General features: G+C 33.7%; 2 protein-coding genes and 2 non-coding genes across 5 annotated transcripts; 1 reads left to right on the top strand and 3 right to left on the bottom strand.

The window, feature by feature from the left end:
- Positions 1-21,437: 21,437 nt before the first annotated feature.
- Positions 21,438-23,945, bottom strand: LOC105781392 (uncharacterized). The gene is made up of 4 exons (XM_012605934.1): positions 23,848-23,945; positions 23,678-23,804; positions 22,545-22,780; positions 21,438-21,873 (listed from the first exon to the last, which is right to left on the bottom strand). The coding sequence occupies exons 1-4, from the start codon at positions 23,943-23,945 to the stop codon at positions 21,438-21,440; spliced, it is 897 nt and encodes a 298-aa protein (XP_012461388.1).
- Positions 23,389-23,495, top strand: LOC128036411 (small nucleolar RNA R71). Its single transcript, XR_008193208.1, has one exon. It is a non-coding gene; the product is annotated as a small nucleolar RNA R71 (small nucleolar RNA).
- A 2,465-nt stretch (positions 23,946-26,410) lies between the features above and the next one.
- On the bottom strand, positions 26,411-26,517 carry LOC128036255 (small nucleolar RNA R71). The gene has a single exon (XR_008193053.1). It is a non-coding gene; the product is annotated as a small nucleolar RNA R71 (small nucleolar RNA).
- A 22,169-nt stretch (positions 26,518-48,686) lies between these two features.
- On the bottom strand, positions 48,687-53,889 carry LOC105783897 (uncharacterized). Of its 2 annotated transcripts, XM_052626359.1 has the most exons (3): positions 53,065-53,889; positions 52,846-52,983; positions 48,687-48,916 (listed from the first exon to the last, which is right to left on the bottom strand). In XM_052626359.1, the coding sequence occupies exons 1-2, from the start codon at positions 53,804-53,806 to the stop codon at positions 52,862-52,864; spliced, it is 864 nt and encodes a 287-aa protein (XP_052482319.1). In that variant the 5' UTR covers positions 53,807-53,889; the 3' UTR covers positions 48,687-48,916; positions 52,846-52,861. The 2 variants fall into 2 exon arrangements, with proteins under 2 accessions (XP_052482319.1, XP_012465060.1); XM_012609606.2 differs by having other exon boundaries at positions 52,846-53,884.
- Positions 53,890-72,089: the final 18,200 nt, after the last annotated feature.

Genomic DNA, 72,089 nt, shown 5'->3' with positions numbered 1-72,089 from the left:
TCATATTTTTCTTGTAAATGTTTGTGAGCATTTATTGTATTTTCTTAGCTCAAGTTTTTTTATTGGGTGCATGCTTCATTTGCAAACATTCTAATCTTGTGAGATTTGTTTCTTTGTTTTCTTATGCTGGAATATTGGGTTCAGAAAATGCAATGAAAAATAGGTTTAAGGGAAAAATAAATTTTTAATTTTTTTTCCAAAACAAGAACTTAGTTGTGTTATCTAAAGATTTAATCAAAATTCGTACCTTTTTTGATTCGTCTAGGATGAATGCTTTGATCAAGTGGTCTTCTTCGCTATCCTCAAGTTTACAACTTCTGAGCGTGGGCTCGCTTCGAATCAGAAATTTTTTTCACAAAATTATCAATGAGGCAATTTCGCAATATCTCTAAACTTCTAGGGTCAAGTTGTAAATAACAAGAAATATCTCTAGAAATTTTCTAGAATAATTCCTTCAGAGATTTTTCTGTGTACAATTTTTCTTGAATTCAAGTATTTGAGAATAATGACTCAGGCTTTCTTTATATAGGGAGAATTTAAAGAGAGTTCAATTAGGATTGAAACTACTCATATTAATATTAAATTAATAAAATATTATTAAGATAAATATTAAATCAAATTTAATATCTCACATTAGTATAGAGTTAATAAAATACTATCAAGATAAATATTATATTAAATTTAATTTTAAGTTTATGAAAATAATATTAGTTTTTGGAACAGTTAATTTGAAATCAAGTTACCCTGTAGATTCCCACTAGAAGTATAAATTTTCCACTACTTTACAGTCGAAGAATCGCCACGGCCGACCATTTGTTGGCTACCAGATTGTTAGAAAATGTGTCTATATTGTAATAAACATGTAAGTGTTTTTTATGTATTTGAACGATAAATAAATAAAGTTAATTTCACATTTCACTATTATGTCTTTTGTGTTTGTCTTTCATGTTTTGCATGCATAGCAAAATTGCGACAAAAAAATATTGACTTATTGATTGTCCAAGTTCAAATTAATGATAAGTGACACTGTAAGAACATTTACATTGTGAGAAAGATAACTTACTTCAGTAGATAATCTAGATGAATCTGTAATCCCATAAAAAAATCAAAGTGAGAATTTGATTCAAATGCTTAGAAGAATTATTATGTCGTCTACAATTTCAATTGGGGAGATATCTAGTCACACTTGTGACGTTCATGGTGTGATTTACCTAAATCTTGAAATAGTCATTGACTATTCGTACGTAACTCATGCGCTTTAATACAAGTGGAAGCTTATGTTCTAAAGATAATCGATCCTATAACTGATATATTGGGTACATGACTTGTGTATGACATGGCTTTATTAGAAACAATGGAATCCAAAGCTTGAGTAAAGAGTTAAAGGTATCCTCTCATTGGCATTATGTGGATTGATAAATATGGAATGTGACCATAGGTTGCTTGTTCTCGAATGAGCAATTTATCACAATCATTTGTTGACAGTGATCATATTAATAATTAAAAAGACACAACAGTTAGAATGAGATAAAATAGAATTGTATTGAGTGAACGGATTTAACTCAAAGGAATCAAGAATATCATATGAGAGCAACACACACATGACGAGGTCACTGGATAAAACAATTGGATGAATTGTTCCCGTAAAGGGTATACAATAAAGAGTATTCAATCATGATACTTCTTGTGGATTGACTTAATGATTAAGTAAATTGTGAATTATCGAAACAATGCTTCTGGACATAATTGCAATTACTTGAGCCTAATTGTATATGTTCGATTGGTCCCTCCGCTAGCTTAATAAAAGCTTGATCAGGCTGCATTTGAATCAAAAAAATTCTATGACTTTGGAAATAATTTAATCAATTTATTTGATGTAGAATTAAATTGGACAGTCATGAGAATTGTTTGACTAGAGAACTTGATTAAAGAATTTTCTTAAAAATTAATTTTGGAAAATCTTAGTAATTTTTGGGAAAATTAATTTTGATCAAGTAAATTTAAATTAATCAAATTAATTAAAATTAATATGATATTTTTGGAATTAATTTTCAAGATAATTGGCCCAATGGTAATTGAACTTGAAAATTGGGTTCGCAAACCCAAAACCGAGACCGAGACATAAAAACTGGTCGAATCAGGCCTGGTATGTGAGATTGGGCCAACAGTCCAACTGGTGGTTGGACTGGACCAGTAGGGTCGCCACCGGCCCAGACTAAATCGGCAACAATTGAACTAGCTCAGGGTGGCATGAGGATGTCGTACCTATGATGGCACCACCGGACATGTTGGTGTCGACGGCTACGACGGTGGCATCTTGGTGGCCGACGGGTGGTCCTTCGGTGGTTGAGAAGTGGAGAATCACACTCCTACTGGGACTCTAGGGGATAATTTGATTTCAGATTAACTTTTCCTAAAATAATATTATTTTAATTAGATTTAGTATGTAATTTAATTTGATACTTAGCTTGATAGTATTTTATTAATTTAATATTAAAGTGATTATCTTAATATTAAATTTAATTTAATATTTATCTTGTAAATATATATTCTATTTATTTAATAGATTTAATATTAAATTTAATCTAATATTTATCTTGATAAGTATTATATTAATTTAATATTAAAGTGATTAAGTTTAATTATAGTTGAACACTTAAACTCTCCTATATAAAGAGAGTCATGAGTCATTATTTTTCACTGACTTGAATTCAAGAGAAAGTTGTAAAGAGAAAATTATCTAAATAAATTATTTCAGAAGATTTCTAGAGATAGTTTTCTTATTTATGACTTGGCCCTGAAGTTTAATGAAATTGCAAAATTACATCACTGGTAATTTTATGGAAAAATTTCTTATTCGAAGAGAGCCCACACCCGGTAGACATGAGCTCGAGCATAATGGAGAAGACTATTCAGCCGAAGCTTTCATTCTAGATGAATCAAAAAGGTACAATTTTTATTAAGTGTTTATTACTTTAGATATCATAACCATGTTCTTGTTTTTGGAAAAAAATTAAAACTCTAGTTTTTTCTCTTAAACTTATTTTTCGTTACATTTTTCAAATCCGATTTTCCAACACGGATTACCATCGTCAAAGTTGTCGTGCCCATGGTGCCATCGCTAGGAAAACTTTCCCACGGTAACCCAAAACATTGTTGTTTTTCCCGAATGGGCTTGGTCGGATCTGCAACTCCTCGTGAGGCCATCGATGTGGTGGCCATGTAGGGATGGCCCTACAACCACCCTCCACTTTTTCCTGATTGACAAGTGTTCGCTTAGGTCAGTCATTCGTACGACCAGCCGCATGGGGTGCAACATCCCTTAACTAGGCATTCGAACAACTTATTGCCATGGCCAAGGCACCATCGGCTAGGTATTCACATGCTGATATGGTAATAGATGCTAATTTGGGTCATTCGGTCAAAGGGCATTGAAATTTTGGACTCATTGATTTCAAAGACCTTCTTTGTTTCCTCTCTACATAAGGTTAAGATGGTCACGCTACCCTAGGTTGTAATTATTGGAGTATGGGTTGTTGTAACACCGCTAACCAATATCTATCGCCAGAATAGGGTTACAAAGCATTATTGAAGTTTTCAAATCAAATGAGCATATATTTATAAACATTTTAGATCATATCAATAAACATAGTAAAACCAAGTCAAAACATACTTATTGTCCCTTATACGAGTCCTCGTGGCCCTAAAAATGCATTAGAAACAAGTCGGGACTAAATCAGAAACTCAAAGAATTTTTTAGGAAACAAGGAAAATTTTCAATACTGCAGGGGTCACATGGCCAAGAGACACGCTCGTGTCTCAGGCAGTGTGGGCATTCAAACTAGGGACACACAGTCATGTCCCAGCTCGTGCCCATGCCCGTGTAACACACTGACTTGGGTCACACAGCCAAGCCATACGCCCGTGTGCCAGGCCGTGTACCCTTCGAAGTAACCCCACACGCCTGTGTGCAAGGTCGTGTTCTAGGCCGTGTAAATCCTGACTTGCAACCCTTTGAAATCTACAAGGGACACATGGCCATGTCACCTAATCGTATGTCACACACGGCTGAGACACATGCTCGTGTCTCTGCCCGTGTGGACAAAATTAGGCCATTTTACAAGCCATTTTTCTCACCCAATTTGGGATGTACCTACACACAAAATTGCACATACTTACAAGCTAAAACAAGGAATATAAATCAAGCATAAACAAGTCATATACATATGATATAATATCATACAACCAATATGGCCTTAGGCACCTCAAATGACAATATGCAAACATGTATAATCATGTACTCATATTGATCAAAATGATCAACTAACTTTGAACTAGATTTGCATAAATTCATGCCATTTAGTTACTTATCAAAACTTCTCAATTGGTACCAAGTATGACATATTAAACTAGCCCCAAATCACTATATAAGTCATATCACAAAACACATTTAACTATCATTTTACCTTTCATTGTTCAACACAAAATAAACCACACATCAACCATGTTAATGCTACTTATATACATACCAAAAATATGTCAAACACAAGCCAAATCAAATGACCATATTTACAACAAAACATATAGGCCAACATTAGCCAAAATACCTATACATGCCATTATAACCAAAATTAAACAACCGAATGTGCCAAAAGAGTCGATGGATAGTGTGATATAGCTCTGACAAGCTTCCAACCCGAACAAGCTTCCGATTCACTATAAAACACACAAAAAAATAACATAGAGTAAGCATTTAAGCTTAGTAAGTTCGTATAACATAGAATTTAACTTACCATATAGTCATATAATATGTAAATAAACAAGGGTATCCCAATACAATTTGGCCAAATGCCTAAGCACGTATACACCGACCATGTTAGCCATGCAATTACATATATAAACCTATAAACATAAATGAACATAACCATTGATCAAATTCCATATACATGTATCATTCATTTCATTTTTTCATATATCATGTAATCACATTTTTCATGTAAAATCATATGTATTCCTGTAATAGTCCGTATCAAACTCTTACCATTTCGTCTTATAATATTACCCGTTAAACTATTTAGAATACCATTGGATACCCGACATAGCTCACACATAGTGTGCTAGCTCATTTACCTGTAATCCATCAATTCATGTACATGTATGCTCATACGAGCTATGAATCGGTATGCTCACTCGAGCTGTAGATTGGTATGCTATCACGAGCTATAAATCGGTATGCTCACACGAGCTGTGGGTCAGAACGTAGCTACATGATGCTGCTCACATGAGCTGTGGAGTATCCATAACACATGTAGGACCTCAGCCATCGGTAGGATGTTAAGGACCAGTACTCAAATCATGTAAACCCTAATGACATGTCACTTGTATTCTATGAATTTCTAAGGTTCAAACGAGACTTGGTATTGTTCGAACTTCGTTGGATATGCAACCATGTATATTTATAACAATTCACAATTCATAAATAATTCAATATAAAATATATTTACACAATTTAATCACACGAACTTACCTCGACGAGTATACGTAGATACGGAAGCAATTAATCCGAGACTTTCTCTTTTCCTGATCTAAAGTTGTACGAAGCCTTTCATGATCTATACGGATAAATTCAACTCAATTTAATATATAATTCATTCAATTTATCCCAAAAACATATTTTGGAAAAATTATCATTTTGCCCCTATACTTTTAATTCCTTTACAATTTAGTCCCTAGCTCATAAAAATGGAAATTCATGAAATTTCACCACAGCCCACTATAGTTAATATCAATTAGGTCCCTAGAAAGCCCTATATTTAATTTATTTAACAAATTAACCATTTAAAATTTCTATTTTTCAATTTAGTTCATAATTGACAATTTCATAAAAATCTTTTAACAAAAGTTGTTTATCTAACAACCAATATTCATTTTCTATAATCAAACATCAAAACTCATGTATATTCATTAATGGTAAAATCATAATAGTTTAACAATTTCACAAATTAGTCCCCGGGCTAGCTAGATTAAGCTACAATGGTCCCGAAAACATAGAAACAATTAAAAACGGGACAAAAATTCATACCAATGCAAGGTAAATTGTTTTGCCAAAACTTCAAGCTCCCATGGCTTCCATACTTTCTTAATTTTGATTGTAAGAGATGAGAATAAAGATGATGGCTTATTTTATTTTATTAGTTTTATCTTTATTTTACAAATTGCTTATGTTAAGTATGACTCCTATTTCAGTCAAAATTTGAGAAATAATCTTTTAGTTAAACTCTGTTTATTTGTTTCAATCAAACACTATTAGTTTAGATTATTTTTTTATTATTTGACATATGAATTTAGCCTATAAATAGGATCTTTTACAACCTTAGAAAATACACCCATTAGATATTAGAGCTCGTAACACATTTAGAGAATTTTGTGTTTACGTTTTGAGGGTTCTTTGTTTTCGGGTTTCTGGGGTTTAGTTTTTATCTCCATCTTTTTTTGTACTCTTCATTTTTTTTCCATTATAGTAAAATTATCCTTACCCGTGGTTTTTTATCCTCCTTGGAGGAGTTTTTTCACGTTAAATTTGTGTGTTCAAATTCTCAATTTCTTCTGCTATTTTTACTTTTCCTTGCTTAATCGGGTCAATCTTTAACAAGTGGTATCAGAGATAGTTCAATTTTCATAAATCAACCCATTCAGATATGGCAGCAACAATGTTTGAAATTGAGAAGTTCGATGGTGAGACAAATTTCAATCTGTGGCAAGTTCGGATGATGGAAATTCTAGTTCAATCCAGTTTGAAAAAGATTGTTATCGGGAAAAAGCCTGAGAATCTAAATAAAACAGAATGGGAAGAGCTTGATGAAAAGGCTTTGTCTGCACTCTAGTTGTGCCTCGCGGATGTGATATTACAGGAGGTATTGATGGAGATGGCCTCATCTACCTTGTAGAAAAGGTTAAAAACTCTTTATGCAACTATTTAAATAACATCTATTTACATTTCGCATGAATGAAGGTGAGCTTCTTAGAGATCACATCAGTCAATTCATTACTCTTTTAAATGATTTACAGAACGTTGAAGTTCATATTCATGATAAAGATCAAGCTATGCTATTATTGTGCTCTTTACCCCCTTCATACAAGTCTTTCAAGGAGACCCTGATTTATGGCAGGGACAAACTCTCGTTCGAAGATGTGAAGGGTCATTTTTTGAGTAGAGACAAACTCAACAATGAGCTTCATTTGGATAGTAAGGTAGATAGGAAAGCTTCCATTTTGGTAGCATCAAAAAAACAAGACAAAAGGTGTCGAGATTGTTATAAACTGCGAAATAAAAGAGCTGCTGAGAGTAACGAGGAAGATGTAGCTGGTGCTAATTTCGCCAATGAGAGCAGTGATGATTTCTTGTTAGTGTCAACGAGCGATAAATCCAAGTTCACGTCTGAGTGGATCCTAGATTCTGGATGTTCTTTCCACATGTGTCCCAATAGAGAATGGTTCTCCACATACAGTTTAGTTGAAGGTCGAGTTGTGCGCATGGGAAACAATTCATCTAGTAAGGTAATTGGTATTGGTACTGTTAAAATTAGGATACACGATGGGACGATTAGGATACTCTTAGATGTCCTGTATGTACCTGATTTACGAAAGAATCTCATCTCCTTGAGTATTTTAGACTTGAAAGGATGCAGAATCAACATCGAGTCGAGCGGCATTAAAGTATCTCGTGGAGCTCTCGTTTTGTTAAAAGGTAAAAGAACCGATGATCTTTATATTCGGAAGGTTCTCAAAGGATCGGTAAATCGACGTCCTCGTCTGCTTTCAGAGTCGAAGTCAACTCGTTTGGAGCGGAGGCAACTTGGTTATAGAAGGGAAAAATGTATGACCGTTTCGTTGAAGAGAGGTTCTCTTTTGGATACAGGTTTTGAAAATTTAGAGCACTGTGTTCGTGAAAATCAGACCCGGGTTAGTTTTGATTTGGATGTGTACAAGTCGAAGGCTAGAAGTCTTCCAGTTTCTAAGCACAGATTCGACTCAGTTAATTCCCTACATAGTTCAAGATAGGCTCGTGGCAAGCTTTGGCAAAGACAGCGTTGTAGAAATATGAGCCAAGGTGGAGATTTGTTAAGTATGACTCATATTTCAGTCAAATGTGAGAAATAATCTTCTAGTTAAACTCTGTTTATTTGTTTCAATCAAACACTGATTAGTTTAGATTATTTTATTATTATTTGACATATGAATTTAGCCTATAAATAGGCTCTTTTACAACCTTAGAAAATACACTCATTAGATATTAGAACTCATAACACATTTAGAGAATTTTGTGTTTACGTTTTGAGGGTTCTTTGTTTTTGGGTTTTCAGGTTTTCGGGGTTTAGTTTTTATCTCCATATTTTTTTGTACTCTTCGTTTCTTTTGCCATTATAGTAAAATTATCTTTGCCTGTGGGTTTTTATCCTCTTTGGAGGAGTGTTCAATTTCTCAATTTCTTCTACTATTTTTACTTGTTCCTTGCTTAATCGGGTCAATCTCTAACAACTTAATTAACCTTTAAAACATTTCTAATTACACTTATACCAAGCCATGAACATCCACTATCTCTATTTATGGTATAATTATCATATAAAGACTTAAAATTTAAGGTTCTAGATCTATTTACTACCTTTAGCTACTATAACTCAATTGTTGCATTTTACGCGATTTAGTCCTTTTTATCAAATTAAGCATGTAAACGGTAAAATTTCTTAACAAAATTTTTAAACGGTATTTCTATCATGCTGTAGGAAATAAAATAATAATAAAATAATTTTTTTGAGCTCAGATTTGTGGTCCCGAAACTACTATTCTGATTTTACTAAAAATGGGTTGTTATAGTAGTACCCTTTATTCCCCACATAGTTAACATTCATTTGGTTGCTCCCGTTAACATTTACTGACATAGAGCCCTCACCATAGTTTCCTGCATTACAATAAGTTAGAAGGGGGCTGATTCTAGACTTTCACCTTTGTCAAACTCATCTCCGATTGATTAAGCCTTTCGAGGACTTGTTGATACTTGTCTTCACTACCGACCACATTCACGGTTGATTGTTTGGCTCTATATGTGAACCCCTCATCCGCCCACATATAAGAGTTCATTGTCATGTCTTTGATGATTTGGCATGCTTCGGTGTATGCCTTTGACATGAACGATGCCACGGACGCTCCATTAAGACTAGAGCACAAATTCCCATCAAGACCATTATAAAACACCTGAAGTTGTAACCAAATTTTGCAGGCCATGTTATGGGCAGTTACGTAGCATGATTTTGAAGCACTCTCACGCCTCACAAAATGACTCTCTTTCTAATTTCTGAAATTTTTTAATATACATACGAAGCTTCATTGTTTTGCTCCAGGGAAAGTATTTTCCAAAAAAATTGCTCCTTAGCTCATCCCAAGTGTTGATGGAATGTAACCACATAAAATTATTTTTAGTAAGAGAGAAAGATAATAATCGAAGACGGATAGCGTCATTCAATACCCCATTATATTTTCCTCATTCATTGACCCCTGAAATTGAAGGTTTGCTTGTATCATTTGGAACATCTCCGGGAGATTATTTCTCTTTTGAACAACATCGAGGTTGGGCATCGCATAGTCACGAAAAGTGTATTTCTCCATGGGTGGGTGTGGTGGTGGTTGAATCTCTACTCGTGGATCTATGATGGGCTAGTCTTTTTGTGGAGGTTAGGTGTCTCTAAGATGTCATGCCTTACTTGCGTGTGTAATTATACGTTCCATTTCTATCTCAATTGGTAAGACACTATTACCGGTCTAAGTCATACAATGCCTCCTACAAGCACAAGAGAATGAAACAAGTTAACCAAAAATTATAAATGAAATAAAAATAAAGTCGTATCTATAACTTTGACTTTCGTCGATTATCCCTCTAAGTACACACAATGAAACTAAAAATAGTTCAATCTAGCACTGACTCCCTAACAACAGTGCTAATAACTTGACCGCACTTCGCCTCGTCCTCGCGAATGTAGAGGAGATGAGTTGAAAAACAAGAGACAAGGATCAGATAAAATTACTAAGTGCGGTGTTGATAAGTGCTAGAAGTAACATGTTTTAATCTTATTTTTAATGCATTTTTTGGGTGATTATTCTATGTTAATGGTGAATTTTATGCTCCTAATCATTTCAATTCATGTTTTTATACTTCGGAGAGCATTTGGGAGGAAAAGAAGTGAAAACTGGAAAATTGGAGCAAGTTACAAGTGCCACAAGGGCTGGACCATTCCATATGACTTGGACACACGACCATGTGTGCCACATGGGCTGCTACACGACCATGTGGTAGGTCTTGTCAATTTCATGATTTGCACTCAAAACCTACAGAAAAACATGATTTTTTAGGTTTTCAGTCATTTCAAGACGTATATTTGACAAAAATATGAACATAGGAGTGAGCCATCACTAAATACTCAAGAAAATAACTCGAAAAATACTATTAAAGCCAATTCTGAAGCAAATTTCCATCGAGATTGAAGATTCCCTTTTGATTTCTTTGGATATTATTATAAGTTTCTTTGTTTCTTATGGTTATACTGAATTTTGGATGTTTTTATTTGCTAGCATGAACTAATTTTCTAAATATCTAGAGAGATGAACCCTATGATGAATTCTGTCATTTGGTTTCTATTTTGTGCAATAAATTCTTAGATCTTGTTCTTAATTACGTGTGTTTAATTTTTGGTTTAATAGTTCTAGACTATTGATCCATGTTTCATGTGTTTAAATCAGAGGAGGAATAGACCCTGTTTAGGAGAAGATCTAGCGTAATTGAGTTGAGTTACATGCAATCCTAGGAATAGAACGTCATAAATCTATCGAATTAGAATAAAATCTATTAAAGGAATTCATAGATTGATTTAATGCAATAATAGGGGTTTTTATTAGAAATAAATTTCAATTAATCAACCTAGAGTTAGTTTCTCTTATTCTTGAAGAGAGAAATTAGCATAATTGAGGGATTTCTACGGATCAAGATACTAAGTGAAGAAATTGCGTAATTAAGATTGATAATGATAGATGAAATCTTGGTGAATTATTTCTTGGGTATTGTTTCACTTCTTGGTTGTTCACTAGATTATTTTCCCGAATTGTTCTTTGTTGTGTTCGTTAGCAATTAATTTAGTTATTTTTAGTTCTTAATCAATCATTCGAATTTATCGGTTAAATAATAGAAAGACGGTAATTACTAGCACTTTAAGTCTTCATGGAAATGATATATTTCATCACCGTAGCTATACTATTAATTGATAGGTGCACTTGCCTTAGTCAAATTTTTAGTTGGTTTACGATGCATCAAGTTTCTGGCGCCGTTGTCGGGGACTAAAATATTAGGAAAACTTTGTTTCTATTAATTTAGCCATTTTTTTATTTTTATTATAATATTTTTATTTTTAATTGAATTTTTAAAATCTAATTTTTCGTTTGTTTAATTTTGACAGGTTCTTTTGGTTTATGACTAGAGGAAACCCGTTGGAACCATTAGTGTTTGATAGTGAAATTCAATAGACTGCTTGCAAAAATTGTAGAGAGGTTAGAGAAGCAAGGCAAGATCAAAAAATTTTAATAGATGATCAAGAGGAAAATGATATTACTATGGAGATGGATGTAACGCTTGGGTTTGTTCAAGTTTACACAGTCATTATCGAGTAACAAGTAAGTATAAGAGTGATCTTCTCTACAGGGACTGTATATGTTAATCAATATTTTGCAAAATTAAAGTTTAACTATTTGGTGAGAAAAAAACAATAATTTCATTTCGTTGTTGTAAAATTAAATATCTAGATGAAAAATTATCCTAAATGTGATGAATAAAAATGTATGAGGTGGATTTAGTTGCAAATTTACAAGATTCAACAACGATAACATGAATAGGCTAGAATAATTACATCATTTGACTTGGTTAATTCTCATCAGGCTCAAAATGTTCCGAAAAATATTCCATGGCAACTCGATCTTTCACGAACTTTGAAACCAATATTAAGTCCTTTCATAATCGTCTACTGAGAAAAACATGCATACTACCATGATCATATTTAACTAAGGGTTTCTTAGATTTTATGTGAAGTAATACGGACGGATTAGGTTTGAAACAAATTAATCACACAAATCTAAAAGTTATGCAAGGTAATAGAGCGCTCTCGAGTTATTACGAACCTTTAATTTAATCAAGCTAGGATCTAAATTAAACATTCACCTTTCAATTATCACGTCCATTAATTGTCATCTGGCTACGATTGATCAACTAATTCTAGTGCATTCAATCACATTTTAATGAATGAAATACATGCATGATTTTAATTGAAAGCATGATCGATTGAGGCACAGAACATTATGAACATAAATCAAATGAACTTCATCAAATTATTATAATCATTCTAGCTAAACAAAAATTAAGATATCATTGTTAATGAAAAAAAATCAAAGCAAATTAGAAACATATTGAACAATAATAAATATTAAGGAAGAAGAAAATCTGAAGTAATTTCGACAGTCCTCCAAAAATTGATCACGGTGGCTTCTTTCGATCCTCGTAATTGCTCCTTCGTAAGATGCTCCTCAAGGTAGCCAGCCAAGAGATAATTTTCTCTAGAGATTTCTAGCTAAGGGAAATGGGATGGTTTATACGTGAGAAGGTAAGGAAAGTTAGAATGATAAGTGAAGGATTATTGAATGATGATGGATGAGAGGTGATGGATTAATGAATGGGAAATAAAGGGTGGTATTTATTGTAGACGGATGACTAAGAGGTTTACTAAAAATAGTTTGAATATCCATTAGGTTTCTCTCACTCTTGGCCAGCCATGAATTGTGGAGAACGGAGGTTTTTATTTGCTTGATTCATGCTTGGTTTCATTCATGAATCAAGCAAGGAGGTGGATGGTTTTAAGGGTGAAAATGGTGTGTTGATTTTCAATTGTTTTCCAAGTGTAAGGACCTCCGAATAAATCTCCGAATAAATAGTCTCATGTCCATGCAAAATAAAAATGAGCTTCATACATTATCAACTCGATGTCCCCACTACAACATTAAGATAGGGGAAAATTAATATGTAGCATGAATTAATTAAATTATGCAGAAAATTAATACATAAAAGCATAAAATTGCATGCTTTATTAAATCTTGCCCATTATCGTAATATGAACAAAATTCACTGAATTAACTATCATATTCTAGGGATTACATAATTTTTCAAGTAAAAAAGTGTCATAAACAACTATAAAAATTCTATATGAATTGGATTTTACACACTCCCAAACTTAATCCATTGGTTGTCCCGAGTAATGCAAAGCAAAAATTTCGATAAGACAATCTTGCAATAAGTTTAAATAGAATCCTTAAGTAGAATAAACTTTTGCACAAAAACATACATCAACAAAGTCATGCTCAAAAACTCTTTTTGTTGATAAGTCGCTCATATGCAAACATTATTTCAAAATTTTATACTAAGTGCGGGAAAATGTAACACCCCTTACCCGTATCCAACACCGGAATAGGGTACGAGGCATTACCAAAACACCTACACTTGTAAACGTATTTAACCGAGTTATAAAATTTCATCAAATTAAAATTTTCAAAATAATTAACATGTTTCTATAACTTTTCACAATATATCCTCAAAATATTATAATCATAATAATTAGGGCCTGCGAGACCCGATACATACTCATGCAATTTAATGCTTCATTTCCATTTCATTCAATTCGCAATTTCTCATGCTCATAATTTAAATCATATCACTAGAAATTTCCATTTAATTCACGTACAATTCAATGACATCAAATTCAAAACTAATACGTATTTACCATTTAACTCAATGTTTATTGATTATACCATTCAATAACACATTTATGAAATTCTCAATTTAGCAATGAAAATATCACTTTAGTTTGAATAACAACATCGTCTTGATATAAATACACTACCACTTATCCATTTACTTTAATTCTTTTGGGCCCATTTGTCACTTACCATCCTTAATCAAATTAGGAAACGGTCACGGAAAATTGAGTACTTCACTTTCACTTTGCCATAGTATAACTATGGTCTTACGTATGATCACTTATCACTTGTCCCTGATCAGATAAGTGTAGCCACCTATCACTTTGTTTCTTGATCAGATAAGTGTAGCCACTTATCACTTTATTTCTTGATCAGATAAGTGTAGCCACTTATCACTTTGTCTCTTGATCAGATAAGTGTAGCCGAAGCTATCACTTATCACTTTCCACTTGTCACTTGATCAGATAAGTGTAGCCGAAGCTATCACTTATCACTTTCCACTTGTCACTTGATCAGATAAGTGTAGCTAAAGCTACCACTTATCACTTTGTCACTTGATCAAGTACTCAAATCCGGCGCTCAGCTCAATTTGATCATTTATTCATATATCAGGCTTACCAACATGTGTTAATTCATAAACCATTCATGGTATTATTTCATGCCAAATCATATACTGAATATACCATACACACATACTATGAAACTTTATTTTCACACATGAGCTTAAACCATGACCAATAATGCACAAAAATAAGCATCATTCATATTTCATCGTTTATGAGTTATAATCAAACATATGACCATTTATACACGAATCATTCATATATTTCCCAATTTTCCTCCTCCTCCTCTCCATTCCACATCCTTAATGTGTATAACACACTTAAACAACATTAACCATAATTTCAATATTCACTAACATGTATATTCAAAGCTGTTTATCCGAGTCAGAGTCACTAAATTATTTTTATCCGGAGCTACAGAGCTCCAAATTAAGATCCGTTAATTTTCCTGAAACTAGACTCACATATCTTCATACCATAAAATTTTCATAATTTTGGTTCATCCAAATAGTACAGTTTATTCTTTAAAGTTTCCCTGTTTCGCTGTCTGACAGTTCCGACCACTCTTCACTAAAAATTAATTATCTCATTGTACAGAATTCGGATGATGTTTTAGCTTGTTTCTTCTAAAATAGACTCATTAAGGATTCTAACCATATAAACTATAACTCATAATCATTTTTTACAATTTTAATGATTTTCCAAAGTCAGAACAAGGGAACCTGAATTCATTCTGACCTTGTCTCACAAAATCTATTATATCTCATGATTTACAATTCCATTGCTCACATCATTTCTTTTATAAGAAACTAGACTCAATAAGCTTTAATTTCATATTTTATTCATCCTCTAATTCAATCTCTACAATTTTTGGTGCTTTTCAAAGTTACACTACTGCTGCTGTCCAAAACTGCTTTAGTGCAAAATGTTGATTTCCATTTTGCCCCAAATTTCACAGTTTATACAATTCGGTCCTTTCTCAATTAACCCTCAATTAATCTAATTTTCTCAATTAGTACTTTACTAGACATTATAAGTTGTTACACAACTGTTGAAATTCAGAATTTCCACATATAACTCTATCTTCAAACTCTTTTACTATTAGGTCCCAAACATTCACTTTCTATTCAATTCTTTCAATAAAATCAGCATATGAACAATTTAAAGCTCTAATTTCATGCTAAATCATCATATACTTCCAGCACATATTCATATCAACTTTCAACTTCTTTCATAAAATCAAAACTAATGAATTTAACAAGTGGGCCTAGTTGTAAAAGTCATAAAAATACAAAAATTTCAAGAAATAGTCAAGAATTGAACTTACTTGTAATAAAAATATGAAGAACCAGCTTGAAGAAGCCCTTCCATGGTGTTTTAGCTGATGAGAATTCAGAAAATGAAGAGAAATCTAGATAATTCCACTTGGGTCCTAACTTTATTAAGCAAATTTTGCAATTTTCCAATTTTGCCCTTAATTCTCCTTACTTTCTTGCTGATTTCATGCCTCTGTTGTCCAGCCCAAATAGACCTTGGGTCTATTTTCTTTTAAGCCCTCTTCCTTTTATCATTTAAGCTATTTAATCATTTCCCAAAATTTTGCATTTGTTACAATTTAGTCCTTTTGTTCAATTAATTATCGAACTTTAAAATTTCTTAACGAAACTTTAATACTAACTTTTAACACTCCATAAATATTTATAAAAATATTTATGGCTCAGTTTAAAATCCCGAGGTCTTGATACCTCATTTCGATTCTAATTATTTTAATATTTATTTCTAGTGCACTATTCACTATTTCAAAATTTTCCTAACTTCATATTTAACTTATACTTACTAAATTAATAATATTTTCTACCCATTTGTCGAATTTAGTGATCTCGAATCACCGTTCCGACACCTCCGAAAATTCAAGCCATTACATTTTTTTTTTCGTCGGATTTGTGGTCCCGAAACCACTGTTCCGACTAAGCCTAAAATCGGGCTATTACAGAAAATGCTAACATAAGTAATAGAGTGCATGCTTTTCAAGGTCATATATAACATTCATCATTCAATCAAATTTTCCTTATCAACTAAACAAAACAATCACAAGGTTTAATTAATGGTCCTCATATGTTGAACTTAGCAATTCCTCTCCATTAATGTAGTCGGCATAATTATCAAAATCAATAGGTCTTTTATAGGTTTGTAACGGGGCTAGGCTCAAGGTAGGGATAAAGAGAAGTTAATTTTTAGGTTTACTAATCTTAACCCTAACTTTGCCTTAGATCTTTTCGAGGTACATCCTTTCTACTAACGGGTTTTACCACCCCCAAACTTCATTTGAAGCTTATGCCCAGCAATACTTCTATTTTGAGTATTTATTTTACTCTTTTTTTGCTTTACACTTGAATAAATATTTTTCTTTTTTTTTTGAACATCATACGAAGAACATGTACATCTTTTTAAATTTTTCTTCAAACTTTGATCACTAAGACAAGTATAGTTAAGATTGGTACAAAATAGGGTAAAACTTTAAAAGATGGTAATATGGCTTATGATGTAGGTGGATAGCGATAAAATAGGTTTAAAGGCTCAAATTAAAGTTTCAAGGGTTAAATTCATATGGTAGGCTTGAAAGGCTCAAACGATCCAAAGAAACTGTGTCTATATCATGTTTAGATTCTTATGCCTCCTAGGATTTCGCCTCAAGAAAGTTACTAAGTCAAGTCTAAGGACTTAAACCTTCATGCATGTCTATTCCTAAGGAAATTAAATTGTCATGGCAAAAGACTACATAAGACCTAAGAACATACAAGCATTCCATAACTTAAGATAACATAAAAAAAAAAACTCAGATAAATTGTAACACCCTAAAATAGGGCCTAAGAGTTTTAAGGGTATTTTAGGAATTTTAGCCTTAGAGTGTTTGAAATTTTGCGATATGATTTATCGATAATGTCTTTTACTATGGTTTTTAAAAAATTAAATCAATTTTTGAAAAAAGAGTTTTAAAGACCTTCAATTTTGAAAATTGGACTGATTTGTAAAAGAGTCAAAATTGTGAATTTTTAATAGGCAATTAAACCAAATTTTAAAAATCAACCTAATAAACCCCACCTACAATTTTATTCACCTAAAAGCTTCCCATTTATTTTGTGTTTGCCATCCCTTTGCTCTCCAAACTCTCCTAAACGATTTTAAATTCCAACTCCTAATCCCTTTTGATTTCTATCATCCTTCATGCTATAAGCCTCCATTAAAATCAAGAAAAAACACCAAAAACACCAAAAACACTATAGTTTTCTCTATTTTCAAGCTTTCGGGTTTTTGGGTTTTCGATCAAACACTTCGTCTTTTGTCATCTAAGGTAACGATTCAACTCCTAAATAAGTTTAAATGTCATTTAGTCTTTAAAACTAAGTTTTTAGCCATTAAATCGTATGTTTTTAATAAAAAATTGAAAATTGGGTCGTTAATGGTGAATTTTAGGATTTTGGGTAAAAATGTGGTTTCAAAGTGTTTTTCAATTAATTTTGACATGATTAAAAGGTTTCTAAATTAATGTGAAGTTTCGTTAAAGATTTCTAATGTTTTAATGAATTTTCATTAAAATTGTCATAAACATGTTGAAATAGTTGATACTATGAACTAAGTATTTTTGTGTAGTTTGAAGGTTGATAATTAGTCGAGGGTGAATTATAAGATGAACAGAATTGGTTTTAGGTAAAATATTGAGTATAGATCGAGATATTGGAGTTTTAAGTTTTCTAAGTTAAAAGTTTCTATTATATGAGAACCTAGCTTAGGCTTGTGTTTTCGGATTGTTTGATGTGAGTCTTTGGATGAATATTGATTTTTTTGTTGTGCGAATTACTTTGTTGAAGCGTTGGAATCGATAGGACCTTCTACGAGTAGAGATAAAGGCAAGGAAAGGCTAGTTTGAGCATTCGGCTTTTTGGTGAGAGCATATTGGTGAATGTTTGGAATAATAGCTTGTGCACATGATTCAATGCATTATTTGGGAATTTAGTAGTAGCCTAAACCCATACTCTAAATTTCGAGTGTAATCTTTCTCATACCTATGTTATCTTGTGAATAAATTGCTTATGTGTTTGTGAATATGTGAATTGAAATGAGATAATATAACATGTGATATGTGGTTATGATAATCGTTGTGAAAGTGCAGATGAGTACATGTTATGTATATTTAAATGTTAGTTACAATATTCTGCTAAAGATGAAAATATGCAGTGATCGTACATGGATAATCGGTAAGTGATATGTGTTTGATTTCAGATATTTTGGCCTTATAATCTTGAAACCGTTGGATATAGTTCGCATGCCATAGGATTGTGAGTAGTCACCTATATGTACAATGATTTTGGGCATTGAGGCCCTAGGACATGTTGGAAGGTTAATGGAATGTGAGCTAAGCTCCATTCAATGGGACATATAAGGGGAAATAAGGAGAGTGTTAACTTTATGATTCACTTTTCGGACATGTTTGACTCTATGAGTCTAAGTGGTGTGTTAGAGGTTGGTGTATGTGATATATGCTTAAAAGTGAATATGATTACAATATAAATGAATTAGTAAATAATGCACGAGTAAATATAATATGAGACTAAAGTTGAAATTGTTGAGGTTGTGCTATATCGTTGTTTTGTTAATGCTTGATGAATTGTTTGCATTGTAGTTGTTCTAGGAATTCACTGAGATTGTTTAGCTCACCCACTCATTTTAAACCCTTGCTGAGTAGTTAAGTGTCGGTGTGAGTGGAATGGTTCTGAGAGGTGATCCAAGCAAGTCCTTTTTTTCGTTATTTCGTAGGTGTTATTGTTATTTGTTTATGTTTTGGGGATAAGGTAATATGGTAGACTTTTACTGATATTTGCCATGATGTTTTGGATGCTTCCATAAACTATTTGCTTTCAAGTTTATGAGATATGTTTCGTATTATGTTGATTATAGCTCAAACTTACTTTTGATGTTTGAGACTAGTATTACAGCCATTTTAATGTTTATTTGATGACAATATGTTAGAATGATGAATTGGTACATGTCGAAATGATTTATATGCTCAAGTATGTTGTATTTTTCTAGTCTAGAGTAGAGGTATTGATATTTGTGTTGTAAAAACGATACCTCTGTGATTTTGAAATGTACAAGGAGGTAATAACATAATTTGGTATCGATACCCTATCACGAGTATTGATACTCGGGGTAGAAACATTGATACTTTCGCAGAGGTACTGACAATTTTCGAGGTTTCGAATTTTTAAGCAAGAAACAGTAAGCATTTTGGTATCGATTTTCTAAATGGTATCGATACCACTTTAGAGAATTATTGATACCTTTGTTACAGTATCAATACTTACGTGATTGTCTTGGAAATTTTGCTAAGTGGTCCAAATCCATGTTTAATTATTATAAGTTTATTTAAAGTATGTTTGGCATGTTCTAATGATGATTGATATATGTTTGACTAAAAATTTATAGGATCATTGATAAGGAGGATGATTTCTTAGTAATGTGACAATTTGCTATGAGTATGACATGAGATGGTGGTGTGGCATCCTGATATTCGGGCTTGGCAACCAGGTCGTGTATAGGGTGTTACGTAAAATCATAAATCATATTTGCATTTGAGCTAACTTATGAAAAAAAAATTTGAACATCATTTTATTTCAGCATACTTATGTGTAAACATTGAGTCATACTTAAGAAAATTTTAAAATTCATGCAAATATTGCCTTACCCCCTCCTTAAAAAGAAGCAATGTCCTCATTGTGTAAACAAAGTAATGACTGAGAACTGAACACCAGATAGGATAGCAAGAAAAGAGAGGTGAGTCATGAAGACTGCTTAAGTATCAAGTCTTTCTTGATAATCCAATCCTAGACATGTTCATTCACATTACTACACTACTTCGCTTTTTATTAGAGAAGAGGCATTTAGCTTAATTTATTCATGTTTGCAAGTTATTCAATTTATTTTATGCATAAAACAAAATATCCCTAAGTAAATAAAAATATCCTAAAAATAATACTAAAAAAACAAATAAAAGAATTTCTTCTCCTTTTTATTAATTTGTGTCATACCCTTTTTTTCCAAGATCGTTGCAGTGTGGGGAAGTGATGTTGCGACGAAAGGAAGGGGCAGCGAGTGTTGGATATTTTTCTCCTCATCACTGTTATGAGCCCTTAGCCCAAACTACAATTATTTTCTATACTGAAGAATTAAACTAAACCAGAAAAATAAATTGATTAATACTTGGGCCAACTTGACCCTCTTATTAAACACAAAATAAAAAATTTCTTTTGGGCTACTTAGAAAATTTCTTCTTGAAAATTTACATCAAATTAAATTTCTAAGGTTGGAGGGGTCACAAATGGTGTCGCTTAAGTTCCAATCTCCTTAGACATAATTAATTTGAAGTACTAATTCATGAAAAAATAATTTCTAAGCATGTCATTTATTCAAATGAGAGAAATAACTGTAAATAAATTAACAAATCAGAGAGTGAAGAGAACTCCCTCAATGTTATTGATGATTGTCACTGAAAAAGGCAATGTCAAACAACCATTTATCATACCAATCATATCCATCTAAAAAGAAGAGATAATGTTGCCCAACAATTATATTCAACATTTGATAAAATAATAGCAGCGAGAGATGGTCTTTTTGTGTTGCTTTCCTTAACTTTCTATCATTAACACAAATTTGTCTACCCATGATTGTCCTTAACAAAATCAGCTTATTTTTCGTTATAACTTCATTCTATGATACAAGTCGTACCCACTAAATGTTGTAGATAGGATAAATGGTCCTTGCTTTTGACCATTGAGACTTAAGTTTCCCAAGATCAAATACTCAAGATTAGATCAATCTCTTATGTCCATTGATTGAACACTTTTTAGAATCTACTTACCTTTTCCAAATCGTTAAGTCTAACTCAAGTGGCTCTTCTCTTGATGGGTTGGGTTGCTTGTACTCATGTGACAATAGCTCTAATGATTTGAACTGAACTTTTGAACTGAGTCCTTTCTATTTAGCTTCCAAACATGTATCATCCGCATCTTGATGTGGAAAGTCAAATGAAATACCTTCCAATGGGTCACTGTATTCTAAATTTTCAGGAACTAGCGGATCCTCCTTGGAGACAGTAGAACAATCTTTAACCTCATCAAAAGATCTTATGGCATTGATTACATTAAAGGTCACCTGTTCATCTTGAACTGGCACGGTGAGTTCACCTTTCTGTACATCGATTATTGTCTTGTCAATTGCCAAGAAAGGCCGCCCTAAGATGATTTGTACTTTTTTATCTGCTTCAAAATCTAAGATAATAAAGTCAACAGGAAATATGAATTTATCAACATGTACCAAGACATCCTCGATCTTTCCTCTTAGGTATGCCAAAGATCGATCCCTATGTTGGACTGTAACTGTAGTCGGTCTGGCCTTACCAATACCTAATTGTCTAAACACAGAAGTAGGCATCAAGTTAATACTCGATCTCAAATCACACAAAGCCTTACCACAATAGTATTTTCAATATTGTAAGGTATGGTGAAACTTCCTGGATCCTTTAACTTAGTAGGCAACTTGTTCTGAAAGAATAGGATACATTCTGTAGTCAGGGTTACAGTTTCAAACCTTCTCTTCTTAGACAGAAATTCCTTCATAGCTTTCACATATTTTGACATTTTCTCGAAAGCTTCTACCAATGAAATGTTGATATGTAGTTGTTTCAACACATCCAACATTCTCTTAAATTGAGTATCATGTTTTTTTTTATGTTGTTAGAGTTTTTGAGGATATAGAGGTTGTGGAATTTTGGCTTGGACTAGATAGCTCTTCCGAGGTAATATATCTGCATCTAACAAAGGGGTTAGCTTATCAGAATTCACTAGTTTAGATGTTACCTCTTCAGTATTTGCAGAATATGACTTATCTAGTGTAGGAATTTCAACTGTTGGTTGATTTTCCTCTTTATTGGAAGGTTCATCTTAATCCTCAACTTCCTCGAGTTCTAAAGTCCTTCCACTTCATAAAGTGACCACTTTGCAATTCTTCTTACCTAGTTTTCTTAGGTTCTCCGTGTCACTGGACAAAGCTCCTTGTGGTCTATTTCAAATTTCATTGGCTAACTGCCCCATCTGGTTCTCCAAATTTCTCAAAGTTGCATCATTCTTCGTCATGCATGCTTTTAATAAGTTCTCAAGATTATTAGAAGACTCGGCTAGTAGAGGATTTTCTATGTTGCTTGGTACAACACCTTGGAGTTTGCTTCTAAGCTCATTAGCTAATTGTACCACTTGATTTTTAAGATTCTCCAATGTTGTTGCTTGGCCTTGAATCAAGACATCATTTTTAGCAATATATGCCTTCAACAAATTCCCCAAATTATTGAAAGGTTCAACTTCAAGTGGTTTTTGAACTTGATTGAAACCAAGAGGTTGATTTGATCTATGTTGTATGTAATTGTTTTTGGATCCAGCTCATTGGTTACTCCAAAAGATGTTTGGATGGTTTCACCATGAAGGATTATAGGAATTGGACTATGGTCCTTATCCACTTCTATTTTGGTGTTGATTTCCTACATAATAATCTGACTCAAGAATTTATGGAAATTTCTCAAAAGAATGACCGTTCCCACAATATACGCAGGAAATAACATCAAAGTGACTCGGTGGTTGAGCTACAATGTGATTTAAACCATTAGTAGTAAACTGTTTCAATATTGAAGAGATAAAAGATACCTGAGCTAAAAGTGAAAGTAAGGGCATCTACTTCATGCACTCTGACTACTAATCTTCTTAAAGTTGTTCGACTTGTCAACCATTGATAGTTGTTATTGGATATTCTCTCGATGATTTTTTAAGTCTCATTATAAGACTTCGATAAGAGATCACCATTCGCAGAAGCATCTATCACCAACCTTGTGTGTACGTTGAGACCGTTATAAAATGTCTCCAACTGGATGCAATGTGGAATCCCATGGTGAAGGCATCTACGAAGTAGCTCCTTAAATCTTTCTCATGCCTTGTATAGGGATTCATCATCCATTTGTTGCAAAGTGGTGATCTCATTCCGCAACTTAGCATTTTTGCTAGGTGGGAAATATTTAACTAGAAAGCGTTCAGCTAATTCTATCCAAGTTGAAATTGAATTGGGTGCAAACAAATTAAGCCATGCTCATGCTCGAACTCACAATGTGTATGAAAAAAATCCAATCTTAATGCATCTTCAGTTACACCGGCCATCTTAAAGGAATTGTTCACCTCCATGAATAATCGAAGGTGAAGATGTGGATCTTCTGTGGGCATTTCACTGAATTGGTCTACCATTTGAAGCATCTGAAACATCATAGGCTTTAATTCAAAATGTGGCGCCTCGACCTCCGGTATCCTAATTTTTTTTATTTAACTCATTAAAACGTGGCACAACATACTGCCTTATAGCTCGATCCCTATCATCAGCAATAAAGATTTGATTACGAACATTAGCAGCTCCATTCCCTTGAACATCGTTTTGATTCTCAAGGTCCATTTCTATGGCTTATCTCTAGCCTAATCTTTTCCATTTTCTTTGTCTAAATGCCTACTCGATTTCAGGGTCTACAAGGAGTAAATCGATGACTTGATCTATACTCATGACGACCTAAAAAGAAAATCACAGAAGTATAAAGAATAAAAAATAAAAATAAAAAACCCAACTTGTAAGAAATAATTTCACAAATAATGATTAAATTAATAGTCCACAGTAATAGCACCAAAAACTTTTAACGATGGGGTTTGTTCAAGTGTACACATTCATTATCAAGTAATAAGTATAAGAGTTATCTTCTCCACAGAGACTGTATATGTTAATTAATAGCTTGCAAAATTAAAGTTTAACAATTTGGTGAGAAAAACACAATAATTTCGTTTGGTTATTGTAAAATTAAATATATAAATGCAAAATTATCCTAAATGCATTTAACCTAAATGTGATGAATAAAAATGTATGAGGTGGATTTAGCTACAAATTCACAAGATTCAACAACTATAACACGAATAGGCTAGAATAATTACATCATTTGACTTGGTTCATTCTCATCAGGCTCAAAATGTTTCGGAAAATATTCCATGGCAACTCGATCTTTCACGAACTTTAAAACCAACATTAAGTCCTTTCAAAATCGTTTACTTAGAAAAACATGTATACTATCATGATCATATTTAACTAAGGGTTTCTTAGATTTTATGTGAAGTAATAGGGACGGATTAGGTTTGAAACAAATTAATCACACAAATCTAAAAGATATCCAAGGTAATAGAGCTCTCTCGAGTTATTACGAACCTTTAATTTAATCGGGATAGGATCTAAATTAAACATGCACCTTCCAATTATCACGTCCATTGATTGTCATTTGGCAACGATTGATCACTAATTCTAATGCATTCAATCAAATTTTAATGAATGAAATACATGCATGATTTTAATTGAAAGCATGATCGATTGAGGCACAGAACATTATGAACATAAATCAAATGAACTTCATCAAATTATTGTAATCATTCTAGCTAAACAAAAATTAAGCTATCATTGTTAATGAAAAAAATCAAAGCAAATTGCAAACATATTGAACAACAATAAATATTAAAGAAAGAAAAAACTCTGAAGTAATTTTGACAGTCCTTAAGAAATTTATCGCTGTGGCTTCTTCTGATCCTCTTAATTGCTCTTTCTTAAGATGCTCCTCGAGGTGGCCAGCCAAGAGAGAATTTTCTCAAGGAATTGCTAGTTAAGGGTAATGGGATTGTTTATGCGTGAGAAGGAAAGGAAAGTTAGAATGATAAGTGAAGGATTATTGAATGATGATGGGTGAGAGATGAGGAATGAATGAATGGGAAATCAAGGGTGATATTCATCGTAGAGGGATGGCTAAGAGGTTTACTAAAAATATTTTGAATATCCATTAGGTTTCTCACTCTTGGCCAACCATGAATTGTGGAGAAGGGAGGTTGTTGGTTGCTTAATTCATGCTTTTTTTCATGCATGAATCAAGCAAGGAGGTGGATGGTTTTAAGGGTGAAAATGGTATGCTGATTTTTAAATTTTTCCAAGTGTAGGGACCTCTGAATAAATCTCCCAAATCTGAGTTTTGGGCTACTCATATGTTCTTATTGAATTGGGCTCCTCTCCCCCTTGTTTGGACAATTTTATGACCTAAATAGTTGTTAGACTTGTCCATCATTTAAACTATCTTTAACTGGATCAATGTGACAACTTCATAACCCAACTTGCATGCTTTTGTTGTCCAACTAGGGTAGAAATAGTCTCATATCCATGCAAAATAAAAATGAGCTTCATACATTCTTAACTCCATGCCTCCATTACAACATTAAAATAGAGGAAAATTAATATGTGGCATGAATTAATTAAATTATGCACAAAATTAATACATAAAAGCATAAAATTGCATACTTTATTAAATCATTCCCATTTTCGTAATATGAACAAAATTCACCCAATTAGAGTTTACAATGGATGATAATTAAAATAATTTTTAAAGTAAAAGGGTGCTATAAACAACTATAAAAACTCTATATAAATTAGAGTTTACAATGGATGATAATTAAAATAATCAACAGCCTCTTGCTCATTGTACTATGTTTGATTATGCTAAGCCCACTCTGATTGGGGCTGAATCGAGTACCATCAGATTGACAATTACTGTAAACAATTTTGAGCTAAAGCCGAACACAATTCAAATGATAAAACAATATGTCTAGTTTGATGGGTTACAAGATAAAGATCTAAATGCTCATTTGGCTAACTTTCTAGAGATTTATGACACATTGAAGATTAATGGCATTTCTGATGATGACATATGCTTACAGTTGTTCCCATTCTCTTTGAGGAGCAAGGCAAAATAGTGGTTGAATTCACTTCCACGTGGTTCTATCACGACTTGGGATTTGATGACTGAGAAATTTTTGTTAAAATATTTTCCACCGGCAAAAACAACTAAGTTGAGGAACAACATCTCTTTGTTTTCTCAAATTGAGTTGGAGACATTATATGATGCATGGGAGAGATTTAATGATCTTTTGAGCAGGTGCCCTCATCATGGATTACATTTGTGGTTACAACTGGCAGAATATTGAATAATAAGACACCTAAAGTAGCTTAAGAGTTTTTTAAGGAGATGACACTGAATAACTATCAGCGACAAGTCATGAGAATGAAACCGATTAAAGAATCTGGTGTTTTTAATATTGATGTAGTTTATATGTTAGCAAATCAGGTTGAAGCTCTTAGTAAGGAAATTTATGGTTTAAATTTTTTTAGCAGGTGAATTCGGTAGTACAATGTGATGTGAATGGAGCAGGGATGATTAATCTAGAATGCTTACCCTTCGGTTCTAACATGGAGCAAGAGCAGGTCAACTTTATGGGTACTAATTCTAGACCTCAAAATAACCCCTATATCAATAATTATAATCCAGGATGGAGGAATCATCCAACCTTCTCTTGGGGTGGTCAAGGAAATCAAATGTCACAACCCCCTCCAGGTTTTCAGCAACCTTATCATCAATAAAAGAAACTAAACCTTGAGGAGATGTTAGCTAAATTTATTTCAGTGTCTAAAACTCGATTTCAAAACATTGAGACAGCTTTAAAAAATTAGCAAGCATCGATTCAAGGGCTTGAAAAATCAAATTGGATAGCTTGCTAAATTAGTTTCAGAAAGACAACAAGGTAGCTTACCTAGTAACACTGAAACTAACCTAAATGAGCAAGTCCACGCATTCACTGTTAAAAGCATGGAAGGGTTAGTCGAGCCTAAAAAGAAGCTGAATCTAGAAACTGTTGAGAAAAATGATTGGGTTGAGGAAAGTAAGAAATAACATAAGTCGGTGGTTAAAGAATAGAAACCACGAATTCCATATCCGGCAGTATTAAAGCAAGACCGTATAAAAAAACAATATGGTAAATTTCTTGATCTTTTAAAAAGATTCCATATTAACTTAACTTCTGTTGAAACTCTTTCGTAGATGCCCAAATATGAAAAAATTTTAAAGGAGTTGTTAAAAAATAAAAAGAAGTTAGACGACTTGTCGACTGTGGAGCTTAATGAGGATTGCTCGACCATTCTCCAAAATAAACTACCTAACAAGCTTAAATATTCAGGGAGTTTTACTATTCCTTGTCTTATTGGTAGTTTAAATGTCGAAAAAGATTTGGCTGATTTGGGGACTAGCATAAATGTTATGTCTTATAAAATGTTCAAACAACTTGGTCTTAGGGAACCAAAACCCACTAGGATGAATATTCAATTAGCTGACAGATCAATTATGTGTCCTAGGGGTATTATTGAAGATTTACTTGTTAAATTCAATAAATTTATATTCCTTATTGATTTTGTTATATTGGACATGGATGAGAATATTGAGGTACCCATGATCTTAGGTCGACCCTTTTTAGCCACTGCTAGAGCTGTTATTGATGTGGGTAGTGGTGAACTTGTACTGAATGTAGGTGATGAAAAGGTTACTCTTGAAGCACGTGATTTTGTTAGAGTTCCCAGTGAGCGAGATGATACTCGTTATTCTGTTAATGTTAGTGATCACGTGGCTCGACATTCTTTGTAGGAATTTACTAATGAATACGTGTTCGAACCATATCTATCTCAAAGTGATAAAAATTAAGGAACGAGTGGAGAGCGAATGGTGCAGCTCAATGAATTAGATCAATGACGAACAAAGCCTAATGAGAAACCAAGAACGATCAAAGAAATAACTAAGAAACGCCATAGTGTGCATGTAAAGAGAATGAACCAATATAAAGTTAGGGATAAAGTGCTGCTAGACAAGTCAGATCCACGAATGTTCCCTTAAAAGCTTAAGTCAAGAGGGTCAAACCCATTTGTGGTACAAAACGTATTTCCATATGGAATCATTAAGGTAACACACCTTGATTACAACACATTCAAGGTAAATAGTTTTCATCTCAAACATTATTTTGGCGGTAATAGTGACATTGAGAGTAAGGAGTTTTGGCTCCAAGATCGACCTTAACCGTTAGCTTGAAAACCGAAGTCAAGCTTAGACTCTAAATAAGAACTTCTTGGGAAGTTACCCGAGTGTTTTTATTTTATTTATTTATTCATTTTAATTTCCATGTTATTTAAAAAAATTGAAAAAAAAATTAAAAAAGGTTCGGACGGTTTAGGGTGATCCACATGGCTTGGACACACGGGCGTGTCTTAGGCCGTATGCATACTAGGGCTATTTTTTTAATTTTAATCTAACCCACACAAGCAAAGTGAGTTACACGGGCTGGAGACATGCCCATGTGCGACACACGACCTGTCACACAAGCGTGTGGTCCACACGGCCTCGCACACAAGCGTGGGAGAAATGAATGAACACCTCACACAGCCTAATACACGGCCTGGACACATGGGCGTGTCCTAGGCCATGTGGTTTCAGAGCTTATTTTTCTCAATTTTTGAATCACACACAGTCTGGATGATTCAACGCGGCCGTGTGAGTCTTTAAAGCTAGTTGGTTTTTTTTGTTTTTTTGTTCCTCTCTACCCCAAGCCCTATTTTTATTTTTTATTTTCTAGATTTATTCTTTTATTTTATTTTATTATGCATTTTTTTGTCCTCTGTTATGCTTTTTAAATTGTTTTTTCTAGTTTGTAATCTTCGTATCTTATTTATTTTTGTCTATTTTCTTATTAGTTCACTCAAAAAAATATTCATTTAGAATTGCCCACAATTCTGGTTTTTACTATTCTGGTGAATTCATCCAAATTCAGGACAGTTTTAGTTCTCTCCCTCCTTTCTGATATTTTGCTTATTTTGTTTATAATTGTTTGTTCATTGAGGGCAATGTACATCTTAAGTGCAGGGAGATTTTTTATATACTTATGCAATAAAATCCTTGAATTGTCGTTTGTTTTTAAGTATTTTTCTCACAGCTACTATTGGAGTAATTTTTGTTAATTGAAGTTTTTTTTTATTGACTCTGTTTGGGGATTTATTTGTGGACTTTTGTGCATTTTTTTATTTATATTTTTATTGATAAGTTGTTTTGCAGAAATTATTAGTTTAGGCTATCTCCTTAAATTGAAATATTATCTTTAAATTTTAAATTTGTAAGTTTGACATCAAAACCATATTTTTTTGTGAGCTTTTGAGCCTATAGACCATTTTTTTCGTGCTCATTTTATTTTTGGTTGTGGGTATGTCAACTTGATTTGTTATTCTAGAACTTGCTTCGATTATACATGTCGAGACCACATTATTAATTTGGTGTACTAAGATGATATAGGCACATACGGTTTAACCGACCTAACCTTTAATTAGCTTACCTGTTGTATTATCCCTTAGTAAACCCCGTTGATCCTAGCACATTCTTTTTCTAACCCATTGATGCTAACCTTTAACCCATATATATGTCGTAAGATTTGATTTGGTTAGTTTCCTAACTATGTTTCATCATTTGCATTGTTGAATTTTACTTTATTCCTAAAAAAGGAAAAAAATCAATAAAAAAACTAAAAAATGAAAAGAAAAAAAGTAATTGAGCTTGGATCGTTAGTTTCATATTGTGTTGAAAAGCTCATTTTATTCTTTATTTCTTATTGATGTAAATTCTTTTAATTCAGCATTTGATTTTTTTCTAGTTTGGTAACTTATTAACTCAGCTCTCAATTATAACCAACTTTTCTAACATTTTTCATACCCTTAACCTAAGCCCCATTACAACCTTATAAGGAACTCTTGATTAGTGTGTCATCTCATTCTATAGTGGTGGAGATTTGATTTCCAAGCAAGCATATGGTAAAAACATTTCTCGTTCGACTGTTGAGTGCATATTCCTTAACCTTAAACACTTTAAGTGCTTTGAGTGAATCTTTAGTGAGGATTTTATTTCTTGTTGAGTTTGAATTTCAAGTAATTTTTGACATAGGGCAGATCTCTAATGTTTTTAAAGCTTAAAATTCTCTATTTGGATTGCTTGTACTATTTAGTGTCATTTTAGTGTAAATTTACAATGCATGATTATTTGTAAATTATCCTAAGACATTATCAATGGAAACAATAATTGAGATAAGTTAACTTGAATATAGGTTGAGAATTTTGCTTCAAGACAAGCAAACGCTTAATTGTGGCGATATTTGATAGGTGCTAAAAGTCACATGTTTTAGTCTCATTCTTAATGTATTTTTGGGTGATTATTCGATGTTAATGGTGAATTTTATGCTCTTAATCCTTTAAATTCATGTTTTTATACTTAGGAGAGCATTTGGGAGCAAAAAGAGCGAAAACCAGAAAATTGGAGCGAGTTACAAAAGCCACATGGGCTGGACCATTCCATACGGCCGTGTGAGACACATGGGCTGTCATACGGCCATGTGGCAGGCCGTGTCGATTTTGTGAATTGCACTCTAAACTTGTAGAAAAATATGATTTTTAGGTTTTTTGGGCATTCTAAGACATATATATGACAAAAATATGAAGATAGGAGTGAGTCGTCATAGAATACTCAAGAAAACAACTCAAAAAACACCATTGAAGCCAATCTAGAAGTAGATTTCCATCAAGATTGAAGATTCCCTTTTGATTTCTTTGGAGTTTATTATGAGTTTCTTTGTTTCTTGTGATTATATTGTATTTTGGATGGTTTTATTTGCTAGCATGAACTAATTTTCTAAATAAATAGGGAGATGAACCCTATGATGAATTATGTTGTTTGATTTCTATTTTACGCAAAAAAGACTTAGATCTTGTTCTTAATTACGTGTGTTTAATTCATGGTTTAATATTTCTAGACTATTGATCCATGTTTGATGTGCTTAAATCAGAGGAGGAATAGACCATGTTTAAGAGTAGATCTAGCGTAATTGAGTGGAGTTGCATGCAATCGTAGAAATAGGGTGATATAAATCTATCAGATTAGAGTCAAATCTAATAGGGGAATCCATAGATCAAGTTAATGTGATAATAGGGCTTTTAATTATAAAGAAATTTTAATTAATCAACCCAGAGTTAGTTGCTCTTATTCTTGAAGAAAGATATTAGCATCATTTAAGGATTTCTACGGATCAAGATACTAAGTGAAGAAATTACATAATTTAGATTGATGACAGATGAAATCTAGTGAATTATTTCCTGGGTATTGTTTCGCTTCTTGGTTGTTTACTCGATTATTTTCCTGAATTTTTCTTTTTCGTGTTCATTAGAAATTAATTTAGTTAATTTTAGTTCTTAATCAATCATTTGAATTTATCAGTTAAATAACAGAAAGACGGTAATTACTAGTACTTTTAGTCTTCATGGGAATGATATCTTTGCTCACTATAGCTATACTATTAATTGATAGATACACTTGCCTTGGTCAAATTTTTAATTGGTTTACGATGAATCAAGTGTCTGCAAATGTGACAGGTCAGTTCTAATATTTGTAGTGTTACAATGGAACACTAGAGTATTCCAAGGATCGAACCCAAAAGAGTCGAAGATTGAACAATTTCTACTTACAAGCATACAAAATAGAGAGTCTAACCAACTAATTGCTGAAAATTATATTATGGCAAATCGTAATGTCAAGAAAGATTAAAGTAATATACAAGCAAGCTATCAAGGACTAAATTGTAAAATGTGCTAAATTATGAAATTAACAAATATATAACAAATGGTGGTTGATTGATCTCGATGTGGTTCATTCATCCTCGAATTAGGGATCCAAATCGCCTAAACTCCTAAATGGCTCCATTTTACCTCTCGGTCTCAATTTTACCAAGTTAAACAAATTAATGTGGATTATCTCTCAATCTCACCAGTTAACCCGGGACTAACGAATTGGTGCTTAAAAAAAATCTACTCTCGGTCTCACTTGCCTAGGTATTCCTTTAAGGTCATCAATCCTAAGTTTTTAGGTTCATTCAAATTAGTCCAATTTATTACGATTTGGTCTCTCATCCAAAAATTAGCTCACCACATCTCCATCAACCAACCCCCTGAAAAGTATAGTTACTCATACTAAAAATAAAGTTAGTGAACATAAAAATGCATAACATAGAAGCCATTAAAGAAAAGCTTGAGAAAAATATAAAAGTTGGGATCTTCTCTCGATCTCACTTGCCTAGGTATTCATTCAAATTAGCCCAATTTATTATGATTTGGTCTCTCATCCAAAAATTAGCTCACCACATCTACATCAACCAATCCCCTTAAAAGTTTAATTACTCATACTAAAAATAAATTTAATGAACATAAACATGGAATCATTAAAGAAAAGCTTGAGAATAATATAAAAGTTGGGATTTTTATGTAAGGCAACTTAAAGGAAATGTAAAAGAAGCATAAAACAAGAAAATATAAAGTAAGAAACATAAAAGGAACAAGCTTTAACAGATTTAATGTAAAAGGAACTGAAATACATTAAAATAAAACTGAAAATGTCATTACAAGCAAGGTACAGGGACTAAAAGTGCAAATAAACCTAAGCTACAATGTTAACTAACTTAGCTTACTACAAGAACAGTGAAAAAAAGAAGAAAAGTTTTAGGAATATATAAATCTACAAAACAAAGATGGAACTAAGAAACCTTAGAAGAAAAGGAATAAAAACTAAAGAAACCCTAAGCTAAAACAACTCTAATGTGGCGTCCTTTGTATCAGCCAAATTTTGGTTAATTTAAGCAGTTATCTCGGTCCCAATTTTACGTCTAAAATGCCCTAGAACGGACCTCTTCTGATTGGTTCTTCGGTTGGACAAAAATTGCTCTTGGTGTCATTTTTTGTCTTTTGACGACAATGATATCACGATACTAAGAGCTTGGTATCGCGATACCCTAGGGGAATATTGCGATACCACTACTTGATGCCTTGGTCCTAGTATTGGTGAGGGTATCGCGGTACCAAGGCCTTGATATCGTGATACCCTTGCCTTGATGAAGTTTTTACGCGATTTCAGGCCTACGACAAGTACCTGTAACTAGGGGTGTTCAAACGATTAACCGAACTGAACTAGTATTAACTGAATTAATTTTTAATATTTTAACCATTAACCAAACCAAATTTTTTCAAAAAAATTAATCAAACTAAAATATTTCGATTAATTTGGTCAGTTAACTGAATTAACCGAAATTTATATTTTTTTTTTGTTAAAACAAGTATAAAATATATCAAAAAAACAAATTGATAATGTTCATTTGACCGAATTAACCAAATTGGTAATAACCTAATGCAAATAATATATAATATTATTTATTAAGTTCAATTAGTTCGGTTAATTTGGTTAATTACCCGATTTTGAGCCAAATTAACCATTAACCGAATTAATCGTTAATTACTAGATCGGTTAACCAACCAATTAACAGAATTAGATCTGTTTGGTCGGTTAATTTGGTTTTAATTGAAGTTTGAACACCTCTACCTGTAACACTGAAACAAAGGTTAGGGTACCAAATGACACGATCGGCCAATTTGGGTCTCAAAATAAGTAAAAAGAGGCAATTTGCACTTATTAATTCAAAACCTAAAAACTACGAAAAACTATAGAAAAGACACTACTATTCTAGAAAACAAGCTCCACAAGTGTATCAAGGAAGCTTAATTTGCCATATCAAATTATGGTAGATCACCTGGCTAGTGTGATAGTTAGTTCAGCCCGGGCCAATGACGGCCTGACCAGTCTGGTCCAACCATCGGTTGGATCATCGGCCTAGTTTCATAAATTGGGCCCGATTTAACCAGTTTTGGGTTTTGGTCTCAGTTTTTGGTTCTCGGGTCCAATTTTCAAGTTCAATTATTCATTGGTCTAATTGCTTGACTTGAAAATTAATTTTCAAAAATATCATATTTATTTTAATTAATTTGATTAATTTAGTTTTACTTGATAAAAATGTTTTTTTTTCAAAAATCACCTAGATTTTCAAAATTAAATTTTAAAGAAAATTCTCTAGTTTACCAAATTCTCATTGTAATGCCCAATTTTGACCCGGGCCCGGGCACAAATAAATACCAAATTTAAAGTCCAAAAAACAATAACATCAGTCCAATTACAGAGGCCCAATTACAACAAAAAAAACTAAACACAATTACAATGGCCCAAATCAACTAAGCCCCAAAGCCACAAGCAGAAACCATGGCAGCTAGGGTGAGCCTCTAGCGCCGCAGCCACCAGGGCATTCCCTCGGCCTCATGCACTGCGCCGAGCCGCTCCATGTCCCAGCTAGCCTTCGTACGACACCTGCAAAGGACAAACAAACGAGCAACGCAACAGAGGCAACAAAAGAAATAGAAAAAACAGAAATAACAGAGAGGATTTTTGGATTATTTTCATTTTATTATATTTTGTATTTTCGAGGCTATAAAACCCCATTTCTATATTGTTTGGGGGCTCCCTTTTTTTTATGCAGAGATTGAATACAAAAAAACAAAAAAAGTATTCAAAGAAAACGATTTCTAAAGGTGATTTGAATTTTTTTTTCGATTTCGTCTTTCTGTTCAGTTTCTTCAACACTAATTTTATATTTCTTGCTTGCAAAAGAGAAAAAAGATGAGCGAGTTAGAGGTCTTACTTGGACGCCCTCGGATCCGAGCGAAAAGGAGCCGAAAAGCCCTTTGTGGTGAGGCTCCGACCACTGTTCATGGTGGAATTACGGCGGAGAAGCGATGTAAAGAGCTAGGGCCGAAACCCTAGCAGAGAGTTTACCCTTTTTATTTTTTATTGATACAAAAATGTTTTTTTACAGAAACTAGGTTAAATAATGCATTGATACGACGTCATTTTAAGGCAAGGGCACTAGCGCCAAAACGGCGCCGTTTGGTCCCTTGACCCTCGCGGTGACCCGACCCAAGGGAAGGATCCGCGCGTTTCATTTCAATGGCCTACTTGCGCCACTGGTCCCTCTATTTTAGCTCATATTTCTAATTCTTTTTTCCTTATTTTCTAATTTTACCCAACATGTTTTGAATTCTGCTCATTTTAGTCCTTCTCTTAGCGTAGCATTTCGAAGTGTTGGGGTTATTTCCCCTTTTGATCCCTCGTATTATTTGCGCGTTTCACTTTTGTCCCCTTTCTATTTATTTTAATTTTGTTTATGGTTCTTTAATTTTTATTTTAATTGCATTTGACCCCCCCTTTGTTTTACTTTATTTTCATTTTTTTCTTTTCTTAGTTTAATTTAATGCTTTGGTTATTTGCCTTTTAAATAAGTTCGTTAATTAATTTATTAGTATTACCATTATTAATATCACTAATGTTGCTTTTATACTAGTTTATTTATTTATTTACATTTTTCGTATATACATTATTTTACTATATAATATTATTTTAAGTGTTAATATTTATATTCGATATTATTTTAGACATATATACAATTTATATTAAACTATTTTGATTATATACATGTAAATAATATATTACTAATTTTATGTTATATTTTTATTTATCTATACATACATATAATTTGTTCTTAAAAAGGACCCTATTTTAATTTATTTTGCTTATTTCAACTTTTATACATATATTTTATACATACTATTATTTATATCAAGTTCTCCACTCCATGTGCATTACTTTTAAATTAATACATGCATATTATTGATTTTAATTCATTAGTTTTTAAATGTTAGTATTTTCATGAAACCATTGCTCCTATGTATTGTATTGCTTATTTACTTGATTATTCTTCATACATTAGTGTATTTTTTTTAAATTTACGAATTATCACTTCGCATTGCACATTATCGCTCCATCACGCTTTATTCGTTTAAAAGGTTACGTTTAATATCATTTGAGTATCAAAACCAATTTATTAAAAAACTTTTAAGATAAAGCAAAGTTCAGCATTTGGAATCTTCGAAAGAATTGAGCCCTAACGTATTGGGTTCCAATTTTTCTCGTCGAATCTAAATAATCGAGAATATCCCTTTTGATTAAAACATAAATAAAAAGCTCATTCTCGAGATTTCGATACGTGGTGTCCTAACGCATTGGATATGACATATTGTTTTCTTGAGACGAGGATTTTTCTAACAAATAAAAACAAAGGCAATATTCGATATTTGGGAATTTGGTGAAATCGAACCCTAACTTACTGGGTTTTGATCTTCTCATTTGGCCCAAATAATCAGATATGCTTTTCAAAATGCATAGTTTTTAAAAGTCAAATTTAACTTCAAAATAAAAGGATTGCATTTTAAAATCTTTTCAAAATCTCGACATTAAGACATTAAACAATCAATTCGGTACCAATTTTGGGCGTCACGAGGGTGCTAACCCTTCCTCGTGCGTAACCGACTCCCGAACCTATTTTCTCAAAATTCGCAGACCTAAAATTTATTTTTAATGGTGACCGATCACACCTTAATAAAAGATCGGTGGTGACTCCCGTGTTCATATTTAAAGTCGATCCCCATTTTTAAAATTATTTTAAAAAAAATAGTTTCGACAGCTTGGCGACTCCACTGGGGACTCGTTAGAGAGTCAAGCCGTAAAATTGATTTTTTTTGTCTTATTATCGAAAATTGAAAATTTGATTTGAAAAATTATGATCCTCTCTTTGCATTTGTTTGTATGATTACTGTCAATTGAGTTTTATATCTTGGCATTCATATTGCATAAGGACTGTTTAGTTTTACCCTTCTAAGTGGGAGTGAGAAGCTACTCATTCGTGAGGTTTTCACCTCCGTGCAAGATAGTGGATCACTTTCGGAATACATCCGTACCTCTATCTTCATGAGATTTTCATCTCCGTGTAGCCATAGGGAAATGTATTCCCCTGAACTAAACTCGGTCTGCATAAGCCTATAATGGGTGAGGAACGAGGAATCTACTAGTTCGGGTACCTTGACTTTAGAACCAAACCTCATATAGTGGACTTAGGAACTTAACCTAGGTAGAGCCACTCCAAATCCCTAATGGTTACCTGATTAGGTACTTTCTGTTTTCCTTGTTTACTTCTGTTTTGTACTAACCCCTCTCGTTGTGTTTTGATTGTGATTGCATTGCATTTGCATTTTAGGAAAGAGACATTGATTCAAATCCGATTACTAAATTAGAAAACTTGTCATTGAATACGGATTCCTTGATAAAGTGGAAAACAATACGGCTGCCTGAACATATTCTAAGAAACACAAGAAGAGCGATGGAAGAGTTTGTGACCTTGCTTTGTGGCCTGAGGATTTGGGGCGATTGTCTAAAAGCCTTTGATGTTTCAACTCCCTTAAAGAAGCTGATGAGCCTTATGAAGATGGGCAGATGATGGATCGCGACCAGGATCAAGAAAAGGAGCTAACATTGGCATCTATTGGAAATTATCTCGAGCATGCGAATGAAGGAAAATATCGATGGCGTCTCTTGGAATATAAGGGCGAGGCCGTACATGCATCTGCTTTATGTAAAAGGTTTTGTCTTCTAGTAAAGTTTTCTAAATGTAATTGAATCAGAATCAACGTCTCTTTAGGCATCCATTTCATGCACTTGCATTACATGCATTAAAGTCCATTGAAAGAGTCTAATTAAGTAAATTTATTTCAGCTAATCTGGAAAACCAACCAACCAAACACCTTTACGGTACTCGTCTCAAAACTAAGGAAATGGATCAAAGATTAGAGAAATTGGAGCAAATGCAAAAGCATATGCAAGATCAGTTACAGATGCAAATGAAGGAGCAATTGGAGAAAATTCAACAGGACATGACAGAAAGGGTGCTGAAGTCTCAAAAGGACATGATGACTAAGCTGACGCAATTACTAAAAGGAATAAATAAGGGGAAAGGCCCTATGATAAATGATGAAGAAGAAGACAAGGATAGACCTTCCTATCCTCCAAGATTTACGCCTCTGTATGCACAGGTTCAGACTGAGGTCCTCCGTGCAAATCCTCTATTTCAATTGGGCCTCAGAGGTTTCAAACCGATGTTTCATTACTGATGAACTTTCTGGCTGGATCAGGTCCTAACCCTGGTGATAATACGATTAATCTTGCCATCCCGGACTTTGATGAAACAGCTGAAGAAGGAAAGGCGAATGCAGAATTGCCAAAACAGTGGGAAGATAGGTGTAAATGGTTGGAGAAAAAATTCAAAGCCCTGGAAAGCGCCGATAGTCACCATGGAATCGATGCAAAAGATCTGAGCTTGGTTCCAGACTTAGTACTCCCTTACAAGTTTAATATGGCTGAATTTGAGAAATATAGTGGGACCAGTTGCCCTGAAGCCCATATCACCATGTTCTGTAGGAAAAAGACTGGGTATATTAACAATGATCAGCTATTAATACATTGCTTTCAATATAGCCTCATTGAAGCAGCGTCGAAGTGGTACAATCAGTTGAGCCGTACCGAGATTTGTTCATAGAGGGACCTAGCACAAGCTTTCATGAGGCAATGCAGTCATGTGACAGATATGGTTCCTGATAGAATCACCTTGCAAAACATGGAAAAGAAGCCAAGCGAAAGTTTTAGGTAGTATTCACAGAGGTGGAGGGAGGTTACAGTCCAGGTTCAGCCACCCCTCTTGGAGAAATAGACGACAATGCTCTTTATCAACACATTGAAGGCCCCGTTCATCACTCACATGTTGGGAAGTGCTTCGAAGAGTTTTTCAGATATAATCATGAATGGCGAAATGATTGAAAATGCCATTAAAAACGGAAGAATAGAGGGTGGAGAGAGTAAAAAAAACAATCTCAAGGAGAAAAGAAGATTAGATGAATAACATAGGTTACTCAAGGTTAGTAAGTCATCCAGGTAAAGGGGTCGCTAGTCAACAAGGTTTGTTGAAACAAGAATCTGGAGTGAAACCAAATACTAAGAAGCTCCAGTTCACACCAATTCCGATGTCGTATAAAGAGCTGTACCAACGTTTATTCGATGCGTGCATTGTTGCCCCTTTCTACTCAAAGCCCCTGCAACCTCCGTACCCCAAGTGGTATGATGTAAAATGCACAATGTGATTATCATGCGGGAATTGGGGGACATTCGATAGAAAATTGCACCGTCTTTAAAAAGCTTGTTGAAAGGCTCATTAACATGGGTGTTGTCAAGTTTGATGACTCCAGTGCAGAAAATCCGTTACCCAATCATAATTGATAATGGGGTGAATGCAATGCAGAGTGGGAAATGTTCACATCGACGAAAAGCGACTGAAGGAGGGACCTTGTTAGATATTCGCCCTTATAAATTTGGGAGTGCTCTAAGCAATTAGACTGCGGAAGAAAGCCCCATAGTTTTTAGAACTTATTTAGAGTAATGTTCAAAACATTTTTGTTGTTTTTAGCCTAAAAATTATAGAAATTTCCTTTGTAAAATAGGCTCATGTCTGAACGTTATTATTCTAATGAAATACATCTTTGTGATCACTTTTGAGCCAATGTTCTTTCGTTCCTTTTGAATAATTATTTTTTGATTATTTTATTTTTTTGGATTTTCTTCCACATCATTCATTCATTCATAATCATATTGTACAAATAATTATTCATGAATTTATACATTCTTTCGTATATTCTTCGGTACTTATTATGGGTCCCTGGATATCAATTACGTGAACGACTCTGCTACAGACCCAGATTTTCCTTTTGAGTGAGGCATGTGTTCAGAGGGATCTCATGACTTTGAAAATGACAAAGATTGTAGCTTATCTCTGGACTTATTGAAGATGGTTGAGTAGGAGGATAGACATATCCTACTTCACAAGGAATCATTAGAAATTGTGAGCTTGGTGAAGATTAGAATTGACCTGACTGCAAAGACAAAGCAACACCTTGTTGAGTGACCTCTAGAGTTCAAAGATGTCTTTGCATGATCATACCAGGATATGATGGGTTAAACGCTGATAATGAAATCTGCACAACAACACGATGACAAAAAAAATTGCAGTATGAGCGATGCAATTCTTCGTCAGGGTAATGCCTCTCTCGTTGACTCAGCATAGCTTTGCCCATTTGAAGTCGAGTTTCCATCCCTTCAAGATTAAAGAGGAATATCCAAAGTTTTTTGTCGTAGTTGCACCCCAAATGGCTCTATAAAAGAAATCTGATACCAAATAATGTTTTTCGCATACAAGATGAAAGTGAGAGATCTTATGTGGAGGACTTTATCTATAAAAATATTGATTCTGGTCGAAAGGGGATAACAAGGACTTGCCTAATCCCAAGAGTTCAGATCAAAAAAAAATCAAAGTCAAAAGCAAAAAGAAAAATCTATCAAGGTCAAAATGAAAATGAAAAAGAGAGAAGAGAAAAAGAAAAAAAAAGAAAAGGAGAGGCCAAGGCGAAAACCTGCAAAAGGCGCTTTGTGACCAAAGGTGGTTTTGAGTTGAAAACCCGAAAAGGGCGACTCAAATTTTGAGCAAAATGGGGCATGGACATCACCGTTATCGAAAACTTCTAATGGGCATTGCTTCATTTTTGAGATCATTAGAGGCTGCTTCATATGCCAATGTCATCATATGCCAAAGAAGATTATATCGGATAATGCGATAGCTGAGGTCTAGAGGCAATTCGGAAGCAGACACCACGTCTCGTCACCAGATTGCCTAGAGATGAACATCAAGAAAATTGAAGAAAAAATGATTGAGACTTGCAAGGACTGGCATGGGAAATTACCATTGGCCCTCATTGCTTGTCGAATATCTGTACTGGGGCAACACCTCTCTCTATGGTTTACAGGATTGAGGTAGTTTTAACCTATTGAAATCCCCACTCTCCGGGTATTAGTTGAGCTAAAGTTGGAAGGATCCAATCGCGATGTGATCAGTTAGACCTAGGTAAAGGGTTGAAAGCTATTCATCAGGGTCGGATGTACCAGAAATAAATTATATGAGCCCATAATAAATAGGGTCATCTCAGAGAATTCCACAAGAGGCTGGATGTTGAAAACAATTCTTCTTCAACGAAAGGATTCCAGAGGGAAATGAATGCCAAATCGGGAATGTCCCTATGTTGTAAAGAAGACCATTTTCAGAGGAACACTGATCCTGGGTGAGATTGCTAATCCTATAAACTCGGATCCAGTCAAGAAACACTTCGTTTAAAGAAGAAGAAAGGACCAAGGTGAAAACCCGCAAAGGGCACTCTGAGTCAGAAAATATGAAAAATGAAAAAAGTGAAAACAAAAATGAAAAGGAAAAATGAAAATGAAAAATAAAAATGGAGAGGCTAAGGGGAAAACCCACAAAGAGCACCTAAGACCAAAAGGGGATTTGAGTTGAAAACCCGAAAAGGGCGGCTCAAATATTGATTAAAGGGGGCATGAGGTAATCAAAGCAACTCGAATCTTGATCAGATTGGGCATGTGGTGATCTTGCTATGCCTGAATCAATAGGAAAGGATAGGCGACATCTTGGGGCATCGACAAAGCGTTGTAGACCTCCTAAACACATGTCCAACTCAAAATGGTCTTCAGAAAGTTTGTACAGAGAAGTTCAAGCTGCGATATCTGGGGCACCCAATTCTCATATTATTTGCTATTCTTGGAATACTTTTTTCTTTTCCAAAATATACATTCCCAATCAATTTCTTCGTTATTCTTCTTTACTATTTTTTATCATTTGTTTCTTCGAGCTATGCTCGAAACCAACTTCATTCTTATCCATTGTTATGATCCTTTTTGCAAGCATTTGCATTGGAATAATGATTAATGGACTAATAAAACTTTCACAATGGAATTTTTGCATATTACTCTAGAAATTTCTCAATAATACAGGAGCCTGAAACGAGACTATTATTTAGAGCGCACCAAGTTTAAAGGTTGGAAATTTGAGAAGGAAGAGTCTAAATTTGGACTGTCTCTTTGGATTTTGTTGTCAAATGCATTGATTGACAAGATGCCATGTTGGTGACAAAGGTTAAATAAACAAGCAAGCAATGATCACCAAGCAAGAGGAAGAGGTTCCCTCGGAGAAGAGAGCATTTATCTGCGCATAAGTCTTTGGTACGACACCTTGGGAATGGTGTAAGGAACTAGAAAGATTAAGATCCTATATCCTTGAATTGTGATAAAAGAGGATTGAGGAAAATTCATATTTCTACCATTGGATTACGGTGAGAGAATGATAGTACAAATTTTGTACCCCAGTGGATATAACTTCGAGGTTTATAGTGTGGGGTAACCTGGCTAAATGTTTCTTCAGAAAACGCCAGTCGAGAAGGAAGATGTTATAGCACTTCAGTAACAAAGCCTTAATAAACTTCGAGTAATAACAACCTAAGCGGGATCATTTTTGGAAAAATAAAATTCTGCATTCATGCAATGTCTAGTTAGGAGCATTTGATTCATTTTGATCATGCCATCCTAATCATTAGGCATAATTAGGTTCATTATACAGGTCATGTTCCCCAAAGAACAGATCAGTAAATATAGCAGAAATTACAAATCTTATCTTCAAGAGCAGGGAACAGATTAAAGCTACAACGGTAAATCTTGCTTCCTCGACATTGCAGATTAAAGCTACAACAGTGAATCTTACCTCCATGGCAATGCAGTGAAATAGATTAAAGCCACAACTGTGAATCTTGCTTTCCCGACATTCCAGTTAAAAGGATTAAAGTCACAGTGACAAATCTCACTCTCTCAGCCAGTGCAGTAGAGCAGATTAAAGCCACAACGGTAAATCTTGCTTTTTTGACATTGCAGTTAAAAGGATTAAAGTCACAGTGACGAATCTCACTCTCTCAGCCAGTGCAGTAGAGCAGATTAAAGCCACAACGGTGAATTTGGCCTCCCTGACATTGCAGTTAAAAAGATTAAAGCTACAACAGCGAATCTTACTTCCCAAGCGATGCAGTGGAACAGATTAAAGCCACATCGGTGAATCTTGCTTCCCCGACATTGCAGTTAAAAAGATTAAAGCTACAACAGCGAATCTTACCTCCCAGGCGGTGCAGTGGAACAGATGAAAGCCATAACAGTGAGTCTGGCCTCCCTGACATTGCAGTTAAAAAGATTAAAGCTACAACAGCGAATCTTACTTCCCTGGCAGTGCAGTGGAACAGATTAAAGCCACATCGGTGAATCTTGCTTCCCCGACATTGCAGTTAAAAAGATTGAAGTTACGAGTTACGAATCCTCTCTCCTCGACGTTGCGATGGAGTAGATCGAAGCACCAATTCCTACACCTCTGAAGATGCAGTAGATTGGAATGTGACTACTTGAAGAAGAAGAGCACCAAGGTCTAGCACGACCGGGCAAAATTGGCCATTTTTAAAGTCTTTGCTCCGTTTACATAACACGAAAACGAGCAAAGAGGGGCAGTTGTAATGCCCAATTTTGACCAGGGCCCGGGCACAAATAAATACCAAATTTAAAGTCCAAAAAAATAACATCAGTCCAATTAAAGAGGCCCAATTACAACAAAAAAACTAAACGCAATTACAATGGCCCAAATCACCTAAGCCCCAAAGCCACAAGCAGAAACCCTAGTAGCTAGGGTGAGCCTCCAGCGCCGCAGCCACCAGGGCATTCCCTCGGACTCATGCGCTGCGCCGAGCCGCGCCACGTCCCAACTAGTCTTCGTACGACACCAACAAAGGACAAACAAACGAGCAACGCAACAAAGGCAACAAAAGAAATAGAAAAAACAGAAATAGCAGAGAGGATTTTTGGATTATTTTTGTTTTATTATATTTTGTATTTTCGGGGCTATAAAACCCCATTTCTGTATTGTGTGGGGGCTCCCTTTTTTTTTACGCAGAGATTGAATACAAAAAAATAAAAAAAGTATTCAAAGAAAACAATTTCTAAAGGTGATTTGAAATTTTTTTTTTCGATTTCGTCTTTCTGTTCAGTTTCTTCAACACTAGTTTTATATTTCTTGCTTGCAAAAGAGAAAAAAGAGGAGGGAGTTAGAGGTCTTACCTGGACGCCCTCGAATCCGCGCGAAAAGGAGCCAAAAAGCCCTTTGTGGTGAGGCTCCGACCACCGTTCATGGTGGAATTGCGGCGGAGGAGCTGTGTAAAGAGCTAGGGCCGAAACCCTAGCAGAGAGTTTACCCTTTTTTTTAATTTTTTGTTGATGCAAAAATGTTTTTTTACAGAAACTAGGTTTAAATAATGCATTGATACGACGTCGTTTTAAGGCAAGGGCACTAGCACCAAAACGGCGTCGTTTGGTCCCTTGACCCGCGCGGTGACCCGACCCGATGGAAGGATCCGCGCTTTCATTTCAATGGCCTATTTGCGCCACTAGTCCCTCTGTTTTAGCTCATATTTCTAATTTTGTTTTCTTTATTTTCTAATTTTAACCAACATGTTTTGAATTCTGCTCATTTTAGCCCTTCTCTTAGCGCAGCATTTCGAAGTGTTGGGGTTATTTCCCCTTTTGATCCCTCGTATTATTTGCGCGTTTCACTTTTGTCCCCTTTCTATTTCTTTTAATTCTGTTTGTGGTTCTTTAATTTTTATTTTAATTGCATTTGACCCCCCTTTGTTTTACTTTATTTGCATTTTTTTCTTTTCTTAGTTTAATTTAATGCTTTGGTTATTTGCCTTTTAAATAAGTTCGTTAATTAATTTATTAGTATTACCATTGTTAATATCACTAATGTTGCTTTTATACTAGTTTATATATTTATTTACATTTTTGTATATACATTATTTTTCTATATAATATTATTTTAAGTGTTAATATTTATATTCGATATTATTTTAGACATATATACAATTTATATTAAACTATTTTGATTATATACATGTATATAATATATTACTAATTTTATGTTATATTTTTATTTATCTATACATACATATAATTTGTTCTTAAAAAGGACCCTATTTTAATTTATTTTGCTTATTTCAACTTTTATACATATATTGTTATACATACTATTATTTATATCAAGTTCTCCACTCCATGTGCATTACTTTTAAATTAATACATACATATTATTGATTTTTAATTGATTAGTTTTTAAATGTTAGTATTTCCATGTAACCGTTGCTCCTATGTATTGTATTGCTTATTTACTTGATTATTCTTCATACATTAGTGTATTTTTTTTTAAATTTACGAATTATCACTTCGCATTGCACATTATCGCTTTATTCGTTTAAAAGGTTACGTTTAATATCGTTTGAGTATCAAAACCAATTTATTCAAAAACTTTTAAGATAACGCAAAGTTCGGTATTTAGAATCTTCGAAAGAATTGTGCCCTAACGTATTGGGTTCCAATTTTTCTCGTCGAATGTAAATAATCGAGAATATCCCTTTTGATTAAAAGATAAATAAAAAGCTCATTCTCGAGATTTCGATACGTGGTGTCCTAACGCATTGGATATGACATATTGTTCTCTCGAGACGAGGATTTTTCTAACAAATAAAAACAAAGGCAATATTCGACATTTGGGAATTTGGTGAAATCGAACCCTAACTTACTGGGTTTTGATCTTCTCATTTGGCCCAAATAATCAGATATCCTTCTCAAAATGCATAATTTTTAAAAGTCAAATTTAACTTTAAAATAAAAGGATTGTATTCTAAAATCTTTTCAAAATCTCGACATTAAGACATTAAACAATCAATTCGGTACCAATTTCGGGCGTCACGAGGGTGCTAACCCTTCCTTGTGCGTAACCGACTCCCGAACCTGTTTTCTCAAAATTCGCAGACCTAAAATTTAATTTTAATGGTGAACCGATCACACCTTAATAAAAAATCAGTGGCGACTCCCGTGTTCATCTTCAAAGTCGATCCCCATTTTTCAAATTATTAAAAAAAATAGTTTCGACACTCATGACTACCTAATTTAATTCCCCATCGAATAAATCAACTTAATTAAATCATTTCCAAAGTCGTAGAATTTTCTTCTAATTGAAATGTAATTCGATCAAGCTTTTTTTGAGCTCGTTGAGGGACCAATCAGACATATACAATTACGCTCGAGTAATTACAATTATGTCAAGAAGCATCATTCCAATAATTCACAATTTACTTAATTATGGAGTCAGTCCATAAGAAGTACCATGAATGAAAACTCTTTATTGTATACTCTTTACGAAATTAGTTCATCCAACTAATTTGCCTAATGACCTCGTCATGTGTACATTGCCTTCATATGATATCCTTGATTCCTTTGAGTTAAATTCGTTGACTCAATGTAATCCTATTTTATCTTATTGTCACCTTTGTGTCTTCTTAATGATTAATGTGATCACTGTCAACTAACGATTGTGATAAATTCTTCGTTCGAGAACAAGCAACCTGTGGCCACGTTCCATATTTAAAAATCCACACAATGCCAATGAGAGGATATCATTGACTTTTTAATCGAGCTATGAATTCCATTATTACTAGTAAAGTCATGCTATACATAGGTTATGTACGCAACATACCAACTATCGAATCGATCATCTTTAGATCATAAGCCTCCACTTATATCAAAGCACATGAGTTACATATGCATGGTCACTAACTAACTTAAGATTAAGGTAAGTCGCACCATGAATGTCACAAGTGAATTAATTCACAAACGGATTCAGAATTAATTCAACTTGGGTCTAGTTCAATGTATCGTTCTTCCAATGGGTACATTTATGTCTCTACCCATGGAGTCAACTGTTCCGATAGCTAAGACTAGCCATCTCATTAATTGGAATTGTGGATGACATAATAATCCTTCTAAGTATTTGAATCAAATGATCACTTTAACTCTTTTACGGGTTTACAGACTCGTTTAGATTATCTACTGAAGTAAGTTATCTTTCTCACAATGTAAACGTTCTTATAGTGCCACTTATCGTTAGTTTGAACTTATATAATCAATGAGCTAATATTTGCTTGTCACAATTTCACTATGTATGCAACAAATCAAAGACAGAAACACAAAATATAAATAGTGAAATGTGAAATTAATTTTATCTATTTATTCATCGTTCAAACACATAAAAAAAATACATGTTTACTACAATATGGATACATTTCCCAAAAACTTATTTGTTTGCTCTTTTGAAAGGGTTTGTGTATTAAGATTTAGGTAGAAATCTTAAGGGAGTTGTAACTTATCCTCAAAGATTCATCAAATTAGTGAATTTGGGAAAACCCTTAGTGGTGGAAAAATAAGGTAGTAGAGTAGGTAATTAGGGCTGAACCACTCTAAAATCATTGTGTTTATATTCTTATCTTCTTATCCTTGCTTCCACAAAATTTTTAAAGGCCAATTCACCCCCTCTTGGCTATTTTGGTTGATCGATTTTGCTAACAAGATCCGAGAAAGAGATGTTACATGAAACACCCCTAACTCGTCTCTATTGTCGAATCAGGGTTACGGAGCATTACCGTACAATCGAAAGTATTTAAACTTAATATCATTCAATAACATAATCAAATCATAAACCAATCATATACATACATACCGTCCCTAAATCAAGCTCTCGAGGCTCTAGAAACACCATGGAAACAATTCGGGACTAATTTGAAATCATTTGAAAAGTCTAGGAAAGTCATAAAAATCTGGAAACAGGGGTCACACGGTCGTGTGCCTCACACGGCTGAGACACACGCCTGTGTCTCAGGCCGTGTAACCTTCGAACTAGGGACACACGGCCGTGTCCCAACCCGTGTAACTCTCTAAGTAGGGTCACACGGTCGTGTCACATACCCGTGTGTCAAGCCGTGTAACTCCTTGAGTTGCCCCACACGCCCGTGTGCCAGGCCATGTAACTCACTGACTTGCATACAAAGGAATTCTCAGATGACACACGGTCGTGTCACCAGGCCATGTGTCACACACAGCTGAGTCATATGCCCGTGTCTCAGGCCGCATGGACCTAAAATTCACCTAGAACCAAACCATTTGAATATCATTCCATGAATGAACATTTAAACCAATTATGTACACTTCCAAAGCACCAAAACCTCATCTAAACACACATATATTTGCCACTTCCAAAACCTTAATTCAATTAACCAATATGTTAATCAAGGCACCACCATTAATAGCTAAAAATCACATACATAAACAAGTTCATATGACACACTTCATGCATATAAATCTAATCCACTTAGGTACTAAAGCATACCACATTTAACCATTTCCAAACCATTCAAGACATACCATAATAGCTTCATACCATTATGTACCTAGAACACATCACAATTGACCATTTTCAAGCTAACAATTTGTACCAACAAGCTATACTCTTTCATTGTAAAAAAGTGTCCAAAAGGACTTACTAAACAAGCATTATAAGTCCATAAACATCAAGGCACAAACATGCTCAATTACCATTTCCAAATCATCACCAACATGCCAAGAGAACCTTATAAACAAGCACTATAAAGTTACCAAAACATCATAACTTGGTAAGGCATCAAAGTGAATCAAATCAACATAGCTTTCCAAAGCTTAAACTTGCCAAGACATAATTAATACATAAACCATAATATCATTACAAGGCACCCTATACGTGCCATTATAAACAATAGCCAAAATATTGAACAACTACCAAATTGTCCACTAGATAGTGCGATAGATCTCTAACGAACTTCCAGCCGATCGAGTTTCCGATAACCTATAAAATATAATAAAGTAAATACGCAAGCGATGAATGCTTAGTAAGCCCGTATAAACTTAAACATAATTTAACACTTCATTGATACAATTCAGAGATTAAGCATGAACCATTATCAATGCCATGAGCTTGGTATAAGCCAATTGAAACACCAACAATCTCACAAATTAGTAAGTTCATTAACATTACATGTTCATCAACCTATTCATAAGATTATCAATCATTCATTACTTACTTACCATTCCATTCCAAAAGCTTAGTGTAAGCCTAAAAACATCATCAATTCACAAGTTAGTGCACTTGTCCATGATATAATTGCATTCATCCACAAAAGTAAGTAAACTTACACATGTAATCACATTATTTAGTTCATAATTCCTTTCATAAGTTCATGATACATTCCATTTGAACACTTACCATTTCCTTTCCTTTTCAAACCCGTTAAACCACCTAGAATTACATTGGATACTCAGGAAAGCTCACACAAAGTGTGCCTTTACATATAACCGTAACCTTTCCTTTACATCATTGCTCACACGAGCTATGAAATGGGCCTTCTCACATGAGCTGTGGGTCAAAATGTAAGCTACACGATGCTGCTCACACACGCTATGGAGTATCCGTAACAAATGCAGGACCTCAGCTATCGGTAGGACATTCAAGACTAGCACCCGAAATATGAAATTCCTAATGACATGTCATTTATATCCTACGAATTCCTAAAGTTCAACCGGGACTCGATACCCGTCATAACATTGGTTTGTTTATACATCATTCAATTACATTATGAATATCACAATAACATACATTTAAATAACATGAATATAACAACAATTCATACGAATTCCAAAGCTTTTGCTTTGCCTCGTTCTAGGTCCGTACGTGGTCTATCTTGATCTAAATAGACAATTTCAATCCATTTAATACCTATAGTATTCAACTTAGTCCACGTTTCATATTCATTCAAAATTACTATTTTACCCGTAACATTTTAATTTTTTACAATTTAGTCCTTAAGCTCATAAATTAGAATTTAAGCATTCCAATCCCTCTCATAGGCTAACCGAATTCTTTAGGGACTTAAACCAACCCGTATAAATCATCATTTCATAAGTTTAACATGACATTTTACTATTTTTACAAATCAATCCCTATATGTAAATTTCATCAAAAATCACTTTACAAAACTTGTTTATTTCTCAACAAAGGTTCATAATCTAACATTTAACATCAAGAACCATTCAAGAACATTAATGGAATAACCCTCAATCTTTAACATTTTTACAAATTAATCCCTGAGATAGCTAGATTAAGCTAAAACGACCTCAAAAGCATAAAAATTATTAAAAACGAATGCAAAATGGACTTAAATGCAAGGTGAAAGCCTAATCGAAAGCTCAAACCCTATATCCATGGTGATTTTCGATGGTGAAATGAAAATGGGGAAGAAGATGAATGTAATTCTTTTAATTATTTTACTTTATTTACCAAATTACCATTTTACCCTTACTAATAATCAAAAATTACATCAATACCTTGTCCATGCACATCCACTATCACCTTAATTGGTCTATTTACCATTCAAGTCCCTTAGTTTAAGATTTCAAAGCTATTAGATCCCTTTAACTAATAGAACTCAACTTTTACACTTTTTACGATTTAGTCATTTTTACCTAATTAATCATTTAAACATAAAAATTTCTCAACGAAACTTTAATACAACCTTAATAAGACTCCATATATATTTAATAAAATATTTATGACTCGATTTTCCCGATACCTCATTTTCTAAAACCACTTGACGTTAGGGTCTTACCACTTGAACGTAATTATTCTTCCATTTAACATAATTCATTAAATCAAATTTTATTGTTACACCATATACTACTCGTAAATATTAATTAATAATATTTACAGACTCCCGCATAAGATTTGTGACCTCGAAACCATTGTTCCGACACCATAAAGAAATGGGTTGTTACATTACATTTAAGCACATAATCATCTTTTGAAATCCCATTCATACATTTGCTTTAAAATTTGTCTAATATACTTTTATAGTTCATATTTACACTACCAAACCTAAGTACATGTCATCTCTAAAGTCAAAAATCATATATAAAAAAAGTCTTGAAACTTTGAGAGTTTATATGATTCTCGTGAAGAAGTACTTCTCGTATCTTCAATCTACTTTCTTTCACTTATGTGTTCAAAAACATGTTAAGCTATGTGAATAGCTTAATAAGTACCTAATTGAATTCAATAGCTTACCAATTATTTTATTTAAGCATATTTTATACCATTTAAATTAAAATAAATTAATAAAGTACTTATACTATGAAATAACATGCAACCTATTAAACTTATAAAGTATCCACCTAATTTCATTATTTATTTATATTATTTTGTCATAGAATTTCTTACATTGTCATTTACATGTCATACATCATTTTTATCATTTTGAGATCTTGAACATTGTTTTGCATAATTCATATATTTTACTTTTAAATTTAACAGATCATTAAACTAAATTCGTTATTCTTTTCTTCCATATAATCATACAATTTCTTATATTTTCGCTTACTTTATGGCTTATCATATTATATAACTTTTCATGTAGGTATCACATATTACTCATGTATTTTGTAGATCATGATCATAATCAGAATATCGATAACATAATTCCTAGAGTCCAAGTCCAAAACAAGATTCTTGGCCCTTTAACGGAAATTTGATAACAAAACTCCAATATCCAACCTATACACCATGTTCTGAAGAACATAAGCATGAACATATCGTAAATAGAACTCCTGTATTCCTTTCATCTGCCGTAACCCTCATTCACCAACCCTATTCCCAACTGTACCTCAAGCCCTCATCATACCATAACCATATAATGTATTATTTCATTTATTCATTTTAGTTCATTGACATTTAATTTCACATAGAATCATATACTAACTTTTTCAACTTTTTTTTAAATAACCCTAAAAAATTAATTAATTATGAAAATAACTTGGAGGAAAAATTATATACAAAAATGACTTGTTTGCTACAACTACTGTTGGTGCTGATTAAGTGACAAGCAGCACCACCCATTTTTCCTCTCAATCATCATATTTGGAAAAAAAATTGTTGTTGCATTATGTCAAATGACACTCATATGTATTTTTTGAAATACTCGTAAAAATATGAGTATTCACAGTGCAAAAAAAACAAAAAATATTTTTTAATGGATGTCTCTGGTGTGCTAGACAGCACTGGTAAATTTATTTTTAAAAAATTTGTATCAATTAAAATAAATTGAAAAAATATGAAAAAATATTTTTTATGGATACTGTGTCAAAGCCTATCAGCATCACTTTAATTAAAAAGAAAAAAGAAATTAATTGATGGGTTGGTTGTCACATTTAAAACTTGGCAGGAGAAGGGGTTATATGAAATTGTGATTCTACGTTATCCTTATTCTTTTCTAATAGGAGAATGACAAATCAATTTTTTACTTTTAATTTTTAACATTTTTAATTGAATTTAAATTTATTCAGATGAAAATTTTGGGAGGAAAAATATGAGGATAGGGGTCACCAGAAACCAAAGTTTAACAAAACTAACCAAAAGTGAGTTGTGCCCAAGTTACCTTCATTGATGTAAAAGCTAGGTAAACTGCCTCCTGCTTCGCTTACGTTTTCCTTATTTTAAAAGCATAAAAAGTCAAAGAACCTCTTAATTACACACTAATGTAACTATAACTCTTCATTCTCCTTCTCTCCTAATTTTTCTCTGTTCTGATTTTTTCTTTTCCTATTACTTCTCAATCGCTTACGTGTTAGTTTTTCCACCACTGGTGAAAGCATGTTATCTATGCAAAGCAAGACTTAAAAAAACAGAAACAAAAACAAAAAACAGAACATAAATGGAACTCGAATTACCTGTTTTCATCAAGCATTAAACCATTGAAACAACGCGAGGAACTTTTGCATCTTCCACAGCCAAACTTGAATTCTTAACTGCAAATTCCTCATCTTCAGCAAGCTCTCCATGTACAGCCGTGGCATATATATAGAAAACTGTATTTGCAGCTAAATTACAAAACATTAACATCATAGAGAAGGTGGAAGTGACGTCCATATTCAAAACAAATACCCAACTTGTCCATTTATGAGCAGCTGAATCCCTGTATGTCATAACTGAGCGCCAGGTATTAATGGAAATTACGAAGCCGAAAAGCAGTATAATCTTCAAAGCAACCCCTTTCATTCCTTTAACTAAATTTCGACTTCGCTTTAATGGTTCAAACCCCCAGCTTGATTCAACGACGACGACTACGTAAGCAAATATCCAATTCACTTGTAAATGAACCACAATAAACAAGAGAATAATCACGTAAACAAGGCAAAGGAAAATAAAATAAGGTGAAGGGTAATGAACTTGGAAGCCTAAAATGACTACTGCAGAAAAGGCTAAACCAAGGATCAAACTGATCCCAGAAACGATAAGCTGGGTTACAAGGCAAGTCGAGAAGAGAGGGAAGAAGGAAGTGAAAGCCGCCTTAATAGCGGATAAAAGCTTGATGGGTCGACCGTAAAAGCCGTGGAAAATGCTATAAGTGATGGAACCGGTGGCCAATAGGGAGAAGATAGAGATGGGGATGGTGTAAAGGAGATTTAGGATAAAGATTTTAGTGGGGAAGATGGAGGGATCTTGCTGAAGAAAGCTGAGGTAGGATTCAATGGCGATGAAGGGGTAGATGGATAAGAAGAAAGAGAAAGGGAGGAGGAAGAGGAGTGAGAGAGCTAGGAAGTGGCGGGAGTGGGCTTTGATTATCCGGCTGTATCCAGAACGGATGGCCCAAAGGTCGATCTTTAAGAGTGGTGGTGGTGGCGTTGCCATGGCGGAAGGAGGGGGAGATAATGCATGGAAAAAGGGTTTTAGAGATAAGTCAGAAGGGTCAACTTCAACTAAGGTGGATAATGAGACACGTCATTTCCGGTCAACTTTTTGGTCCTTCAATCATAATTTAGTGGGAGAAAGGTTGGTTTCACCGTAATAATGCACTAATCCCTTATTTCAAAATACTTTATTTATCATTTTAAACCTTTGGTTAATAACAATTTAAGTTCTCAATCTATTTCCTAATTAAAAATCTATAACGATTATAATTTATAATTAGTCTTTATGCCTGAATTAATTATAATTTCATGTAAATTAGTTATCCAAATTTAAATTCATCAATACACTAGCTCTACAAATATTACTATTTAATATTTACTGATTCAATTTACTAAAACGAAGTCCCAAATCGTATTTTTGACACCACTAGAATCCTAGTTATTAGATTACTATTATAAATCTTGAATATATCTTAATAATCAATAGAGTATATTTTAACAACGAATGATCATTCAAGATTTATAGGATTCATTATTACCATAATTCACCACTTTTATCTTTTTATGGATTGATAGGAATAGAACTTTTACCAGTCTAATTCACTATATTATCACTTCACGATTTAACAGAAATTGTTATCATAATTTTTTACTTGTCATCTCACTGTGTAACAGGAACTTTTCATCAGAACTTGTTTACCATAACTTTTTATTTTATCATTGTCTTTCATTATTCAACAGAGGCCCCACATAGACTTAACAAAAGGCATAGGATATAGGAAAACAATACAGTAATGCACCGAAGTGCAATAACAGAACAGAGTAGCATTGGAGTGCTATGTCAGAACATGACAACATCGAAATGCATAATTAGAATAAAGAGTGTGTTAATTTTTCCTTAATGGCATGTCATCTATATCCTATTAGTTCATATCTTGTCTACTTGGGCAACCACATCAGAGTCTATTTCATTTTCTCATTTTCAGAACATAATTTGCATACTTTAAACTTATTTCAGTTTAGTCTTTTTTATCATGAAATTCACTATTCTTTGTAATTTAGTCTCACTTTCACTTTTCATACATATACTATTTCATCACACTTTCTTAAACATTCTATTTATCAATATAATATTTCACAATTTAACTATAATTTTACACCTTTTCAATCATTATCTTTCCACAACTTAAAGAACAATTGTAATTTGAATTACAATAATCGTGTATTTTGCATTCTTTACTACATTTTCACTTATCAAATATTTTCTTGTAAACTTTCATAACTTTTCAATTTAGTCTTTTTTGTCATAAAAGTTCAATATTCACTAATTAATCATATTAAATCAATTTTCTTTCTTCTTAGACTTTAATCACACAATTTATCTCAATATCTTGTTTCACATATCAATTTCGTATATGTCACTTCTATTATTTCATCCACATATTTTCTCAAGTTTGAAAATTTAGTCCTTGGCATCATAAAATTCCATATTTTCCCACAATTTCACATTTACAATACTTTATGCATGTTTCATCATCTCATAACACATTAATTAAACTTTTATTATAATTTCCTTATTCACATATTAAATTGTTTTACACTTTATTTTACTAATTTACGACAAAACTTCGCCAAGTTTACAATTTTAATCCTTAAATAACAAGAGCATTCATGGATACTTACCTTTTCCAACTTAAAATTAATTGCTCTTCCATTTTTCCTCATCACTTGATTCATTTTCTCAATCTCTTTCTTTAACATCATATCACAACATAAAACATTCCATGAGTAATCTTCACTTTAACATCTTTTCTATACTTTTCTAACAAAATTAAACTTGAAAACAATATGAAACCTTCACATTCATACCTTGTTTTCTTGGAATCAAGCTTTAGCTTACTTTCTCTCTCCTCCCACTTCTATATTCTTGAATCTAAATTGACATTCTTACTCTCCATAGTCTTCTTATCATTTTTCTTTCTTGATAGTTATGGAAATTCGTTTGAGTTCTAGGTGAAAATGGTGAACTTTTTATGAAATGACCAAATTGTAAAGAAAACAAATTTTCTCCTTATCATGGATGGTGCTATGTGAATAATTGAAAAGATGAACAATGTTTTCTTTTCAACTTTTCCAATTCCTTAACTATTAATTAATTAATAAAATATCTAAAAATAAAATAATAAAAAATATTTCAACCAAATAAAATACAACACCAATATCCATAATAATCTTGATGTTTTATGATAATTATCTTAATTGAGAAATGACTATTTTACCCTTCAACATCCTTCACAATTATTTACTAGAATCATCACTTAATTTGATAAAATTACAATTTAGTCCCTTATATTTCTCCACTTATTCAATTTGGTCTCTGCACGCCAATTTCATGTCATAAAAAATTGGGTTATTTTCACTTTTGGTCCTTCAATTTGCTCATATTTATGCTTCAAACCTTAATTTTGAATAATTGTACTTAAACCTCAAATTTTTTACATCTTTACGATTTAGTCCTTACTTTAATTTAGTATACCACAACATAATTCTCAATTCAAAATTCTTTGATTTTCCTCAACCTTTTCTTTTATCACTTTCATTTCCTTATTTTACTTTATCGAGTAATCAATTGTACACAATCTCGATTTATTATTGCTTTTAAACTATAATAGTTTTAAGGGTTTTATATTTCTCTCCCTTAAAATAATTTTTTCCTCGAAATTTTCTTGATTTCCTAACCATGAATTTCATTAACTATTTATTCTTCAATTCTTTTCGATTTAATCATCCTTACAATTCTTTTTATTCTACACTTTTGTTCACATAACATTATTTTGCATTTCCTTGGTACTCCTCTTCTTCTATTCAACCTTATCACGAATATCCAAGTCCTTATAAAATTTTGGCACCTCATATACAATGATTTCCTTTTCTTAACTCTTTTTATCCATTTAATCAAAAGTCCCTAATCTTATTTCCTTGAAATCATCTTTACAATTTCATATACTTATGTATATATTTTCAACTCATCAATGACTTATAACTTTCTTGTCATTCTTCAAACTCTTATCGTGAGCATACAACTTCTTTACTTGAATATACTCTTCATTATTTATTTCTAATTCACTTGTTATTCTCCTTCACTTAATTCATTCTTAAACGATAATGTATCTTGATCCTTAGGGGTGAACTATTAATTTTACTTCTCATTTGATTTATCTTATCATATTACCACAAATACCAAATACATACATGTCTTTTCCTAACTTTGCAACTTATTTCCCTCATACTCATTTACCATTACCCATCACTTTCCAATTTCTTATAAACCTTTTCTACCTCTAAACACTTATATCACTTCATTTATTCTCTTTTCCTTTGTAGTACACTTTCTTGTTATCATTTACTAATACTTCTTCTTATCAATATCTTGTAAATTTTCAATCCTTAATAATTTTTACTTCTTCGCAATGCTTGCTTCAAATTATTCTCACTTTACTTTTTCCTTTACATATAATTTACTATCATTGAAAATCATTTTCCATTCCTTGTAAATCTTCAATACCCTTTTGATTATTTGCAATACTTCACTACTCTTCCTTTATAATTAGTATGCTATTGAACATTTCTCTATCCATATCCTCTTTTCAATTCAATTTCTTTAAGCCATCCCCACTATTTTATTAAATATTTCTATTCATATATTATCATAATACAAGCACTATTATTCTTCTCTAATATTGATCTTCTTTCATTCCCTATCTCAAATATTTCAAATTCTTATACCATTTTACACTATATGAATCGTAATGCAATTCTATTATTTCTTTTCACGGTGCTTGATCAAAGATCCTTACTCTATCTAAATTTTCTTGTAATCATCTTCATAGTTTAATACTTCTTCCTTCCACTTTAATTCTATATTTTATTTAAACATGTCTTATACACTTGAGTCCAAAATTTTATTTTCTTAAATTTTCTTCTTCTTATTATTATTTCTTTTTTGAATATCCACTATCCAACTTATATCAATTTCTCTCTTCAACTAGCATTTCTCATTTTCTCTTGTAACCATGTTTCTTTTAATTCTTATTTCAGAGTATCTTAAATCTTGATATGATCTTGCACTGTACTGATCTTAACATTTTTCTTCCCACAATACTTTCCTCAATTCTAAATTGCCACTACTTTTAAATCTTTTATTCACCACTTCTATAATCATTTATCATAATTAGATCATTTGCTACCTTTCCACAAAATTCCTTTATGCATCTTCCTTTAATTCTCTCTTTTCGAAGAAAACGTTGATTTTTCCAGTTATAGAACAAAATAAATCCTCTCAATCCAATACATGTAGAATTTAATTGGCCTGACCATTGCCAAAAAACCCCTCAAGGTGATTGGTTTTTATCAAATTTGCTTCATTTACCTTACAGTTTATCACTTTCTAACTTTCACTTCACCTTATTATTCATGATTTTATCACTTCTTGTTCACTAATATTTGAATTCAAATCATCACATCCTCATATCCCTAGGTTATTTACACAACCCTTATCACACTTCTTTACATTTTCTCAACTTTTTTCTATAATTTATTTGACGATTTCCATCACAATTTTCATTTATTCATTCCAAAATCCTTTTAGGGAAGATGTTAGGCTCAATAAATATTTTAGAAGAATCCTTAGATCCCTATCTAGTTCAGACTGGAGTGACGTCTCTTGGTCTTTCCCACTAGGTTTAACTAACTCTACAACGACAGTAGAACCTTGAGCTAACTACTAGCAATCAGAGTTCAATTAAACACACTAGTTTAATTCTTTCACAAACTCTAACATTCTCAAACTTTACCACACTAATATTAGGGATTTAAACTTTTCTCCATATCACATCTTATATCTCTCAATCATTATTGTGAAATGTTAATGATCGGCTGCAAACGTCATAGTAAAAATGTGCAAGTGTACATTGTCAATGCAAATATAGTAGACAGATGTGAGTCTGTCGGCTATCGTTCCCACAGGTATGGTTGTCTTTTGTCTATTAATCTCGGTGTAATAACTAGATAAAAACGAGATAAATTGTGAGGATAGTTGTTGAAGCAATAACTCGTAAACAATAAGATGAAGTATGCTATGGATAAATTGGGATCCCCAATATGAATCTTCAGCAGTATTCTAAGTACTCACAAGGTATAAAAGATAGGTGATTGTCGGCGCAATAAAAATTAATGTATATCTTACCAAATGCCCCTCTTTTATTTAATCTGGGACTTAACCATGCACATTAACCTTACATTTCGATGATGGCAATATGACACTATTAAGAACAAGTGGACTAAATTCCTTTAGTCCTTACTCAACTTTCGCTAAATTGCTTATTAGCTCAAACTGTCACTGCACCTTCCAGTGTTAGTGACTGCAATACCACTTCCGTGTTTAGAACATTCAAACCTCCAAGATTCAATAATAAAAATAAGATTTGGTAAGATAACATTTAACAAAGCATTCATTCTACTTCCATATAGTAGAAAACATAGAGTAATCACCAGTGTTTTCAAATAAATGAGAAAGAATCGAATGGAGAATACTATTCCTAGGCTACTCGATTGCATCTCTCTATTTCCTCTTGTTTTGCACTTAGATCTCCTCGTTAGGAGTGGATCTACATCAGTCTTTACATTGGCTCACCCAAAAGAGGCTCAAGCTGCCATGGCAACAAGCTTCAAAAATAAAATAGGGTAAGAGAATGGTGGTCCAGCAAAAAAAATCCTCTCTTCATTATTCTCACGTTATCCTTTTATGTTTTCTTCAACAGTACAAGTGTCATTCCCTCAGGATTCTTCTGTCCTTATTCGTATATGGTAGTTACACCAGACTGAACAACTCACGCATGGTTGGCTCTTATCAGATAGCTATCAACTGCGACGACAGTTCTAGACGCAATCTGGAATTAACTCATGCAGTGACATTGCGAACATCTGTCGACTGCGGCAACAATTCCAGACGCAATCTGGAATTAACTCATGCAATGACATTAATGCAATGAGATAGAAAAATTAAGGATAAAATAGGCTAAGATTCGTTGAGTTATAAAATGCAATTTACTAAACTGAACATGCTAAAATGTATGCTAAGGGTAACTAAATGGGAACAATTTAAACAATAAGTAAGGGGAAAACTTATGTTCTTTTTAGTGCTATCACACACCCCCAAACTTGAATTTTTACTTATCCTCAAGTAAAATAGAAGCCAGCAAGGCAGCAAAACATTACTAATTAAGGTAAATGAACATTCTAGCGACTTGAATCACCTAAAATCCCAATGAATGAGCCACATTCAGATGAAAGAATATTGCATCGATGATACATAAGCATGAACGAATAAGATTGCAGCTTTATTAATGTCAGCACCATGTTTCAAACCTCAAATTCTATCTACCAAAACAACATTTATTGTACAATAATAAATTTTTTTTGAAATAAGGGATATCATTGCATTACTGTACCCTTGTTCCTGAAAAGTAACGATAAAGTGCAACAAACCCCCAGAGAGTACGTAATTATGCCGAAACACACTCATGCAGCGACAGCCTTAGGCCAGATTCATTTTTCTAACGCTTGTTTTGGAGTGTTCCCTTTTTAACATTCCACAGTACACCCACTTTGGAGTGTCTCTTATTTATAACTATCTATATATATAGGCAACTGAAAAAGGCAATTTCATTCAAGATTCAAGGAATGCTACTAGTCATTTATTACTAATGTAACCTAAATCATTCATCAAAGTATTGAAGATACAACATTCAGTTAAATTTATCCAACTCATTCATTGAAAATTCATATGATCCAAAAATTAAGCATCAAATATAATAATTTTTTTTGAATAATTGTGCATAAACCTTGCGTGCTTCAAAAAAGAGTTTTAAAATGTGAGTGTATTCTTTTTCTCCTCTTTTTCTTATCTTTAGAGCGCTTCCTTTTCTTATCTTTGGGCTTTGTGCGGTCTGTGGATTGGTCTTTAGTTCTTAGCTCAGCCCCGGCATCATTGACTGCTGTTTGTGTAGAAGAGGCCACTTGGAATGGTCTACTATAGACCACTATTGCCCATGAATTGCATTGCTCCTCACTAGTGACCTCAGCAACTTCCACCAGTCTCGCTCCAAATTATCAATATTTGAACCCACATATCTAGGTGCGGTGACAACCTTCTCAATAAAATCTTCTTCTTCTTTTTCTTTCTCATTTTTAACAACTTTTTCTTCTCCAGCAACAACTTCCGCTTCGACAATAAGTTTTTCTTCTGCAGCATCAATTTCTTTCTCAACAACTGTGTCCTCTTAATCAACAAAAATACCATCCTTGAACAAGCTATCAATCTTGCGCAGACATTCCTCAATGTCTCTGGATTCTTCATCTTTGTTATTATTAGAGACTTGTACGATTGGAGGAGATGCCACCGATCGGTCTCGGTCTTCGAAGTCATCATTCGCAAATGAATGCTCATAATTTTGAATGATTGGTGGAAACACTGGGAAGTCCGGTATTAGGGATGTGCTCAATTGGCTTAATGAGGCTACAATGGAACTGTTCCAGGCTTTAGTATAAGCATAAAAAATTTTAAGAGTTCTCCATGTCCTCAATTGTAGGAACAAGTTTGATTTTCCTATTCCTGATGGAAGTAACCATTTTCTCAACATCTTTCATCTTACGCCATAAGGATTTCTCTGTATGCAAGGTTGTTCATTTACTGTCGGCTTTGGCTTTGCCCTTCTTTGTCTTGCTGGTTCTTGCCTCTCAGTATTAGTGTTTCTATGCCACGAGTCATCCTTTCGATAGAGGCTTCATTAGTTGAACCCTTATTATCCATGGTTTCTTCATCTTCCCGGTGCACAATGCCTTTTTACCGACATAGTGACATTACCAATGATGAGAAAACCAAAATGTCAGTCCGCCTGGCGGCGCATTCAGCAATTTCTAGGTGGAGGATTACGCCTACATCAATTTTTCTACCATTGATAATGGAATGTATTAGACACATTCAATCAAGGTTGACAGTGGTACTGTGGGTAGACAGCAGTAGTCTGCAGGTAACAAAGTGAAACCATGTTTTGCTGTACAATGTTATGAAATGGTAGTGCATTGTAAAATTATTTGGATGCGACCCTGTCCATCATGCTCGTTCAATACAAAAATCTTGTACGAGAAGATCCCTTTTCTCGTTCATCACTTTCGCAAAGAAATCGGAGTGTTCGTCGACATCGACCGTAAGGTTATACAACTCATTAGTTGTGTTGGCATCCTATGGGAGTAGACCTTTAGGAACAAAAATAAATTCTAAATTTTGGTCATAGAGGTTGGCATAGAATTCACGTGCCAAACAAGGGGAACAACTTCTAGGGTAAGTGCATAAATTTCCCTATTTCAGTTTAGAAATGGTTCGGTGAATTTGTTTGCCCAACTCCAGTTGTTACGGCATGGAAATGCCCTATTTGGGGTGAAAATTTCAACGCAATATGTTGTCTTGAAATCGTTCCCTTGCCACTTTATGCAAAAAGATTACTGGTTCCTTTTTTTTGCACTTGCCCGAAGGATTCCGACTCGCGAACTGCGGTGGCGAAGGACACAGGTTCTTCAATAGATTTGTTGGCTTTCTTGGTTAAACCTCTTGTTCTTGCCATCTTTTGTGCAGGGAAGATGATTTTAAGTGAAAATGATGGGATCTTGAGTAAGGAAAAAGAATAAAAATGGTTCCTTGGATGCTTTCCAGTAGGCACAATGTTGTAGACTTTATAGGGAGTGAAAGAGAAAGATGTAGAGTTGTGATGTTTTGTGGAGAGATGCAAAACTAGCAGGAAGAGTGGCATCCAATAATAATTGTGTCTGCTCAAACAGATCAAATGACTTGGTTGGCTTTGATCTAATGGTGAATATTAAAGTTCCCTTAATTCTGATTAATGGTAACACGGTGGTACGAAATACGTTGACAACCAAATCTTGTTGTGTCAACATTGGTACCTTATTATTCTGCAAAAAGGAAAGCAAACAAGCTTTACAATACAGGAATAAAATAAGATGAAATCTCGAAATAATAAATTTAAAAAATCAAAATGTTTGAACCAAATTAATGGTCTCTACCTGCTCTTGATTTTTATTTCCAAAATAGTGTTTCAATCTCTGTCTGTTGACTTTGAACTGGTGTCCATCACGTAAGTCTCGAATTGTGACTGCACTATGGGAAATACGTCGACAACTTCGAACGGTCTAGACCAACGTGGACGCAATTTAACTGGGTACAATTTAAGCCCTGATTTAAATAATAAAACCTATTGACCTACGGTAAATTGTCGCTGGAAAATAATCTTGTTATGCCACCGTTTGGTCTTTTCCTTATAAATCACAGCATTTTCATAAGCATTTCTTCGAATCTCCTCTAGCTAGAGGATGGCCAATAGCCTTTTCTTTCCAGCAACTTCATAGTCCATGTTCACTTGCTTAATTGCCCATAACGCTTTGTATTCCAGTTCAACTGGCAAGTGACATGCTTTCCCAAAAACCAATTGGTACAGTGACATTCCCAATGGAGTCTTATATGCTGTCTGCAATGCCCATAGAGCATCATCTAATCGGGAAGACCAATCTTTTCTCAAAGGATTCACAAACTTCTCAAGAATATTCTTAAATTGTCGATTTGAAACTTCATCTTGTCCATTGGTTTGTAGATGATAAGTAGTGGTCATTCTGTGATTGACTCCATATCTCTTTAATGTGGCTGCCACTTGGTTACAATGGAAATGTGTACCCTGATCAGTAATCAAGGTCTTTGGAGTGCCAAAACGGTTAAGTATATGCTTGTGAAAAAATTTGAGCACTATCCTTGCATCATCTTCGGGACATCAATAGCCTCCACCCACTTCGAGACATAGTCAACAATGACTAATATATAAAGATTTCCAAATGAACTTAAAATGGTCCCATAAAATACATTCCCCAAACATCGAACAATTCAACTTCCATAATTGGTTGTTGCAACATTTCATTAATTCAGGAAATAGAACTAGTGCGCTAACATTTATTGCATTGAATCACAAAATTATGAGCATATTTGAACAATGATGGCCATTAGAATACTGATTGTAGAACCTTAGCAGCAGTTCTCATACCACCAAAATGGCCTCCACAAAGAGCATCATGATAGTGCTTCAGGATTGAAAGCATATCTTCTTCTGGAAGATGTTGTCATTGCACACCTTAAATAAATACGACTCGTTCTAATGGTACTTCACTATGTCACGAAGAAATCTTTCTTTTTATGGCCCTTGATACTCAATGGAAGCTTACCACACACCAAGTAATTAACCAAATATGCATACCAAGGAGATACATCGACAGTGAATAACATCTCATTTGGGAATGTGTCGACAATTAGAAGTATTTTCCTGTCTTCGCTGCCAACTGCCAATCTAGACAAATGATCGGCAACTTGATTCTCTGACCCCTTGCGGTATTTTATCTCATTGTCAAATTCTTGCAAAAATAAAATCCATCGTATCAGTCTTGGTTTGGCATCTTTTTCCGCAAAGAGATATCACAACGCAGAATGATCAGTGAATATCGTAACTTTTACGCCGACAAGATAAGAGCGAAACTTGTTAAAGGCAAAGACTACAGCTAGCAATTCTTTCTCTGTGGTGGTATAATTGAGTTAAGTCTCTGTCAGAGTTTTCCCAGCATAATAGATGACGTGAAATATTTTTCCTTGGCGTTGTCCTAGCACTGCACCCATGGCGAAATCACTTGCATCATACATAACTTCAAAAGGTTAAGGCCAATCAGGTGGAACGAAAATGGGTACATTGCCCAACTACTTCTTTAACTGATTAAAGGCATCCAGACATGCCCCGTGAAAGAGGAATTTTTTATTTTGTTCTAGCAATGAGCACAATGGTTTTACAATTTTTGAAAAATCCCTAATAAATCATCGACAAAATCCTGCATGTCCAAGAAAGCTACGAATACCTTTCACATTTGTTGGTGGGGGTAATTTCTCCATGATTTCCACCTTAGCTTTATCTACTTGAATACCCTGATTAGAGATGCGATGGCCCAAAACAATGCCTTCAGTTGCCATAAAATGACATTTTTCCTAATTCAAGACAAGATGAGTGTCCTTACATCGCTTCAATACTTTATCCAAATTATCAGCGCAATGATCAAAATCATTCCCATAAACTGAAAAGTCATCCATAAAAACCTCTAAAGAGTCTTCGATCATATCTGAGAATATTGTCATCATACACCTTTGAAATGTGGTTGGTGCATTGGAAAGACCGAAAGGCATACGACAAAAATCAAAAGTACTAAAAGGGCAGGTGAAACTTGTTTTCTCCTGATCCTCTAGTACAATAGCAATTAGGTTGTACCCAGAATAGCCGTCTAGGAAGAAATAATAAGCCTTTCCACCAAGTCGGTCTAACATTTGGTCAATGAAGGGAAGTGGAAAATGATCCTTCCTTGTGGCTGTATTTAATTTACAATAGTCCATGCAAACTCGCCACCCCATGAGGATATATGTTGGTAGTAATTTATTCTTATCATTGCGAACAAATGTGATGCCACTCTTTTTCGGGACGCATTGCACTAGACTCACCCACTTGTTATTAGAAATCGGGTAAATAATTCTTGCATCAAGCCATTTTATGATTGCTTTCTTGACTACTTCTTTCATCTTCTCATTTAACCTTCTTTGTGGTTCAATTGATTGATGGCCTTTATCTTCTAACTTAATTTTGTGCATGAAAAAAGAAGGACTAATACCTTGAATATCTACAATACTCTAGGCAATAGCTCGTTTGTGCTACTTGAGAATGTAAGTCAATTTATTTTCTTGTGTTTTATCCAGTATTGCGGAGACAATAACTGGAAGAGTATTGTGATCACCCAAAAAGATGTATTTAAGATGAGGAGATAGTGGCTTCAATTCCAGAGTGGGAGCTTTTTCAGTTGATGGTTTGAAAATTGGAGTGGTTCTGTTGGTTAGGTCTAAGGATTCAATTGGCCATCTATGCTTGACTTTAATTGTACTAGCTTCAATCGTGCTATCACAATTGTCTATGGATTTACCCTTAGATGTCACTGCACTTTCTTCAGCAAGGACTGTGCTTTAGTTGTTGAATTCTTCCTCAATCAAATCATCGAGCACATCGACAGTATGACACTCTGCTTTATCCTTGTGATGAACAAACTCAAAAACACTGAATGTAACTTGCTAAAAAACATCAACGAAAGTTCGGTCGGTGGGTAAAAATGGTCGTCCCAAGATCATGTGAATCTCCTTGTCTGTTTCGCAGTCAAGTATGATAAAATTAGCCCAAAAAATGAATTTATCCACACGAAATAAAACATCTTTGATTTGCCCTTCAGGTTGAGCTAAAGATCGATCTGCTAATTGCAATGTCACTCCAGTGGGTTTCATATGACCAATTCCCAACTTTCTAAAAGTAGATAGTGGCACGAGGTTGATGCTAGCTCCCAAATCGCATAAAGCTTTACCCAAAAATTGATTTCCAATCGAACATGAAATGGTAATGCTTCCAAGATCTTTCAATTTAGAGGGCAACTTGTTTGTCAAGACAGCACTACAGCCTTCTGTAAGTACAATAGTTTCAACATCAATGAGTTTTTTCTTCTTGGACAAGAAGTCTTTCATAAATTTCCTATAAGTCAGAATTTGTACCAGAGTGTCCATTAAAGGAATGTTGATCTTTAATTGTTTCAGTGTATCCAAAAATTACTAATACTATTTATCATTTCCATTCCTCTTGAATCTTTGTAGAAAAGCTAAAGGTGGAAATACATCCGGTTGCGGTGATACTTTTGGTTGCGTCCATAATTTCAAGGGTCGAATATAAGGCATGTGAGCAACAGTTGGCGGTACTTCTCTGTCTAGTACATCAACAAGCTCTTCAGAATCAACCTTCCCATCATGGCTTATGTCACCAATATCTGGGGATGCTACAGTAGAATTGATAACTTGCTCACTAGTTTGTTTACCACTCCTAAGAGTGATAGCTTTACAGTGTTCTTTCCCCCTCGAGCTGGGGTTTTCGGTGTCACTAGGTAAGGAGCCTTGTGGTCGAGTATTTAGATTTGAAGCAAGCTATCCCAATTGTGGCTCCAATGCTCAAATGGAAGATGAATTTCCTTGAACAATAGCTTATGTGCGAGTAATATGCTCCCGCATTAACGCCTCAAAAGCAGTCAATGGTTTAGAAGTAGAACTTTGTGTATACTGTTGTTGTCGTTGTCCTTGGATATTCTGATTCGTTATCGAAGAATGTTGTGGTTGCATCTGATTTTGATGTGATTGTGTCTGACCTTGCTATTGATACCTCTGAGGATGTTAACTATAGTTCTGCTATTGTTGAGTATAATTCACTTGTCTTGGATTATAATTGCCCTGAGTAGATGTATTCCCATATTTGAATGTTGCAGCATTTTGTCCAACATTCTGAGTTTCCCAAAACTGTTGGTTGCGTGCAGGGTTGCTGGAAGAGTTTTCATAAGAATTGTTGCGAATATTATTGACTTAACAGACATTTTCTGCATGTTGCAGACAATCTTTATAACTATGGTTGTCACCACAAATTTCACAGTAGAAGGTGGGAATATCAAATTATTGAGCAACCTATATAGGTGCAACGTCACTTATCCCTTGCATATTTTTAATTATGCTTGTGAGCGAAGAGACTTGGGCACTTAGCGCGGATATTGCATCCAATTCAATAACTCTTGGAGTAGGCTTTGCTTGTGCAGCTCTAGAGATGGGATATTGATAATCATTTTAAGCAATTCTCTCAAGAATTCTCACAGCATTATTGTAAGTGCAATCCAACAATGGTCCATTGGCTGATGCGTCGAAAAAATTCCTCATATGTAAATTCAGACCATTATAAAAAATCTCAATTTATGTTTCTGGTTGAATGTCGTGCATGGGACAATGTCGAAGCAAAGACTTATAACATTCCCATGTGGTTTGAAGATTTTCATCATCCAGCTGATGGTAAGTAGTAATATTGTTTCGAAGACGAGCATTCATTATTGGTGAGTTAAATCACCAAACAAAAAGCGTGGTGAGAGCATTCCAAGAAGTAATTGATCCAATAAGTAGCCTAAGAAACCAAGTGTGAGCTCTCCCTTGTAAGGAATACGGAAATAATTGCATCATTAAGGCATCATCAGGAACGCCTTGTTGACTAAAGGAAGCACATATCAATAAAAAGGATTTAAGATGTTCTCTCGCATCTTCAAGCGGCAGTTCAGCATGTTGGCCATTGGTGTTCAGCATTTGAAACATCACTGGCTTGAGTTCAAACTTCCTAGCTTGAATTGCTGGTCTAACAACTCCTGGTTGTAGATCATCCAGAATAGGTACTACACAATCTCGTATGGTTCTATTGTGGATGTGAACATTTTGTGGAAACAATGGGTTATGAACGTTTTGCTATTGTATTGGGGGTATGGCTGCATTGTCCCCTGGTAAATCCATATTTCTTTGTTCTTGAAGTCTTCTCTAAACAGTTCTTTCAATTTTTGGATCAAAGTCGGTAAGAAAACCCGAATTGCTTCGAGTCATAAAACACCAAAAATAAATTTGAAAAATAGCAACAAGGAGAGAACAAGTTAGTGAATACTAAATATTATATAAGGAAAAAAGTACAAAGACACACAAGAACAAAAATAAACATCAAACAAACGCCATCTGGAACAACGAATATGTGCAAGTGTACACAATCACAACAAGTAATAAAGTGACAAGTAGATGTCGAGTTATCGTACCTACAGGGACTGTGAAAAGAATTATTTATGAATGCAATTTTAAAAACACTTTGGTGAAGAAAGATATTTTGATTTGAAGAGGTGATTAAACACTAGGATTTAAACTAAGTAAAATAAATAAAAATAAAATAAAAGTTCTTGTCGAAACCACCTTTTTTGAAAATAAAAATTTAGTAGTACTCGACTTAAAAACGCAAATTTGGGAGTCGCCACCGATCTTTTAAAGAGGTGTGATCGGGTCACCTTGGAAACGATTTTAGGTCTACGAATTTTGAGAAAATTGGTACCGAATTGGTACCGAATCGATTGTTTAATGTCTTAGTGTCGAGAATTTGAAAAGATTTTAAAATACGATCCTTCCTTTTTATTAATGTTAACTTTATAAAAGATGCTTGGATAAATCGAGGCGAATGTTAAAGACCTTCTCGTCTCAGAGTAATAAAATGTCACACCCAATACATTAGGACACGACATTTTTAGTCCTCGAGAATAAGCTTGTCTTTTGATTTTCAAAACTCTTGCGGTGAAGTTAAAAAGGGATATTCGATTACTTTAAGTCAGATGAAAAAGTGAAACCCAATACGTTAGGACACAATTTCTCAAAATTCCTAGCATTGAATATAGTCCTTATTATTATTAAAATCTTCATTTCGAGAAAACGACATGTAACATCCAATACATTAGGACACGGCGTATCAAATTCCTGAAAATGAGTTTTTGGTTTATGCGTTTTGATTAAAGAAAATTTTCGATTATTTAGATTCGACGAGGAAAATTGGAACCCAACGTTAGGGCTCAATTCTTTCGAAGATTCCAAATACCGAACTTTGCGTTATCTTGAAAGTTTTTGAATAAATTGATTTTGATGCTTAAACGATATTAGACATAACCTTTTAAGCAAATAAAATGCGATAGAATGATAATGTACGACGCGAATTGATTATTCGTAAATTTAAATATACACTAATGAATACAAACAATCAATTAATACAAATAAGGAATACCGTACACATAAGAGTAGTGATTACATGTAAATATTAACATTTAAAAGCTAATGAATTAAAATCAATAATATACATATATATATATATACATATATATGAAAGTATACATATAAAGAAAACTAAATACACACATATGAAAGTTTGAAATAAATCAATAAATAGAGTTAAGAAAAAAACTACATAAAATAATAGTGTTAAATCGTAAAGAAAATCAAAATACATAAAACAATACGCATATTAGTTTAATATGGATAATACATATGAAATGAAATACTTAATATAAATAACATATATACTAAAAATAATTCAATATAAATTATATATATAAAGTAGAATCATGAAATGTTATTGTATAAATCTTTAAAATTAAATATATATATATATATATATATACATGGGTCTTAAAAATAAAATCATAAAAATGTTTATAAATATACCAGGCTAACTTAAAATGTATAGAATAAAATATTTGTAAAATTAAGTAATAATATATAAAACATAGAATAATACTACATAATAAAATAAAAAATGCATGTAACGAGATTAGGTAAATTGATGAATGCAAGAGAATATATATATATATACTAATAATAACAATAATAATAATAGTAATAAAATAATTAATAAATTAATAAAAAACAAATGTAAAAAAGGGATTAAATCGCAATTAGACCTAGATTAACAAGAAAATAATAGAATTAAAATAAAGTTGAGGACTATACTGCAATGCACGAATTACATGGGGGGCCAAGTGGGAAATATCCCGCTTCCCAAAACGCAGTGCTGCAAACGGACTGAAACGACACAAAAATAAAATATCCAGCAGAATCTAAAAGAATAAAAAAACTCGATTTTGATGCGCTATAAAAAAACGAGGGACCAGTGGTGCAAATAAGCCATTTAACAAATAAAGCGCAGATCCCCCATGGATTGAGTCGGGTCGCGCGCGGGCTGCCGGGCAATGATCAACACGGCACCGTTTTGGAGCCACTGAAGCAGGCCTTAAACGGTGCCGTTTTATGTACTATATAAGAGCCTTTTATAACCCTAAAATCAGAACCCTATTTCAGTTTATAAACCGATCAAATCACCCCAGGCTACCCTCCAAGATCGATTTCCATGCTTTGCACTCGAGGCAACCCTTTTCGAACTCCGATTTCAACAGAGCGGACGAGGGTTAACGGCGCAATAACAAAGGTAACTTTCTCCTTTCTTCCCCTTTTATTCTTTATATTTCTTGCATATAAAATAAATAAATAAAAACCAAGAAAACCCTAAAGAGAAAATGAAGCCGGAGAATCACCTAGAACGATGTATTCTTTTTTTGAAAATTTCTTGTATCTTTTGTATTGATTTTCTGTGTATTGATCTTGCGTAAAAAAAAAACCCTTACAAAACGCTGAAAAATGGCTTTATATAGCCAAAACTAAAATGAAAATTACAAAGGAAAAACATATTTCACTCTTTTTGTAATTTTTTCTTTTTTGCTGTCGATTTCTACTTCTTTTTTGTTTGCTTGTCCCTCTTGCATGTACGGCGTACGGAGGGTGGACGTGGCGTGTCTGGAGGCCACCGGAGGAGACGACGTCTTGAAGAGGCCCCAGGTTCGACAATGGTGTTCTTTGTTCTTTGAAGGCTAGGGTTTCGGGGTTTGGGGAATGTTTTGGGCTAGGTTGGTTCGAATTAGGTTTTGGGTTAGGGTTTTAATTTATTGGGCTAGATGCTTAGTTTTGATTTTGGGCTTCTGTTAATTGGACTATTTAATAAACTGTGGTATTTGGTTTTTTTATTGTCTATTGGGCCAGGCAATATTGGGCCATTACGGTTCTAATGCACGATTTCAAAAGATGATTTTAATCAAGAAGACATAATTGTGTTAGATTAATTACATTTCTTAACTTATAATTATTAAAATCATGTTCATGTTGTTACGAATAAATTCACGGCAACTTGGTAATTTGCTAACTTATGAACATACTTGCCTACCAAAATCCATTTATCTCTTGACTATATCTCTACGTCAATTCAACCTATTAAACAAATTTTAATAAGCAAATGTGTTAATGCACATACATACTTATGAAATTAAAAGAATCTCTTGTACATATCTCTATGCCAATTCAAACAATTAATTCAATCTCATAAGCACATAAAAGATTACTTGAGGTAACAATGTATTTCTACCTTGAAAAAGTTTAATCACAATAATCTTGCAAGTTATGCAAGGCTAATGTATCGTTGGATACCGTTGCTAATTTAACCCTCAGCTACCTTAGATGATTAAACATGCATTGATTAAGTATCCTGTCAATTAATTACAATTTCAATCCGTTTAAATAATTAATTCATTAGTTACCTTACAATTGTAATGCAAGAATAACTTATTCATGGTTTTACTTAATCAAACATCTTACCGAGGCCTATAACAACACAAACACAATT

The sequence above is a fragment of the Gossypium raimondii genome, chromosome 13 (genome assembly GCF_025698545.1).
Source record: "Gossypium raimondii isolate GPD5lz chromosome 13, ASM2569854v1, whole genome shotgun sequence".
NCBI lineage: Eukaryota > Viridiplantae > Streptophyta > Magnoliopsida > Malvales > Malvaceae > Gossypium > Gossypium raimondii.
This window is presented reverse-complemented; position numbering and strand designations above follow the sequence as displayed.

What these genes read in the sequence shown, in the direction of transcription:
- LOC105781392 (XM_012605934.1), bottom strand. Translation starts at nt 23,945, where the DNA reads ATGGACCTTGAGAATCAAAACGATGTTCAAGGGAATGGAGCTGCTAAT. An exon ending in AGGGATCGAGCTATAAGGCA is followed by an intron (nt 23,805 to 23,847) that starts GTATGTTGTGCC and finishes AAAAAAAATTAG; the next exon opens with GATACCGGAGGTCGAGGCGC. An exon ending in TTGGAGAACCAGATGGGGCA is followed by an intron (nt 21,874 to 22,544) that starts GTTAGCCAATGA and finishes TTCTGTGTTTAG; the next exon opens with ACAATTAGGTATTGGTAAGG.
- LOC105783897 (XM_012609606.2), bottom strand. Translation starts at nt 53,806, where the DNA reads ATGGCAACGCCACCACCACCACTCTTAAAGATCGACCTTTGGGCCATC.